This window comes from Oncorhynchus tshawytscha, linkage group LG09 (assembly GCF_018296145.1).
Source record: "Oncorhynchus tshawytscha isolate Ot180627B linkage group LG09, Otsh_v2.0, whole genome shotgun sequence".
NCBI classification, from domain to species: Eukaryota; Metazoa; Chordata; class Actinopteri; order Salmoniformes; family Salmonidae; genus Oncorhynchus; species Oncorhynchus tshawytscha.
The window spans coordinates 30369748-30438805 of NC_056437.1; the positions used below are offsets into that span (position 1 = coordinate 30369748).

Here is a 69058-nt window from a genome sequence, read left to right on the forward strand (position 1 = left end):
AGACACTGTAGAATAGCCCTCCCTCATCAACAAATAGGTTGCTTACATCGGCCTTGGGGCGCAGCTCAGACGGCTAGGCTACTCCCTCACTACAAGCAACAGTAGCCTACCCAGTACCCACAAATGTATGGAGCCTACTTGATATAGATAGCTGTTAGGCTACTTGATGAATTAAAGGCCATAATTCCACGATTATAGCAGTAAACCCATGGCATTCGTGGTTAATGGCACTGACACCCTGGCAACCGTGTAATTTTTCCAAGCCGCTAAATATGCAAACACTTTACGGGGTTGCCTGTGTTAATATAGGTTATCGCAAGAATGTACAGCAAGCTATGCTATATGCAAATAGAAAAACATTTGGTACAGTGGGGAGGTTCGTCCATATGTCTATATTTAGGCTACCAAAACATACAGTTGAAATATAATTTCAGCGAAATGATGAGCCTAGTCATGAATAGGCCCATCACTGGTAGGCTACATCATCCAGCCATCTTACATCCATGACAATTCTGACAGCATTTTATAATGGATGGCTGGCTACCTGTTAGGTAATGTTTCCGATGAGGTTGGTAGTCTTTCTCGAATACAGTCTGGATTTAATGTTTCAAAAAGGCTGGGGATGTTTATTGGCCCCTTTTTCCTTAGAAAATAAAACAATATAGGGACAGAAATATGCAGATATTTTCAATATCCTCTCGGCTCCTTGTCTTCTCTAGATTTTTGCTCAATGAATCTCCACTGTAGGCTACACATCAAATAAATATTAGATCGAAGTACAGAGACACCATATCTCCGTTTGACTGGACCCCTTGAAAAGATGAGTTCTGCTGTTGTGTTCCCGTTTCCTCTTCAGAATGGTTTGCCTTTCTACGCCCGAGACCTTCATAAACTCGAAAACATCTTTGTTGGAGCGGATTGAACACAATTGCAATCTGTCCACGCATCAAAGAAAATGCATTGAACCATATGAAATTAGTAAATAGCTTTTTTGTGACTCAGTTTTTCTCTTGATTGTGGTTTTCGTGATCCTCGCTTCCTTCCTCCTCTGCTAGTTCGCGGATATCTTCCTCCTCCTTCTCTCCCCTCACTCCCTCGCTTCGTAATGACCGTCGCCTCCTCGTCAAAAAATGAATTATTAAATAAATTGACAAACACAGAGGCTTAAACTCTTGAGAGAAAAATTTAAATTATAATTTAAAAGCGACTGGGCTATCTTGCCAGAGGAGCAGGAAACCCACCCATTGGTACACAATTTTTTTTTTTAAACATGCAATAGGCCTAATGCATATTCGCATGAGGTGTTTTTGTATTCAAAGCTCTAAATTGCAGTATTATAATAAAATAACGTAGTTTCAGATTAAGTCACCCGGTCTGCGCTTGCTAACGTTAGATCTCGTAAACACGATTCAACCACACCCATTTCGGAGAGACTGTACCATTTTAGAACCCCCCTCTGATGTCTACTCGATAGGCTACGGGTGGGATGACTCTCAGATGGTCCTCGATCTACTGCAGATCTTGAACATCACAGGGCCGCATTTGTCTCCTTTATGAGAACCCTTTTCGTGTCTTAGTTATTGATTAGGCCTACGACTATATCTCACAGTACAGTGTGCATTTATAGCGTTAACTACTTCCAATGTAGGAAAATTACTACAAGAGCCCACCCACCTAGAAAAAAATAACTGTTGAAGTGGCTCCAATCGGCCTCAATTCATCACTCATAGCAGATTTCTTACTTCATCCCCTTCACGTTTTGATTAAACTACTTGTGTAATTAATACCTCATAGTAGACTAATTACTCCGAAGCACTGTATTATCCCAGGAGATGTAGGCTATACACCTAAGGATTATTTTATAATTAGCAGATGTGGGTGTGAGAGAGCAAGGCCATAGGCTGGTGAGAGATGGGTTTTTATCAAGCCGTGGTTTTATATTCATGATAGTGAGTAATCCGCTCATTTCTAAATCCTCTGTCTGTCCAGATTTTTTAAAACCTTGGTCTTTATTTACTGTCAAAAGACTGTGTGAAGGTTACAGTGTGATAAAAAGGTCAGAGGCCTGTGCATGCACACACACACACACACACACACACACACACACACACACACACACACACACACACACACACACACACACACACACACACACAATACATAATATGCATAATCAGTATTCTTATATCTAATGCATTTTAAACTGTCATTAAACTGTCATTAAACTTAGAGACCCACATAACACACACACAATATATACATAATAATTATATTCTTATATTTTAATGCATTTGTAAGACAGGAGTAAAGCAGAACCAAGCAGTTGGTACTAAATGGCCATATGGGCCTGAGAAATATATTCCCATGGTTTGACTAGAGCAGACCATTGTTGAACCAAACATACCATTAATGATAATTTATAATAATGACCCTAGGGTGGGGGATTACCTAGGCCCTCGATCAGTCAAAAAAGCTAACTCATAATCTGATTTGGGGGGCTGACCCCAGAAATCTAGTGACTGGTTTTGGTTGAATGGGAGTCAGGATCTGCCATAGTCTGTGGATAGGTAAATGATCAACACACATCTAAAGAGAATGCATGATTTGCTCTTGTTGACACTCTGTGTGTCAGTGTATTGCAAAAGGTCATTGGAAAAGTCGAAAGGTGTACTTTGAAGTTCAACAGAATAAAGTAGACTCTACCATCTCTGGATCTGGCTGCAGTGGACTGTCAGACAAAGGGGTGATAGGGCTTGGATGTCCAAGGAAGTGAAACAGCGAGGCTGCAATATTATAGGCAGGGACAAGCATCCTTCCCCTACACAAAGTAAGACAATGGTATATCCCACCTGCCCTGTCCCTCTGCAGGCCATAAGGGACTGTAGTAAATGAGGATAGGTTGCCTAGCAACAGCAAGGGCTTGAGCAAAGAGATGGACACAAGGAGCCATACATCCACAGATTGAAAATACACATGCATGCAAATATTATACATGCCACTAAAAATCTCTTCCTTAACTACACATAAGCATAAATTATCAGATGTTTTTGTTCCAATAAGGTCTACCCTAATCAGAGCAAAGTCCACATTTAATATGCTTTACTTAAAAGGGCATTGTTAACTGGATTAAATTCCAAAACCAGGTGACCGCTCTTATCTTTTCACCATAAAGCTTTGATTAAACCTTTAGATAAACACAATGGTGCATTTCGCTCTCCATTTTTTTTTGCAAGCAAGAGAGGCTGATGCTGATTCGATGCTCAGTTCTTTGCTTAAACAGTGGGTGGCAGTGAACATTCAACAAAACAGAGATCATAATTTTCATAAAATGCAATGTATTCCTATTTTATGAGAATGTCACCTACTATGGCCATGAAGTCCTTGGATACATTGTTGGGTCACATCAATATGAAGCCCAGTTCCTAAGGACACTGACTGTAAGAGTAGGATAGGAACAGTGCTGGTGAAGCTACTCTGAAAATATAGTTTACCAAGCTACCAATTACTTCTCACTGGAAGAAGTTAAGCTACACTAAACCTACCCTTAATGGCCCAGTGTAGTCACAAATGTGCATTTCCAACCTGGACTTAGGGGTAGAAGTAACATAGTAAATGTAAATCCGAGACAACGGTCGCAACAACAGGGTCAAAGTTGAACGTGTCTTGCTCCTTCCCGGAAAAAGCAATGGCTATATACATTTCTGAGCACACAGTCTCTCCTGGAGCTCGGTGTCCTGGATCAGCCTGGTCTCCAGCAACTCCAGCCCTTGTCGGTCCCCCATCGGGAGATTGAAATCATCAGGCAAGGACAAATCTCCTACCGACCCATTGGCCCATCGGTTCGATACCACCCGGACCTACAGAAAAAAATAAGCACTTAATCACTGTCACACCCCTAAAAACAATTATACACCAAAAATAGATATGCAAGTTAAGTTCTCACCTGATTGCCCACTCCTTAACACCTTAACTTCTTCCCTAAGGGCTCTGTTTTCTTTCTGTTTTCTTTCATGCTCTTACCTTCATGTCTACCGCCATCATTTGACACGTTGAAGTGTCTCAATGTAGGCTCTGTTTGAAACAGTACATTGAAATGAAATACTGTGCACAAAAGAACAAATAGGATAAGTAATCTGGGAAAAGTGAATGAATTACATACATGGCTGTCCTCCACATGCTGCTGTGGTGAATATGATGCTGGGGAATATGATGCTTGTCCTAATTGAAAGAATGATTACAATAAAGGGGCTTGTTTCACCTCTGAAATTCATTCAGTACTTAGCAGGAGAGAATACATCCTCCAATGGATTTTGTCATGAATAATGCTTCACTTACTTGTATTCGACCCCTTAGCCCCTTGAAGTGGCATCCGTGTTATAGGGGAGAGAACTAATTCTAAGAAGAAGAAATACATAAGTACAGTACATTTGGAAATTGACCAGGAAAGATGATTTATGGTTCAGAAATGGAACTTTGCATATAATCAAGCATTTAAAACAGCTCTAAAGTCTACGACCCCCACAAGCGTCTTGGGACTTGTCTGAAGTCGGTACAGCCGATCTGCCAACTTCTGCCTGTAGCGGCCGAACAGTTTGGGCTACTACACACTAAAATGACCCATCTGTGTAAAGATGAGACTCTCTCACGAACACGTACAGTTGTCTGAAGGTCTCCCGGTACCAGTCAAAAAAATATGGAAATTTATGGAGACTGTTTTGTGCCAAAAATAAGGGGTTACATACATGTAAAAAAAAAATGAATGAAATGTTTCCTGATCTTTTTTTAATATCTATCAGATATAGGATATAAACTTCCTTTAGATTGTTTTGGGGGGATATCTGTTGTTCAATGTAGAGAATCTGTTATTCAATGCGTTTGCTTTGGCTAATAGCAGTAACGGACCCAAAATATGTATCAAATAATTTTTGTATCTATTTTGTATATATTTATATTATATATATATTTATTTTAAAATTCAAAATCAACTTAAAACAATTCCATATACAGTGCATTCGGAAAGTATTCAGACCCCTTCCATTTTTCCATATTTTGTTACATTACAGCCTTATTCTAAAATTGATTACATGCATTTTTTCCTCAATCTACACACAATACCCCATAATGAAAAAGTGAAAACAGGTTTTTAGACATTTTTGCAAATGTATATAAAAAAAATGAAACATCCTTGAGATGTTTCTACCACTTGATAAATTGAATTGATTTGACATGATTTGTAAAGGCACACACCTGTCTATATAAGGTCCCACAGTTGACAGTGCATGTCAGAGCAAAAACCAAGCCATAAGGTTGAAGGAATTGTATGTAGAGCTCTGAGACAGGATTGTGTCAAGGCACAGATCTGGGGAAGGGTACCAAAACATTTCTGCAGCATTGGAGGTCCCCAAGAACACAGTGGCATCCATCATTCTTAAATGGAAGAAGTTTGGAACCACCAAGACTCTTCCAAGAGCTGTCCTCCTGGACAAACTGAGCAATTGGGGGAGAAGGGCCTTGGTCAGGGAGGTGACCAGAATAGAAAGAGGAGTGGGAGGCCCCGGTGCACAACTGAGCAAGGGGACAAGTGCATTAGTGTCTAGTTCGAGACCCAATCACTACATTGAGACCCAATCACTAGCCACTTTAATAAATGGATCACTAGTCACTTTATATAATGCACACTAAATAATGCCACTTCAATAATGTTTACATATCTTACATTACTCATATCACATGTATATACTGTATTTTAGACCATCTATTGCACCTTGTAAATGCCGCTCAGCCATCGCTCATCCATGAACTTACATGTACACATTCTAATTCACACCTTTAGAGTTGTGTGTATTAGGTAGTTGTTGGGGAATTGTTGAACTAGAAACACAAGCATTTCGACTACACTTGCATTAACATCTGCTAACCATGTGTATGTGACATGGTATGGCAACTGCTCGGCATCTGACCATAAGGCACTACAGAGGGTAGTGTGTACGGCCCAGTACATCACTGTGACTAAGCTTACTGCCAACAAGGACCTACAGTTGAAGTCGGAAGTTACATACACTTAATTTGGAGTAATTAAAACTTGTTTTTCAACCACTCCACAAATGTCTTGTTAACAAACTATAGTTTTGTCAAGTCGGTTAGGACATCTACCTTGTGCATGACACAAGTAATATTTCCAGCAATTGTTTACAGACATATTATTTCACTTATAATTCACTGTATCACAATTCCAGTGGGTCAGAAGTTTACATACACTAATTTGACTGTGCCTTTAAACAGCTTGGAAAATTCCAGAAAATGATGTCATGGCTTAAGAAGCTACTGATCGGCTAATTGATATAATTTGAGTCAATTGGAGGTGTACCTGTGGATGTATTTCAAGGCCAACCTTCAAACTCAGTGCCACTTTGCTTGACACCATGGGGGAAAAAAAAGAAAATCAAAAGAAATCAGCCAAGGCCTCAGAAAAAAATTGTAGACCTCCACAAGTCTGGTTCATCCTTAGGAGCAATTTCCAAATGCCTGAAGGTACCACATTCATCTGTACAAACAATAGTACAGAAGTATAAACACCATGGGACCACGCAGTCGTCATACCGCTCAGGAAGGAGACGCATTCTGTCTCCTAGAGATGAACGTACTTTGGTGCGAAAAGTGCAAATCAATCTCAGAACAACAGCAAAGAACCTTGTGAAGATGCTGGGGGAAACAGGTACAAAAGTATCTATATCCACAGTAAAACAAGTCATATATCGACATGACCTGAAAGGCCGCTCAGCAAGGAAGAAGCCACTGCTCCAAAACAGCCATAAAAAAAGCCAGACTACGGTTTGCAACTGCACATGGGGACAAAGATCGTACTTTTTGGAGACATGTCCTATGGTCTGATGAAACAAAATAGAACTGTTTGGCCATAATGACCATCGTTATGTTTCGGAGGAAAAAGGGGGAGGCTTGCAAGCCGAAGAACACCATCCAAACCGTGAAGCAAGTGGGTGGTAGCATCATGTTGTGGGGGTCCTTTGCTGCAGGAGGGTCTGGTGCACTTGACAAAACAGATGGCATCATGAGGTACGAAAATGATGTGGATATATGGAATCAACATCTCAAGACATCAGTCAGCAAGTTAAAGCTTTGTCGGAAATGGGTCTTCCAAATGAACAATGACCCCAAGCATACTTCTAAAGTTGTGGAAAATGGCTTAAGGACAACAAAGTCAAAGGTATTGGAGTGGCCATCACAAAGCCCTGACCTCAATCCTATAGAACATTTGTGGGCAGAACTGAAAAAGTGTGTGCGAGCAAGGAGGCCTACAAACATGACTCAGTTACATCAACTCTGTCAGGAGGAATGGGCCAAAATTCACCCAACCTATTGTAGGAAGCTTGTGGAAGGCTACCCAAAATGTTTGACCCAAATTAAACAATTTAAAGGCAATGCTACCAAATATTAGTCAAGTGTACGTAAACTTCTGACCCACTGGGAATGTGATGAAAGAAATAAAAGTGGAAACAAATCATTTTCTCTACTATTCTTCTGACATTTGACATTCTTAAAATAAAGTGGTGATCCTAACTGACCTAAGACAGGGATTTTTTACTAGAATTAAATGTCAGAAAAACTGAGTTTGAATGTATTTGGCTAAGGTGTATGTAAACTTCCGACTTCAACTGTATATACTAGGAAGGCCCAAAAGATTGTCAAAGACTCCAGTTACCCTATTCATAGACTGTTTTCTCTGCTACCTCAAAGCAAGTCAAGTCTAGGTCCAAAAGTCCCCACTTAGCGCGACAGCCCCAAATTCAATTTACAAAATCGTAATATTAAACATTCATGAAAATACAAGTGTCTTCCATCGTTTAAAAGCTTAACTTCTTGTTAATCCAACCGCTTTGTCAGATTTCAAAAAGGGTCCCAGCTACACAACAAATGGTCAATTTGTTCGATAAAGTCTTTCTTTATATCTCAAAAATGTCAGTTTAGTTGGCGCGCTTGATTCAGTAAACCACTCTTTCAACATGCATACAAACGAATCCAAAAAGTAACCAGTAAAGTTCGTCCAAACAAGTCAAATGATGTTTCTAATTAATACTCAGGTACTCTAATGTCTAAATAAACAATCAAATTTAAGACGGACAATAGTATTTTCAATAGGGAAGATAAATAATGAAGAGCGTCCACCTCATTCACGCGCAACAAAACTACATTTCTAATGAGAGACACCTTGGAAAAACTACAACTACTTAATCATTTTTCAAAAAACAAACCTGAAACCCTTTCTAAAGACTGTTGACATCTAGTGGAAGCCATATGAACTGCAATCGGGGAGCTATTTATTTGTATATCCCATAGACAAGCATTGAAATGGACTGTGACCTCAAAAAATAATTTTCCAGATGCATTTTCTTTCGGTTTTCGCCTGCTATATCAGTTATGTTATACTCACAGACATTATTGTAACAATTCTAGAAACTTCAGAGTGTTTTCTATCCAATGTTGCCAATTATATGCATATCCTAGCTTCTGGGCCTGAGTAACAGGCAGTTTACTTTGGGCAAATCATTAATCCGAACTTCCGAACACTGCCCCTTAGCCCTAAGAGGTTTTAACGGCTTCTTCCCCCAAGCCAATTAATCAAATAGCCACCCAGACAATTTTTTTTTTTACACTGCTGCTACTCACTGTTTATTATCTATGCATAGTTACTTTACCCCTAACTACATGTACAAATTACCTTGACTAACCAGTACTCCCGCACATTGACTTGGTACCGGTACCCCCTTTATATAGCCTCGTTATTTTTTATTTTATTGGGTTAATTTTCAAGCACTGCATCGCAGTTTGGTAGGCCCGGGATTACCTTGTCCCATCACGCCCTAATGGCTCCTGTGGCGGACTGGGCGCATGCACACTGACACGGTCGCCAGTTGTATGATGCTTCCTCCGACACGTTGGTGCGGCTGGCTTCCAGGTTAAGTGAACAGTGTTATTTATAAAAATAAATAAATAAAAATATCCCATTTACATAAATATTCAGACCCTTTACTGAGCACTTTGTTGAAGCACCTTTGGCAATGATTACAGCCTCGAGCCTTCTTGGTTGTGACTCCACAAGCTTGGCACACCTGTATTTGGGGAGTTTCATCTCTGCAGATCCTCTCAAGCTCCGTCAGGTTGAATTGGGAGTGTCGCTGCATAGCTATATCCAGGTCTCTCCAGAGATGTTTGATCGGGTTCAAGTGCAGGCTCTGGCTGGGCCACTCAAGTATATTCAGAGACTTGTCCCAAAGCAGCTCCTGCAATGTCTTGACTGTGTGCTTAGGGTAATTGTCCTGTTGGAAGGTGGACCTTCGACCCCGTCTGAGGTCCTGAGAGCTCTGGAGCAGGTTTTCATCAAGGATCTCTCTGTACTTTGCTCTGTTCATCTTTCCATCGATCCTGACTAGTCTCCCAGTCCCTGCCACTGAAAAACATCCCCACAGCATGATACTGCCACCACCATGCTTCACCGTAGGGATGGTGCCAGGTTTCCTCCAGATTTGACGATTAGCATTCAGGCCAAAGAGTTCAATCTTGGTTTCATCAGACCAGAGAATCTTGTTTCTCATAATCTAAGAGTCCTTCAGGTGCCTTTTGGCAAACTCCCAGCGGGTTTGTCATGTGCCTTTTACTGAGGAGTGGCTTCCTTCTAGCCACTCTACTATAAAGGCCTGATTGGTGGAGTGCTGCAGAGATTAGGGGTTAATTAGAACAGTGGTTAAAACCAAATGGCAAGAGTTTTGGCACAGGGAGAGAAAGGAAAGACACCTGTATAAGATACGGGAAGAGGTGGGGCAGGATGTTCTCAGGCCAAGTGAGAAGGGAGGAAAGTGTAAACACAAGGCTAAGACTGGGACACACAAGGCTCAATAGTACATTGAAATTGGTCAGAAAACATCCGACTGGGAGGAGAAGATGGAGACAATGGAACCTGTTCTTGTTCAGTGCCAGAAATATGCGAGGAAAGTGAGCGATTGTTATTATATTTGAGGAGTAATGCGGATGAAGAGCCAGGATTAAGTGAACTGTTGGGTAAATCTTCAGGGGATGTATTATTTAATTATGTATTTTGTTTCCTTATGGAGACGAGAATATTGGGTAGGATTTAGACCTTCACTGTCTCTGGTCCACTCTGCAGTCCAGTTGATGGCGGTAAGGCACCTTAAAGTTGGTTGCCAAATGCTATTGAACAGGAATATGTGATGGTGGAGGTGTGGTTGAGAGGAGGGGTGCTATTGGTAGTGAACTACTACAATGTCCGATATTGGACCTGGAGGTGCTGGAGAGGGTGGAGGGCCAAGATAGAATTAAGGTAATGTGGTGTGGGGATTTTAATGCATACAACACGCTTATGGGGGGGTGAAGTCTGCCTTGGACCTCGACAGTAGGGAGTGATCATTACCCCATAGTGTGCACAGTAGGCCGGAGGGAGGAGGAGGTGTCAGTGGATGGAGTAGGCAAAGTGGGATTAGTTTCAGGAGCTGAGTGAGAGCAGGTGATGGCTCGGATGGATATGAGAGGGGATGTGGATAGTATGAATAACTGGGTGAGAACTGTGTTAATGGAGGCAGCTACTGAGGCTGTACCTAAGAGTTCAGGGAAGGGGGAGGAGGAGGAGGAAAAGAGTCCCATGGTAGACGGAGGAGTGTGGGGATATTGTGAGGAGCAGGAACAGGGCATTTAGAGTACTGAAAAGGACACATAACTTCCAACATCTGATTCAATATAAGCAGGCTCTGGTGAGGATAACTATCCGTCAGGAAAAGAGGTCATGTTGGCGTCAGTCCTGTGACGCCATTGGAAGGACGACACCTGTGGGACAAGTGTTGGGGATGATTAAAAGGATGAGTGGGGTCAGAAGAGAGTGGGATTATCCACAGTTGATGAGTGGGAAGGATGTGGCAGTAACAGATGAGGAGAAGGCAGAGATGATGGCCTAAGCGTTTGTCCAAGTGAATAGCTCTGAAGCAGAGGGGGAGAGAGAGAACGAGAGAAAAGCATCCTGGAGTGCTGGATAGGAAGGAGAATGTAAATTATGCCTTGAATGCACCATTTACCATGGCAGAGGTGAAAAGGGCAATAGGTAAGGCAGGGTTAACTTCACCTGGGAAAGATGAGGTGTACTATGTTATGTTGGCCCATTTGAGTGATGAGACACACTACAGGTGGAGATGGGGGATATGCCATTGCAGATTAGGAGACAGCAGCTGGCAATGAATTATTGGGTCAACCTACAGGGATATGGGGTGTCTCATCCTGTGAAAGGGATTTTAGAGGCATGCTGGGTACATAAGCGAAGACAGAACATAAGTTTTGGGTGGGTAATGCCTAAGCGAAGGAGATGGGACTGTATGGAAGGGAGTTTAGTCCAACGGGAGCTATTCCTGTAAATTCAACATGGCTAGTATTTGATCTAGAAGTGTTTGAGATACTATAGAAAGATAGGGAGGGTGTTGATCCATCTGATTGATGGAGTGGGTCTAGGGTTTATGGGTTGATGTGAGCCATGAACAGCCTTTCAAAGCACTTCATGGCTACAGACATGAGTGCTATGGGTCGGTAGTCATTTAGGCAGGTTACTTGGGCACAAGCACTTAATAGTGGGGATGTTGATGTTGTTAAACGCTACTTAAACCTGTACATGACACTGCAACAAAATTTCCCCATGGGGACAATAAAGTCAGTAAAGTAAAGTAGTTTCAAAGAGCAAGGCAGAGGAAAAAAGCCTGTTATGGACAGTGATGCTGCACAGATGACAGGAGCAGTGGAATACAGATACTAAGGGCAGGCATTTATTTCAAGTACAGAAGAAAGTTGGGGAGGGGAGGATGGCAGGAAGGGACAGAAGAGAGGAGGCTATTTTTTACAAGATTAAGGGTGGGACACAGCCGGTTGAATAACACCTTAAATGTGATAGGAAAGCATCCAACAGGAAAGTGTGGTTATTGCCATCAAACACATACCGTGGAGCATGTATTGCTACAGTGTGGGCAGTATCAGAGTGAAAGAGAGGCTGAGATCTTGTATGAGGGAGAAGGGGATACAGGAAATTAGTTTAAAAAGTATATTGAGTAGAACGTCATTAGATATAGTCTCAAATATTTTGCTATCTTTTTTTTAATAGCAACGGGGCTGGCAGGTGGGATTTAGTTTCTCCCTGTCTCTGCCCCACACTCCAGTACAGTAGGTGGCGGTAATGCGCCATAACGTTGGATGCCAACTGCTGATAAAGAAGAAGAATAACCCGTTTGACGTCATAATCATGCGACACTCAAAAACTGATACGTGGGGAGGTGAGTTGGCGGAAAAAAAATCACGTTTTTGAGTGAGATTGTTTGAGAAACAAGTTGACTCATTTAGCTGTTTATTTGTTTGATTTAAAAGCTATTTTCTTACGAATTGCAAACAGTAAGTATGTTGTCTGGCCAGAGGCTAACTAGACGGCTTGCTATCGAACCAACGTTAGCTAGCTAACACGGTGGCCAGTTAACGTTAGTTACCTTGCTTACCAAACAACAAGAACTGAATCCCGAGGGTTCTGTTATTTTGCATTTGAAACTTTTTCGAACTGTTGATAACATAACATCAAGCTAATCACTACCATGAGTTTGACGATGGAGACCAGTGTCTCTTTCCTCAAATATGAACTTGCATCGACCATCGAACAGGCAGTGAGGTGTGCAGTAGAAGCCGTTTTGAAGGAAACTGCTAGAGTAGTCGGTATCAAACTGGCCGCAGCTCGGACTGCTGCTGCTGAGTCTCATCGTGAGAACCAAAGTTTGAGAGAGAGACTTGACGTATCTGAGGGTGAACTCAAAGCAACACGGTACTACATGACAGCAGCCGAGAAGAACATCAAACAGTGTTTACTTCTTAATCACAACCAGCCTAGATCGGGTGCTTTAGGACCTGGTTCGGAAGAGTCTCCTTTTCTCTTTCCCCCCACTGCTTCGGCGAGTCCTTCCAATATGCTCACGACCCGTGGCCCCAAGTCGTTTCGAGCCTCATCCACACGATCACAGTTTTCTAAGTCACTCCCCAGTGTAGGTCTTTGCTTACCAACAGTGCAGCATGAATGGCCCAGGAGCAGCGAAAACTTAAGAATACGGACATCCTCCACTGTCTCTTCTACCAATCCCTCACAAACATCCAAAGTGCCACAATTAGAGGTTGGAAACTCATCTCATCACACTGAGGAGGATACAGAGGGTCAATTCTACATTACAGATGATGGGGTTGCAGAGAAAGGTAGGCTTACGCCCTACACAGACATTTATACTGGGCGATTCCACTCCAGCTCAGCCCAAAAATATTTAGGGTATCTCATATTTTATAGTCAATTCTCACAACTTCATTGGGAGAAAGGATGTTTAACATGCATTTTACCCTTTTCACAAACAATTTGAGAACAAATGACACATGGTTCCTGAAAGACTCTATGATTTGTGAACCGTACACGATTCAGACATGTTGGTGTCATTATACTCCTCAATACTGTGCTCTAAAATATGGAGTGTGGCTATATTCTTTAGAAAAAAATTCACAAATGTATTCAACATAAGATGCCCAGGGAATCTAACCCACTATCCTGACATTACAAGCGCCATGCTCTACCAACTGAGGTACAGAGGACCACTGTGTTCCCCTTGAATCCATTTTTTCATTCACTATATTGTTCATAAAATTTATCAGAACTTTAAAAGTAACAGTCCCCACTCAGGAAATGTGACGTACTTGTATATTGTTTAAAACAATGTCGAAAAATGTACCAAATCAAAAAGGGTACTTTTGAAATATTAATATTAGTTTTAATGTTGAATAAATGCATGTGTAAAATTGTATTTTATAATATAGCAATTCTCCATATTTTCGAGCACTCTATTAGGAGTATAACGACATTAAGCTGTTGTCTGTATCATGTACAGTTCATGGATCATTGGGTCCATGTATAGGTCTAAAAAGGGCCCAAAATTGCCACTTATTATTTTTTTTAAAATCATGATTACAAATGTAAAAAGCATATCACACATCCATCTTCCCAATTAAGTTTCTATGTGATAATTGTCAGAACAATCTGAGATACCAAAAATATATTCAGGCTATGCTGGCATGGAATTCACCTATTTTCACGTACTCAACAAATGAAAAGTCTCCTACTGATCATGATATCATTTATCTCTCTCAGAGTACAAAGTCCGTGCAACTGGAGGAGAGGACTCTGGAATAATTCAACAGGAGCATGAGGGAGGAACAGTGGCAGCAGAGGACCCTCACAGAACTTCTATTACCAACTTTGAGTTGGAGATGGGCCAGAGTCACCCAGCAGGCAATGTGAATGACCTGGGCCTGATCCAGGTGCTCGATGAGGTGGATGAAGTTAAAAGAACAGTTAAAATTGAAAACGACCCTGAGGTCTCAAGTATGCTGGAGTCCCACCTCCCTGGGTCATCACAACAACTGCCACAGATGCCAGCTCACATTGATAATGATGGTGACAATGATGGTAACTTCATGGGGTCTGTCCCACCCTCTGCAGGGGACGCTGGTCTTCTAGGGGCTTTTGAAGTCCGAAGGGAAAGCTCGGATAAGGTGCATCGTTGCAATGTGTGTGGCCGGGGATTCCGCCGCTTCTACTGCCTGAAGACACACCAGCGCATTCACACGGGTGAGCGGCCATATCCCTGCAGGTATTGCGAGAAGCGTTTCCGACACCTGGACAGTCTGCATAAGCACCAGCGCATCCACACTGGGGAGAGGCCCTACCGCTGTGCCCAGTGTGGCTGCTGTTTCAGGGAGCTAGGCCAGCTCAAGAAGCACAGGCTGACCCACTCACCTGCTCCCACCACACCCCACCCGGTAGTGGCACTGTCTCTACTCCAAGCAGGGCCTTCCTATACATGGCCACACCTCCACTCACAGTCCCTGGATTCCTAATCAGGATGGATTTGGTACACACATTCATACAAACATATTTTGTAAACATGATATGATGGTACTCATTTTGTGTGTTAAGTTCACCCTAATCAAAGTTAATATTATTTAATTGACAATGTACACAAGCTGATCATGTAAGGATCATATATTTCAGGTAAGCTAGTGGTTAGTTACCCTTTCCTTTCCTGGGCCTCCCGAGTGGCGCAGCGGTCTAAGGCACTGCATCGCGGTGCTAGAGGTGTTACTACAGACCCGGGCCACAACCGGCTTTGGCCAGGAGTCCCATAGGATGGCGCACAATTGGCCCAGCGGTTCCGAAATTTTGGGAGAAAGGAGGGTAAAAACAAGTAAAGAATAATCTATTTCTATTACTGCTTGTTCACAATGTTCTTAATCGGCATAAAAGGGTGTTCATTATGCAGTCACAGATATGAGCAGGTCTGTAGATTCTGCCTGGAAAGGTTTATACAACAGTTTGGCATTGAGGGTTGATTTTCGTTAACTACACACCTGGTAAAATGGAAATACAGAACACTTTGGCTGAGTTGATAGCACAATACAGAAATGAATAGTGTATTTTAGTTGGTATTACATGCAGATCTTTATCAACAGTTTAACACTATAATTATAAAGCCAAAACTGAAGGGAAAATATGTATTTAAAGTGATGCTTCTGTTGTATATTGTTTGCATTAGCCTGTTCATTTTGAACAGCAATGAATTTATGTTGTACGTTTTTGATATACCTAAAAAAGTAACATTTTCAGAGTGGTATTGGATTATTTTGTTTAATATTGTTACAGTAAAATATGACTTCATAAACAGTACCCAAGACACCAAGTTTATTCATAAAATATAGTTATTACAATATGTTCTACACATCATAAAACGCTGATAACTATACTACCCGTCCTTGCTGTCTGGCATTGCTCATCTAGGGCCCTGTGTTTTGTACAATCATGTAACAGCAAGATTTTTCTCCATTGTAGAATAATAGTGAAGACATCAACTATGAAATAACACATGGAATCATGAAGTAACCAAAAAAGTGTTACACAAATCAAAATATATTTTAGATTAAAGATTATTCAAAGTAGCCACCCTTTGCCTTGATGACAGCTTTGCTCATGCTTGGCATTCTCGCAACCAGCTTCATGAGGTAGTCACCTGGAATGCATTTCAATTAACAGGTGTACCTTAAGTTAATTTGTGGAATTTCTTTCCCTTATGCATTTGAGCCAATCAGTTGTGTTGTGACAAGGTAGGGTTGGTATACAGAAGATAGCCCTATTTGGTTAAAGACCAATTTCCGTACCATGGCAAGAACTGCTCAAATAAGCAAAGAGAAACGACAGTCCTCCATTACTTTAAGACAAAGGTCAGTCAGGTAGCCTAGTGGTTAGAGAGTTGGGCCAGTAACCGGAAGGTTGGATCGAATCCCAGAGCTGACAAGGTAAAAAATCTGTTCTGCCCCTGAACAAGGCAGTTAACCCACTGTTCCGAGGCCATCATTGTAAATAAGAATTTGTTCTTAACTGACTTGCCTAGTTAAATAAAAAAACTAATAGTCAATCCTGAAACTTTGACAGTTTCTTCAAGTGCAGTTGCAAAAACCAAGTACTATGATGAAACTAGCTCTCCATGAGGACTGCCACAGGAAAGGAAGACCCAGAGTTACCTCAGCTGCAGAGGATAAGTTTATTAGAGATAACCGCACCTCAGATTGCAGCCTAAATAAATGCTTCACAGAGTTCAAGTAACAGACACATCTCAACATCAACTGTTCAGAGGAGACTGAATCAGGCCTAAAATATATTTTGATTTGTTTAACACTTCATTGGTTACTACATGATTCCATATGTGTTATTTCATAGTGTTGATGTCTTCACTATCATTCAACAAAGTAGAAAATTGTAAAAAATAAAGAAAAACTCTTAAATGAGTAGGTGTGTCCAAATTTTGACTGGTACTGTATTTGTTGTGTTTTCATAAACCACATTTCCATCCACAGTTTTTATGCAGGTAAAGTCATACCATATAAAAAATAATCACGACAGCTGCGATGGAAACAGGTCGTTTTAGTACAATTTTATAAATGCTGACAGATCATTTGTTTATTCAACATAGTAGGATCTTTGTGTCAGTAAAATTAATTATGCGAATAATGGCAGTGGAAAAGCCTTTATGTGCATATATTGATATAATAACCATCATATCGAAGTAAACTTGATATGGTGTGTGGTCCTCCCACTACGACTCGTCTGGAAAGCGTGCAGTTTATTAGACTACAGATGAACAGTGGCGTAAAGTATGTTATATGACTAAAGGTATGTGGACACCTGCTCATCGAACATCTCATTCCAAAATCATGGGCATTAATATGGAGTTGGTCCCCCCTTTGCTGCTTTAACAGCCTTCACTCTTCTGGGAAGGCTTTCCACTAGATTTTGGAACATTGCTGCGGGGACTCGCTTTCATTCAGCCACAAGAGCATTAGTGAGGTCAGGCGCTGATGTTGGGTGATTAGGTCTGGCTCACAGTCTGCGTTCCAATTCATCCTAAAGGTTTTCGATGGGGTTGAGGTCAGGGCTCTGTGGAGGCAAGTCAAGTTCTTCCACACCGATCTCAACAAACCATTTCTGTATGGACCACGCTTTGTGCATTGTCATGCTGAAACAGGAAAGAGCCTTCCCCAAACTCTGCCACAAAGTTGGAAGCTCAGAATCGTTTAGAATGTCGTTGTATGCTGTAGCGTTAAGATTTCCTTTCACTGGAACTAAGGGGCCTACACTGAACCATGAAAAACAACCCCAGACCATTATTCCTCCTTCACCAAACTTTACAGTTGGCACTATGCATTCGGGCAGGTAGTGTTCTCCCGGCATCCGCCAAACCCAGATTTGTCCGTCGGACTGCCATATGGTGAAGCTTGATTCTTCACTCCCAAGAACGTGTTTCCACTGCTCCAGAGTACAATGAGACTATTGGTTAGAGCGTTGGGCCAGTAACCGAAAGGTTGCTGGATCGAATCCCTGAGCTGACAGTGTAAAAAATATGTTGTTCTGACCCTGAGCAAGACAGTTAACTCACTGTTCCCCGGGCGCCAAAGATGTGGATGTCGATTAAGGTAGCACTCCGCACCTCTCTGATTCAGAGGGGTTGGGTTAAATGCAGAAGACACATTTCAGTTGAAGGCATTCAATTGTACAACTGACTAGGTATCCCCCTTTCCCAATGGCGGTGAGCTTTACACCGCTGCAGCTGACGCTTGGCATTGCGCATGTTGACCTTGAGCTTATGTGCAGCTGCTCGGCCATGGAAACCCATTTCATTAAGCGCCCAATTAACAGTTATTGTGCTGACGTTGCTTCCAGAGGCAGTTTGTAACTGTAGTGATGGTTGCTACTGAGAACAAAATATTTTTACGCGTTTCAGCATTTGGCGGTCCCGTTCTGAGAGCTTGTGTGGCCTGCCACTTTGCGGCTGGGCCCTTGTTGCTCCTAGACATTTCCACTTCACCATAACAGCACTTGCCATTGACCGGGACAGCTCTAGCAGGGCAGATATTTTATGAAATTACTTTTGGGAAGGTGGCATCCTATGATGGTGCCACATTGAAAGTCACTGAACTCTTCAGTAAGGCCATTCTACTGTTTGTCTTTGGAGATTGCATTGCTGTGTGCTCGATTTTCTACACCTGTCATGTGGCTGAATTAGCAATATCCACTAATTTGAAGTGTATTTGGTATATGATTGCAATACCCTTTTATTTATCCATACTGTTTCCCACATATGCTCTACAGTACATTTAATAAACTCTTATTTAAATGTACAGTGACTTGCGAAAGTATTCACCCCTTGGCATTTTTCCTATTTTGTTGCCTTACAACCTGGAATTAAAAATATTTTTTGTGGGGTTTGTATCATTTGATGTACACAACATGTCTACCACTTTGAAGATTAAAAATATTTTTTATTGTGAAAGAAATAAGACAAAAAAACAAAACTGCTCCAGCTCCTTCCAGTTGGGTGGGTTCCGCTGGTGTACAGCAATCTCAGGTCATACCACAGATTCTCAATTGGATTGAGTTCTGGGCTTTGACTAGGCCATTCCAAGACATTTAAATGTTTCACCTTAAACCAGTCGAGTGTTGCTTTAGTAGTATGCTCATGGTCATTGTCCTGCTGGAAGGTGAACCTCCATCCCAGTCTCAAATCTCTGGAAGACTGAAACAGGTTTCCCTCAAGAATTTCCCTTTATTTAGCGCCATCCATCATTCCTTCAATTCTGACCAGTTTCCCAGTCCCTACCGATGAGACACATCCCCACAGCATCCCCACAGCATGCTGCCACCACGCTTCACTGTGGGGATGGTGTTCTCGGGGTGATGAGAGGTGTTGGGTTTGCGCCAGACATAATGTTTTCCTTGATGGCCAAAAAGCTACATTTTAGTCTCATCTGACCAGAGTACCTTCTTCCATATCTTTGGGGAGTCTCTCACATGCCTTTTGGGGAACACCAAACATGTCTGCTTATTTTTTTCTTTAAGCAATGGCATTTTTCTGGCCACTCTTCCATAAAGCCCAGCTCTGTGGAGTGTATGAATTAAAGTGGTCCTATGGACAGATACTCCCATCTCTGCTATGGAGCTTTGCAGCTCCTTCAGGGTTATCTTTGGTCTCTTTGTTCTCTTTATTGCCTCTCTGGTTAATGCTCTCCTTGCCTGTTCCATGAGTTTTGGTGGGTGGCCCTCTCTTTGCAGCTTTGTTGTGGTGCCATATTCTTTCCATTTTTGATAATGGATTTAATGGTGCTCTGTGGGATGTTTAAAGTTTCTGATATTTTTTTATAACCCAACTCTGATCTGTACTTCTCCACAACTTTGTCCCTGACCTGTTTGGAGAGTTCCTTGGTCTTCATGTTGCCGCTTGCTTGGTGGTGGCCCTTGCTTAGTGGTGTTGCAGACTCTGGGGCCTTTCAGAACAGGTGTATAATTACTGAGATCATGTGACAGGACATTTAGATTGCACATAGGTGGACTTAATTTAACAAATTATGTGACTTCTGAAGGTAATTGGTTGCACCAGATCTAATTTAGGGGCTTCATAGCAAAGGGGGTGAATACATATGCACACACCACTTTTCTGTTTTTTTTTTTTAAACAAGTTATTTTTTCACCAATCTGGACTATTTTGTGTATGTCCATTACATGAAATCCAAATAAAAATCTATTTAAACTACAGGTTATAATGCAACAAAATAGGAAAAACGCCAAGTGGGATGAAAACTTTTCCTTGGCGCTGTATCTTTGCTCTGTGCAACAAATGCAATGTGTTGAAGACAGACAGTGTCTCTCTAACTTTGGCTTATTTGTGCAAACATGCAATTTGTGCAATGTGGATCAGCACTCTTGACAGGACATGGGGGGGATGCGACAGACTCTCTGTCAAACGCACCCCTAACCCATCCTCTCCTCTCTACCAACCTGTGCTATTCACCTCTCTGGTCTTTAACTCCAACAGGTAGGTGGAGGACTGGGCAACACCATACATTTGTGGAGAAACAAAAATCTAATTTACTGTATTTCACTTAAAAGGATATTGTAAAATCAGCACAATGGATTTGTATGTACCTGAATTGACATCACTCACATTAAACCATTTGGGGAAATAAAGTAATTGTAAATCTAGAATTTGATAGGTAAACCTATCAAGAGAGCTTGAATTGTTGAATGACCTCACCAAAAATCATTCTGCGTCACAACACCACTTCCCCTTTTTGTATCTTACAGGCTGCTTATTCCTCCACATAATGTTGTATATATAGTGAATGTAACAATCATTTAAAGTACTAAAGTAATTTTTGGGGGTATCAGTACTTTACTATTTATGTTTTTGACAACTTTTACTTCACTAGATTCCTAAACAAAATGATGTACTTTTTACTCCATACATTTTCCCTGACACACAAAAGTAGGCCTACTCTTTACATTTTGAATGCTTAGCAGGACAGGAAAATGGTCCAATTCACGCACTTACCAAGAGAACAGCCCTGGTCATCCCTACTGCCATTGACTGGTGGTCTCACTAAACACACATGCTTTGTTTGTAAATGATGTCTGAATTTTGGAGTGTGCCCCTGACTATCCGTAAATATAAAAACACATGTTGCTGTCTGTTTTGCTTAATATAATGAATTTGAAATTATTTATACTTTTATACCTAAGTATGTTCAAAATGTAATACTTTTAGACTTTTACTGAGTAGTATTTTATTGGGTGACTTTTACTGTCGGCATTTTTTTTTTTTTTTGTATGAAGATTGGGTACTTTTTCCACCACTACAGATTAAATACATGATGATGACATTCACAGGGTGGTGAAGGTGATGATTGTATTCTGGTGACATAATCGATGTTTTGCTGCCGTTTAAGAAAAATATAAAATCTCGCTCTTTTGGCCATAATAATCTCATGTAGGTTACACATGCGCTCTAGCCAAAAGTGTGCAGATTAGCTATTTGTTAGCAGCAATTGTTAGCTAGAGCGCACATTTGTGAGAAAACCATCAGTAGAGTTGGAAACCCCATTTAACCGCACATGATATTTGTATGTGCACAACATCATCACGCACATGTTCTATCAATTTGATAGAAATACATCTCTGGTGGGAAAATGCGCATATTGTTTTAATGCGCAGTTTAGAATATTCGCATGAAAATCTGTCGCCAATTGGATGGAAACCTAGCTACAGACAGATTTTCACCCTCCCCTTTTTCGCAGTCACATGAACAGTTTTTACTGTCCCGTGACCAGCACATAACAAATAGCAAGTAACTAGATGAGTGTGCAAGTAGGTCAATGTTCATTGTAGTAGGGAGAATACACATGTAGATTTGAATGAAAGCTGGTCAGATTGCGGCATTATAATTTCTACCTTTTATGAGCTATTGGAGAATTTATATGTAGCCTATGCTAACTATAGCCAGTAGTTTTCTAATCTAGTTAGATCAACTAACAAAGCACAGGTGTGTATGCTTTTATATTACTTTGTGATAACTTGCAGAGATCAGTCAGCTGTAAACTGAAATAACGGAGCAGTGGGCTACAGTAGGCAGCCAGATGCAGACGGTGAGTGTTTAACAACCGGAAGTGCGCGCGCTTATTCCCATTGACGGAGAATAGGTGAGTGGCTGTTTTCATCTGGCTATAGCTACAATAGCCATGATTGCAAAGTAAACAAAAATGTTATCATCAGTCAAACACCAAGTGTACGGAATTGCGAGTTTGAATTGTTGAATGACCTCACCAAAAACCGTTCTGTGTCCCAGCTCCACTTCCCCTTTTTGGATACATGAAAGAAACGTAAACTCAACTCTTGTTAAATTGTAACAAATGCAATATGATGTGTTGTAGTCAAGTGTTTTAACTCGGGCGTCTTTGAAGTATGCAATTTATTTTGGAATGCCTGACTTTTTTTTTCTGGTGGATCGTAGTCTGAAGATGTTGTTTTTCCAATGTAAAACCCTCCCCCCTCCCGTATATTGTTTTGTTTGCAGAACCTACTATTTTTCGTAAATATAAAGCTATACTGCGTTTTCAGGAATCTGTCAAATTGTTGTTACCAACTTATTTTTATGATCTAATTTATACAAAGAATGTCAACATTTTAACAGGGTTACAAAAAAGGACGTCTAGACCATCTAAATATACAATAGGCTTCTCCCGAAGGCCATGTCTAATGAACACGCACCCCTCCTCGCCCATGGGGTGTGTGGTCTGTCTGTAGACACCGCAGTATGTGGCATGGGGGGGTCAGAGGGCACTGGGGAGGCCAGCACTCCTAATGCTGTACCCCGAAAACTCAACACATTCTTCGGGGTGATAGTGCCCACCGTCCTCTCCATGTTCAGCATAGTCCTCTTCCTCAGAACTGGTGAGTGCAGCATCGATGACAGACAATTACAAATATAGGCTGTGAATGTGGAATTATTCACCATGCAACATACAGTGATGCTTGTTGATGGTCAAGCTGCTGTTGGCTCCAAGCTATGATAGATCTTTTTAAGAAGGTGTATGTGTGAATGCATTATTAGTCTACTGTATTGTGTTCCTGTAACAATACTAATACTGTATAATGATGTTTCCCCATAGGGTTTGTGGTTGGTCACGCGGGGCTCTTGCAGGGTCTTATCATGCTGCTTGTAGCCTACATCATTATCTCCCTCACCATCTTGTCCATCTGTGCTATTTCCACCAATGGTGCTGTGCAGGGAGGCGGGGCCTATTGTATCCTTAACTCTGGTTCTTTCGCACCCCGCAAAAAAACATATACAGTGCCCTCAAAGTATTCATACCCCTTGACTTATTCCACATTTTGCTGTGTTACAGCCTGAATTCAAAATAGGTTCAATTTATTATTTTTTGTCTCACACATCAACACATAATACCCCGCAATGACAAAGTGAAAACATGTTTTTATAAATGTTTGCAAATTTATTAAAAATGAATTACAGAAATATGTAATTTTACATACAGTACAAGTCAAAAGTTTGGACACACCGACTCATTCCAGGTTTTTTCTTTATTTTTACTACTTTCTACATTGTAGAATTATAGTAAAGACATCAAAACTATGAAATAACACATGGAATCATGTAGTAACCAAAAATATTTGAGATTCTTCATTGATGACAGCTTTGCACACTCTTGGCATTCTCTCAAACATTTTCATGAGGTAGTCACCTGGAATGCATTTCAATTAACATGTGTTTCTTGTTAATTTGTGGAATTTCTTTCCATCTTAATGCGTTTAAGCCAATCAGTTGTGTTCTGACAAGGTAGGGGTGGTATACAGAAGATAGCCCTATTTGGTAAAAGACCAAGTCCATATTATGGTAAGAACAGCTCAAATAAGCAAAGAGAAATGACAGTCCATCATTGCAGTTCAGTAAATCTGAAAAACTTTGAAAGTTTCTTCAAGTGCAGTTGCAAAAATACATCAAGTGCTATGATGAAACTGGCTTTCATGAGGACCGCCACAGGAAAGGAAGACCCACAGTTATCTCTGCTGCAGAGGATAAGTTCATTTGAGTTACCGGCCTAAGAAATTGCAGCCCAAATAAATGCTTCAGAGTTCTAGTAACAGACACATCTCAACATCAACTGTTCAGAGGAGACTCCGTGAATCAGGCCTTCATGGTCGAATTGCTGCAAAGAAACACGAGCAAAGGACATTAGACCGATGGAAATCTGTCCTTTGGTCTGATGAGTCCAAATTTGAGATTTTTGGTTCCAACCGCCGTGTCTTTGTGAGACGCAAAGTAGGTGAACGGATGATCTCCTCATGTGTGGTTCCCAATGTGAAGCATGGAGGAGGAGGTGTGATGGTGTGGGTGTACTTTGCTGGTGACACTGTCTATGGTTTATTTAAAATTCAAGGCACACTTAACCAGCATGGCTACCACAGCATTCTGCAGCGATATGCCATCCCATCTGGTTTGGTCTTATTGGGACTATCATTTGTTTTTCAACAGGACAATGACCCAACACACCTCCAGGCTGTGTAAGGGCTATTTGACCAAGAAGGAGAGAGATGGAGTGCTTCATCTGATGACCTGGCCTCCACAATCACCTGACCTCAACCCAATTGAGATGGTTTAGGATGAGTTGGACCGCAGAGTGAAGGAAAAGCAGCCAACAAGTGCTCAGCATATGTGGGAACTCCTTCAAAATGGTTGGAAAAGCATTCCAGGTGAACCTGTTTGAGAGAATGCCAAGAGTGTGCAAAGCTGTCATCAAGGCAGAGGGTGGATACTTTGAAGAATCTAAAATATTTTGATTTGTTGAACACTTTTTGGTTACTACATTACTCCATATGTGTTATTTCATAGCTTTGATGTCTTCACTTTTGTTCTACAATATAGTCAAATAAAGAAAAACCCTTGAATGACTAGGTGTGTCCAAACTTTTGACTGGTACTATAAGTAGTCACACCCCTGAGGTAATACTTTGTAGAAGCACCTTTGCAGCAATTTCAGCTGTGAGTCTTTCTGGGTACGTCTCGAAGAGCTTTATACACCTGGATTGTGCAACATTTGCCCATTTATTCTTGTCAAAATTATTTTATGCTCTGTCAAATGCATTGTCCATCATTGCTAAACAACCATTTTCAGGTCTTGCCATAGATTTTCAAGCAGATTTAAGTCAAAACTATAACTTGGTCACTCAGGTACATTCACTGTCTTCTTCGTAAGCAACTCACATGTAGATTTTGGCCTTGTGTTTTAGGTTATTGTCCTGTTGAAAGGTGAATTTATCTCCCAGTGTCTGATGGAAAGCAGACTCAATCGGGTTTTCCGCTAGGATTTTGCATGTGCTTTGCTCCATTCTGTTATTTTTTTCCCCTGAAAAATTCCCCAGTCCTTAACAATTACAAGCATACCCAAAACATGATGCAGCCACCACTATGCTTGAAAATATGGAGATATGCAGTATTACTTTAGTGCCTTGTTGCAAACAGGATGTATGTTTTTGAATATTTTTATGTACAGGCTTCCTTCTTTTCACTCTGTCAAGTAGGTTAGTATTGTTGCGTAACAACAGTGTTGTTGATCCATCCTCAGTTTTCTCCTGTCACAGCCATTCAACTCTAACTGTTTTAGTCACCATTTGGACTTACAGTGAAATCCATGAGCGGTATCCTTCCTTTCTGGCAACTGAGTTAGGAAGGATGCCTGTAAATCAAATTAAAATCACATTTTATTTATCACGTACATGTGTTTAGCAGATGTTATTGCAGGTGTAGCGAAATGCTTGTGTTTCTAGCTCTAACAGTGCAGTAATATCTAACCACAATATCTAACAATTTCACAGTACACACATCTAAAGGAATGGATTTAAGAATATATAAATATTTGAGCGAGCAACGTCAGAGCGGCATAGACTAAGATATAGTTGGATAGAATTCAGTATATACATATGAGATGAGCAGTGGCGACCCGTCATTCAGGGCAGGTGGGGCTCTGTTATAGGCCCACATTTTTTGTTAAAAAAATAAATAATAATAAATGTTTGGGGTCTTGCCTGTTTTGCATGTTCTTTTGGCATTAATACATGTTACACATCAGTTTGCCAACAATGTAAAACAAATATATAATAGTTAATATACCTGCATACAAACATGGTCTCTTTTTTGTTTTCTGAGTAAGGCAGCTCCAACATGCAGATGTTTCAGCCTAGCTCAGTGCTTTCTGTGGTGGTGGGGCAAGCCAGCAGAAAATACGGAGTGTTGAGATGCAATCATTAGCCAGCTTTTCACAGTAGAGTGGCTGTGTTGTCCCAAATCAAGGATTAAGGGTATATTTTCCTATTATAAACATTCAACATTGGCCATGCTGTCAATGAAGCATGATTTGTGATGCGCTCAAAACAACTGTTAACTCGGAATTGCAAAGTTTGACTTTAGTGAGTTCAAGACAACTGGGAACTCGGGGGAAAAACGAGCTACAACTGGGAAAATATGTTGTGATTTTTCATCCAACTCGGAATTGTAAATCGGAACCTGGGCTTCTTTCTAGAGCTATGACCTGAAGATCATTGACATCATCATGGTTCAACTTTTTTTTTCAGAGTTCCAAGTTGTCTTGAAAGCACCATAAATCCAGAGAATGCCAGACTTTGATGACAAAATTTGCCCACGAAGGACCGCCACACCACCTTCCTTTTCAAGTGAGCACAGCACAACAAGTTGAGTCCAAAAATGTCTTGTATGCTGCTGCAAAAATGATGAGATATGTATACTGTAGTTAAGAAAGTAATACAAAGTATATGTTGTGTAGTAAACTGTTCGTATCCCTTGTGCCTCAACCTAACAATTTGGTCTATTTTCACCTCTTCATTTCACCTACTGTTCTGACTTGGTGGTGTACATGTAGCCTATAACCTGTTTGTGAGAAATGTCATCATCGAATATTGTAATAGCTTTCATTGTCTGCTTATATTCCACCTTTTATTTATCCTACGGTTCTGACTTAGTGTACAGGGAGAACACTGTAAGAACGGCCCATGTTCTGAATTCTGTCGCTTTACATTTCAAAAGTGCTGAACAAATAGTTATATTGACTACGTCCGTCCTAACTCACTCATTGTCTTAATCGAAATTACGGATTGCCTCATCTGCTTGGTTTCCCCTGCTGACATAGTTTGTACATCTCAATTGTCAGTAGAAACCACGTTTGTTTATTAAGAAAGTCGGCTATGTTAGCTATGTTTTTTTTAAAGGCAATAAATGAGGCTGAATGAACTGTTTTTCTCCCAGACAAGGCTCCGCTCATAGCCAGGTGTATCAAATAAAATAAAATGTTATTGGTCATATGCACATGGTTAGCAGATGTTATTGCGAGTGTAGCAAAATGCTTATGCTTCTAGATCCGACAATGCAGCAGTATCTAACAGGTAATATCTAACAATTCCACAACAAATCCTAATACATACAATCTAGTAAAGGAATGGGATAAGAATATATAGGTATAAAATATATGGATGAGCAGTGACAGAGCGGCTAAGATGCAATAGATAGCAAAGAAAGGATAGTGAAGAAAACAGTACATTATATACATATGAGATGAGTAATGTTAGATATGTAAACATTATTAAAGTGACTAGTATTCCATTTATTAAAGTGGCCAATTATATCAAGTCTGTAGGTAGGCAGCCGCCTCTCTGTGCTAGTGATGGCTGTCTAACAATCTGATGGCCTTGCGATAGAAGCTGTTTTTCAGCTTTGATGCATCTGTACTGACCTCACCTTCTGGATGTAAGCAGGGTGAACAGGCAGTGGCTCAGGGGGTTATTGTCCTTGATGATCTTTTTGCCTTCCTGTGACATCAGGTGTTGTAGGTGTCCTGGAGGGTGGGTAGTTTGCCCCCGGTGATGCGTTGTGCGGACAGCACAACCCTCTGGAGAGCCTTGAGGTTGTGGGTGGTGCAGTTGCCATACCAGGCGGTGATACAGCCCGACAGGATGCTCTCAATTGTGCACCTGTAAAAGTTAGTGAGGGTTTTTTTGTGACAAGCCACATTTTTTTTCAGCCTCCTGAGGTTGAAGAGGCGCTGTTGCGCCGCCTTCAACACACTGTCTGTGTGGACCATTTCAGTTTGTCTGTGATATGAACACAGAGGAACTTACATTTCGACCTTCTCCACTGCTGTCCTGTCATTGTGGATAGAGGGGTTTTCCATTTGCTGTTTCCTGAAGTCCACGATCATTTCCACCTTCTCCACTGCTGTCCTGTCATTGTGGATAGAGGGGTGTTCCCTTTGCTGTTTCCTGAAGTCCACGATAATCTCTTTTGTTTTGCTGACATTGAGTAAGATGTTATTTTCCTGACACCACACTCCGAGGGCCCTCACCTCCCTGTAGGCTGTCTCGTCGTTGTTGGTAATCAAGCCTACCACTGTTGTGTCGTCTGCAAACTTGATGATTGAGTTGGAGGCGTGCATGGCCACGCAGTCGTAGGTGAACAGAAAGTACAGGAGGGGGCTGAGAACGCACCCTTGTGGGGCCCCAGTGTTAAGGATCAGCGGAGTGGAGATGTTGTTTCCTACTTTCACCATCTGGGGCGGCCCGCCAGGAAGCCCAGGACCCAGTTGCACAGGGTGGGGTCGAGACCCAGGGTCTCAAGCTTAATGATGAGTTTGGAGGGTACTATGGTGTTGAATGCTGAGCTGTAGTCAATGAATAGCATTCTAACATAGGTATTCCTCTTGTCCAGATGGGATAGGGCAGTGTGATGGCGAATGTATTGTCTGTGGACCTATTGGGGCGGTAGCAGTGGTATAGTGCAATTAATGTATTGTGTTGTGTAGTGGCTTTGTTGGCATGCATCCCACAAAATGTTTGTCTTGCACCACCAAGATTTACATGCTATGATTTACACGCCACTGGAGATGGGTAATGCAAAATATGTAAACATTATTAATCTCTCTGGTACAAGCTAGCGTCCAACCTTGACAACAGCCAGTGAAATTGCAGGGCACCAAATTCAAAGCAACAGAAATCCCATAATTAAAATTCCTCAAACATATACAAGTAGTATACACCTTCTTAAAGATAAACTTCTTGTAAATGCAACCTCTGTCAGATTTCAAAAAGGCTTTACTGCGAAAGTACACTTTGCGATTATGTTAGTTCAGCACCTAGCCATAAAAACGCATACAGCCATTTTCCAGCCAATGAGAGGGCTCACAAGTCAGCAATAGTATTAAAATGAATCACTTACCTTTGATCTTCATCTGGTGGCATTCCCAGGTCTCCATGTTAGACAAATGTTCGATAATGTCCCTCTTTATGACTAAAAACTTCCTTTTTGTTCGCGCGTTTTGTCCAGTAATCTGAATGCTCAAGGCACGTGCACTAAGTCCAGATAAAACATTTTTTTAAAGTACAATAAAAGTTAGTAGAAGCATGCCAAACGATGTTTTAACTCAATCCTCCGGTTGTTTTTGTCATAAATAATAAATAATATTTCAACCGGACAAAAGCTTCATCAATAGAAAAAGAGAAACAAGAAAGGCCCGTTCCCGATCACGCGCATGGCTGATATCTGGAAATTTCCACTGGCCACTGATTGAAAGTGCTGTATCTCCCTAATTTTTCAGAGTAAAAGCCTGAAACAATGCCTAAAGACTGGCCACATGTAGAAGAAGCCATAGAGCTCGTGAACTGGGTCCTAAGTCTTTGAATGAATAGACTTTCAATGGAAAACAGCCTTTCAAAATAATAGTACTCCCTGGTTGGATTTTCCTCGGGTTTTCGCCTGCCATATCAGTTTTGTTATACTCGCAGACATTATTTTAACAGTTTTGGTAACTTTAGAGTTTTCTATCCAAATCTACTAATTATATGCATATCCTATCTTCTGGGCCTGAGTAGCAGGCAGTTTAATTTGGGCACGCTTTTCATCCAACATTCCAAATGTTGCCCCCTACCCTAGTTAAGTTAAAATGACTAGTGTTCCATTATTAAAGTGGCCAGTGATTCCAAGTCTATGCATATAGGGCAGCAGCCTCTAATGTGCTAGTGGTGGCTATGCAACAGTCTGATGGCCTTGAGCTAGAAGCTGTTTTTCAGTCTCTCGGTCCCAGCTTTGATGCACCTGTACTGACCTTTCCTTCTGGATTATAGTGGCGTGAACAGGCAGTGGCTCGGGTGGTTGTTGTCCTTGATTGATCTTTTTGACCTTCCTGTGATATTGGGTGCTGTAGGTGTCCTGGGGGGCAGGTAGTTTGCTTCCGGTGATGTATTGGGCAGACAGCACCACCCCCTGGAGAGCCCTGCGGTTGCGGGCGGTGCAGCTGCCGTAGCAGGCTGTGATACAGCCCGACAGGATGCTCGCAATTGTGCATCTGTAAAAGTCTGAGGGTTTTAGGTGCCAAGCTGTTGTGCCTTTTTCACCACACTGTCTGTATGGGTGGACCATTTCAGTTTGTCAGTGATGTGTACGCCAAGGAATCCTTCCACCTTCTCCACTGCTGTCCCGTCAATGTGGATAGGGGGGGTGCTCCCTCTGCTGTTTCCTGAAGTCCAAAATAACCTATCATTTGTTTTGTTGACGTTGGGTGATAGGTTATTTTCCTGGTACCAAACCTTCTCCCTGTAGGCTGTCTCGTCATTGTTGGTAATCAAGCCTACTACTGTTGTCGTCTGCAAACTTGATTGAGTTGGAGGCGTGCGTGGCCACACATTCATGGGTGAACAGGGAGTACAGGAGGGGGCTAAGCACGCATCCTTGTTTTCTCATACCTTCACCACCTGGGGGCGGCCTGTCAGGATGTCCAGGACCCAGTTGCACAGGCGGGGTTCAGACTCATGGCCTCAAGCTTAATGAGCTTGGAGGGTACTATGGTGTTGAATGCTGAGCTACAGTCAATGCACAGCATTCTTACATAGGTATTCCTTTTGTCCAGATGGGACAGGGCAGTGTGATTGCATCGTCTGTGGATCTATTGGGGTGGTAAGCAAATTGAAGTGGGTCTAGGGTAGCAGGTAAGGTGATATGATCCTTGACTAGTCTCTCAAATCACTTCATGATGGCAGAAGTGAGTGCTACGGGGCGATAGTCGTTTAGTTCAGTTACCTTTGCTTTCTTGGGTACAGGAACAATGGTGGACATCTTGAAGCATGTGGGGACAGTAGACTGGGAAATGGAGAGATTGAATATGTTTGTAAACACTCCAGCCAGTTGGTCTGCGTATGCTCTGAGGACACGGCTAGGGATGCCATCTGGGCCGGCAGCCTTGCGAGGGTTAACACGCTTAAATGTCTTACTCACGTCGGCCACGGAGAAGGAGAGCCCACAGTCCTTGTTAGCGGGCCTCGTCGGTGGCACTGTTATCCTCAAAGCGGGCGACGGTGTTAACTTGTCCGGAAGCAAGAGTTTGGTGTCCCTTTGTAGTCTGTGATTTTCTGTAGACCCTGCCACATATGTTTCAGGTTTGAGCCACTGAAATTGCGACTCCACTTTGTCTCTATACTGACGTTTTGCCTGTTTGATTGCCTTACAGAGGGAATAACTACACTGTTTGTATTCAGCCATATTCCCAGTCACCTTGCCATGGTTAAATATGATGGTTCGAGCTTTCAGTTTTGTGTGAATGCTGCAAACTCTCCACTGTTTCTGGTTGGGGTACGTTTTATTAGTCACAGTGGGTACACCATATCGCAAACACTCCCTAATAAACTCAGTCACCGTACTCAGTCACCGTCAGTGCATTCGTCAATATTGTTCTCGGAGACTACCTGGAACATATCCCAGTCTGCGTGATCAAAACAATCTTGAAGCGTGGATTCCGATTGGTCAGACCAGCGTTGAATAGTCCTTAGCATGGGTACTTCCTGTTTTGAGTTTCTACCTATAGTCAGTGAGGAGCCAAATGGAGTCGTGATCAGATTTGCTGAAAGGAGGGCCTTGTAGGCATCCCGGAAGTTGGAGTAGCAGTGATTGCTTGTTTGAGCAGTGCGAGTACTACAGTCAATGTGTTGATAGAACTTCGGCAGGCTTTTTCTCAAATTTGCTTTGTTAAAATCCCCAGCTACAATAAACGCGGGCTCAGGATATGGTTTCCAGTTTGCATAAAATACAGTGAAGTTCTTTGAGGGCCTTTGTGGTATCGGCTTGAGGGGGTTATACACGGCTGTGAATATAACTGAAGAGAATTCTCTTGGGCGATAATACTGTCGGCATTTGATTGTGAAGTATTCTAGGTCGGGTTAACAAAATTACTTGTGTTTCAGTATGTTATCACAATCACACCATAAGTAGTTCTTCTTGAAACATATACCCCCGCCCTTCTTCCTGGAGAGATATTTATTCCTGTCTGTGCGATGAATTGTGAATCCACCTGGCTGAACGGACTCGGACAGTATATCCCGAGAGAGTCATGTTTTCGTGAAAAAGAGTATGTTACAATCCCTTATGTCTCTCTGGAAAGAAATCCTCTCCCTGAGCTCTTTATTATCCAGACTGAACATTAGCGGGTAATATACTCCGAAGCGGTGGGTGGTGTGTGCGCCTCCTTAGTCGGACTAGAAGACCACTCCGAGTACCTATCCTCCTCCAGCGGTGTTTTGGATCGGCCTCTGGAATCAGTTCAATTGCCCTGGGGGCTACGAACAGAGTATCCGATTCGGGAATGTCGTATTCCTGGTCGTAATTCTGGTAGTGCTGGTGAGTTACCGCCGCTCTGATATCCAATAGTTCTTCCCGGCTGTATGTAATAACACCCAAATATATCTGGGCTAATAATGTAAGAAATAACACAGAAAAGTATTTTGATTTTTTTTATAAGCGCTAGAAGCACGGCAGCCCTCTGGTCTTTGTGGTTGAATCTGTGTTTGAAATTCACTACTCGACAGAGGGACCTTACAATTATCTGTATGTGTGGGGTACAGAGATGAGGCAGTCATAAAAAAATTACGTTAAACACTTATTGCACACAGTCCATGCAACTTATTTTGTTAAGCTCATTTTTACTCCTGAACTGCTCTAACAAAGCGGTTGAATACTTATTGACTCAAGACATTATAGCTTTTCAGTTTTTATTAATTTGTAAACATTTCTAAAAACAATTTTACTTTGACATTATGGGGTATTGTGTGTAGCCAGTGACAAAAAAAAAATCTCAATATAATCCATTTTAAATTCAGGCTGTAACACAACAATGTCGAAAAAGTCAAGAGTTGTGAATACTTTCTGAAGGTATTGTATTTTGCAAATGTGTATTGGTCTGAAGTATGAGTGAAGGTTTTAAAAGTTCTTACTAGTCTAACTTGATGCCACATTATTTTATAGACAATTCTAGCCCTTATATCTCTAACGGGAAATTTCATCAATTTTCAACCCCATATTCATCATGTCCAGAACCACCCTAACATCATCATAGTGCCAGCAGGTGTTTATGTTTTGTAGTCAAAAAGATAGAAGATAAGTGTTTTGGATTACAGAATCTGAATACACTGATGACAACAGCTGGTGTGCATCATGTGATTTAACCAGCTGAGCAGAGTGACTTTGCAAACCTTTATTAATGAAGCACACCAGATCAGTAATATTTAACTCCTTGACCTAATGTCTGCCAGTCATGATCAGTCGATCGTTGGGCCCAGAGTTTGGAGGAAGCATTGGCCTCATGTTCTTCCTTGCCAAGGTGTGCGCGTGTGGAGTCTATGTGCTTGGTCTGGTAGAGGCCATACTTGACATATTTGGTCAGGATCCAGGTTAGTCTTGACATTCTATAATTACTAGTTTAAGCCCTAATACTTAAAATTCCAAGCATGCATGCCAAGATTTTGTACTTCTGCTGAAAACAAATTCTATATAATATTTCTTAGAATGTTGGTGCCACATGCATTCAAATGAGTCATTCCACCCAGTGTTTTATCTTGTCCTCTTTGTCCACCTCCTACTCTAGCGTCCTCCTCTGCATTGCGGGTGCTTCCCCAGGGATACTGGTACACAGTGCTGTACTCTTCCATAGTTCTCCTGCTGGTTCTGTTGGTGTGCCTAGTGGGCGCCCACATCTTCGCCCGCACCTCCTTTCTCATCCTGCTGGTGGTGACCATCTCCTTGCTGTCCATCTACATCAGCCCCCTGGCGCTGACCACGCCGCTAAACTTCCTCATCTCCCACCAGGGCCCTGGCAACCATACCCTCACCTACAATGCCAGCTACACAGGCTTCAACGGCACTACACTGAGGGACAACCTGGGCTGTGAGTACTGTCTGGCTGGGGTCATATTTCAGATGCATTATAGGCATAGTAAGCCCTGATGGGGAGGTGAAACTGTACATGTATAGAGTTGTTAGTTTTATGGTTTGAAAGAGAGCTGTTATAGCAACAGTGTTCTTCCTCTTTTTCGTCTTCAGCGAGCTACACTGTGGACTATAGCACCGGTAAAGTAATGTCATTCGCTTCCGTGTTCGCTGTCATGTTCACCAGCTGTACCGGAATCATGGCCGGAGCCAACATGTCAGGTACTCTCCACACGCATCATATACCCCCCCCTTTTGCCCTCAGAACAGCCTCAATTCTTTAGGGCATAGACTCTACAAGGTGTCTAAAGCATTCCACAGGGATGCTGGCCTATGTTGACACCAATGCTTCCCACAGTTGTCAAGTTGGCAGGATGTCCTTTGGGTGGTGGACCATTCTTGATACAGACGGGAAATTGTTGAGGGTGAAACCCAGCAGTGTTGCAGTTCTTGACACAAACTGGTGCACCTGGCACCTACTATCATACCCTGTTCAAAGGCGCTTAAATCTTTTGTCTTTCCCATTCACCCTCTGAATGGCACACATACACAACCTTGAAAGTCAATCTTTAAGCTGTCCCCTTCCCTTCATCTACACTGATTTAAGTGGATTTAACAAGTGACCTCAATAATGGATCACACCTGGATTAACCTGGTCAGTCTGTCATGGAAAGAGCAGTTCTTAAAGTTTTGTATACTCAGTGTAGCTGTTACTTTACCTGTGCCATATGCATTCTGACTAAAGGTAATGGAATATTTTAGCTCCGTTAGTTAACATCTTATTAAGCTTCACATACAGACTCAAACTTGACATGTTCAACTATCTTTCCCTTAATCTGTTCTCTGTAGGAGAGCTGAAGAACCCCAGTGCTGCCATTCCCAAAGGCACCATTATTGCAGTCCTCTACACCTGCATAGTCTATGTCCTGCTCTTCATCCTGGCCAGCTCCACATGTGAAAGGTCTGAATGGATGAGGCTGGGAGTGGTGGGAACTCTGTCATCCCTAATTTGCTCATAATTGACTGCCCGACTATTCATCATACTGTAGCTACTATATACTTTAAAATAGTTAACTAATTAACGTATTTTGTTTAGGACCCTGTTGGTTCAGGATTACGGGTTCTTCCAGCGTATAAACATCTGGCCACCATTTGTCACCATCGGGATCTACTGTTCCGCCCTATCAGCAGCCATGTGCTCTCTGATTGGGGCATCCCGGATCCTCCATGCCCTTGCACTGGACCAGCTGTTTGGTAAGGATGTTGTTGAAATTGTTTCGCAAAGAGTAACAGAGTAAAGGACACAGAATAAGGAGCATAATGTTGATGTAATGTTGATGTTACCCATAGGTTTTCCATTGGCTCCTGCTGCTATCACTTCCAGCTCTGGTAACCCATGGGTGGCAGTGCTGTACACCTGGGGGTTGGCACAGGTGATGAGAGGACATGCGTGTATTGTCGTGAGCTGTGGAGTGCTACTTTTGGCATTTTAAACAGGCTCTGAGACAGTGTCTTTGGTGTGACTGTGTTGCAGTGTGTGGTGTTTGCAGGCCAACTTAATGCAATAGCTGGCCTTGTGACAGTGTTCTACCTGCTGGCCTATGCTGCTGTCGACTTGGCCTGTCTGGCTCTGGAATGGGCATCGGCCCCCAACTTCAGGTAATCAGATCCTAGTATCATGCTGTACAATCCGATAAAAAAGAAAGAAGACAATGACCTTGCGCTGATGTTCCTCTTTTTGTGTTTGGATGTCGTTGTCCTTAGTGAAGTAGCATTTATCTGGAATTCTTTTGACCATTATTGTCCAGTCTAGTTTTTACCTGTCTTTCACCTTTCACCTTTCCCCGGTTTCCCTTGCCATTCTATCTCCCCAGGCCCACCTTCCAGGTGTTCTCCTGGCACACATGTCTGCTGGGCATTCTGAGCTGTCTGGTGATGATGTTTGTCATTAATCCTGTCTACTCTTCAGCCAGCATCATCCTCCTCTTGCTGCTGTTGCTCTTCCTGCACTACAGATCACCCACCAGCAGCTGGGGATACATCAGCCAGGCTCTCATCTTCCATCAGGTACCCACACATGGAGACGTGCGCACACACACCACACGCATATACAGTGCCTTGCGAAAGTATTCGGCCCCCTTGAACTTTGCGACCTTTTGCCACATTTCAGGCTTCAAACATAAAGATATAAAACTGTATTTTTTTGTGAAGAATCAACAACAAGTTGGACACAATCATGAAGTGGAACGACATTTATTGGATATTTCAAACTTTTTTTAACAAATCAAAAACTGAAAATTGGGCGTGCAAAATTATTCAGCCCCCTTAAGTTAATACTTTGTAGCGCCACCTTTTGCTGCGATTACAGCTGTAAGTCGCTTGGGGTATGTCTCTATCAGTTTTGCACATCGAGACTGAAATGTTTTCCCATTCCTCCTTGCAAAACAGCTCGAGCTCAGTGAGGTTGGATGGAGAGCATTTGTGAACAGCAGTTTTCAGTTCTTTCCACAGATTCTCGATAGGATTCAGGTCTGGACTTTGACTTGGCCATTCTAACACCTGGATATGTTTATTTTTGAACCATTCCATTGTAGATTTTGCTTTATGTTTTGGATCATTGTCTTGTTGGAAGACAAATCTCCGTCCCAGTCTCAGGTCTTTTGCAGACACCATCAGGTTTTCTTCCAGAATGGTCCTGTATTTGGCTCCATCCATCTTCCCATCAATTTTAACCATCTTCCCTGTCCCTGCTGAAGAAAAGCAGGCCCAAACCATGATGCTGCCACCACCATGTTTGACAGTGGGGATGGTGTGTTCAGGGTGATGAGCTGTGTTGCTTTTACGCCAAACATAACATTTTGCATTGTTGCCAAAAAGTTCAATTTTGGTTTCATCTGACCAGAGCACCTTCTTCCACATGTTTGGTGTGTCTCCCAGGTGGCTTGTGGCAAACTTTAAACAACACTTTTTATGGATATCCTTAAGAAATGGCTTTCTTCTTGCCACTCTTCCATAAAGGCCAGATTTGTGCAATATACGACTGATTGTTGTCCTATGGACAGAGTCTCCCACCTCAGCTGTAGATCTCTGCAGTTCATCCAGAGTGATCATGGGCCTCTTGGCTGCATCTCTGATCAGTCTTCTCCTTGTATGAGCTGAAAGTTTAGAGGGACAGCCAGGTCTTGGTGGATTTGCAGTGGTCTGATACTCCTTCCATTTCAATATTATCGCTTGCACAGTGCTCCTTGGGATGTTTAAAGCTTGGGAAATCTTTTTGTATCCAAATCCGGCTTTAAACTTATTCACAACAGTATCTCGGACCTGCCTGGTGTGTTCCTTGTTCTTCATGATGCTCTCTGCGCTTTTAACGGACCTCTGAGACTATCACAGTGCAGGTGCATTTATACGGAGACTTGATTACACACCGGTGGATTGTATTTATCATCATTAGTCATTTAGGTCAACATTGGATCATTCAGAGATCCTCACTGAACTTCTGGAGAGAGTTTGCTGCACTGAAAGTAAAGGGGCTGAATAATTTTGCACGCCCAATTTTTCAGTTTTTGATTTGTTAAAAAAGTTTGAAATATCCAATAAATGTCGTTCCACTTCATGATTGTGTCCCACTTGTTGTTGATTCTTCACAAAAAAATACAGTTTTATATCTTTATGTTTGAAGCCTGAAATGTGGCAAAAGGTCGCAAAGTTCAAGGGGGCTGAATACTTTCGCAAGGCACTGTACTTGTACCAAAGCAAACATGCGCTCATGGGCCAGTTCCTGGGTCATGTTCAACAGGGAGGAAACAGTTCTTCACCGTTTCGAAATATCTGAAGGTGTTCAGTTTAGAAAACATATGTAGGTTTTCTGATGCAAAATATTTTGCTATGGTGTTCCCCACTAAACAGGACCCTGTGGTGTGTCACCGCTGTCATTCTTGGTGCTTTGAATCTACTTTCCCCCATTCCCCCTCTCTTGTAGGTGCGTAAGTATCTGCTGATGCTGGACGTGAGGAAGGACCATGTGAAGTTCTGGAGGCCCCAGGTGTTGTTGATGGTGGCCAACCCTCGCTCCTCCTGCCAGCTCATCAACTTTGTCAATCAGCTGAAGAAGGGCGGCCTGTTTGTGCTGGGACACGTGAAGCTGGGAGATCTGGGTAACATTATAGGGACGCTGACTGGGGTACTGGTACCAGTGGTATCATATGAATCTGACTCTTACAATAAATACTTGTAATTTTTATGACTGCATAAAACCTAAAGCTTCCACTATTTGATTTGACAAAAGGAGTAATCTGAGTGTGATATTTCTGGGGTCCAAAATGATTGACACCCTTGCTAAAAGATGTGCAACACATACTGTATAAAATAAATAGTTCAAATACTGAGCTATATTGGATGCTCCAAAAAATGATTTTATACTAATGCTAAGAGCTGCTCTATTTTTATGTTATCCAACAAATGTAAACACCTGGAGTTTGCTAAATGACATTGGCACTTGGATTGGAAACAGTCAGATGACATAAAAATTGAGCTTTTAGGCCATGCACACTAGTGGTGGGTTTGGCTTCATAATAAGAATGCATAAGCAGAAAAGAAACCCATATCTACTTTAAAATGTGGTTGTGGGGCCCTTGTTAAGGTCAATGGCATCATAAACTTTACCCAGTACCAGGACAGAGGCTGAACCTTGACCGCTTGCGGATCTTCCAGCACGACAGTAACCCAGAGCACACATCAGTACCTACAAAGAAATTGTTAATTGACCACAAAATCAACATTTTGCCATGGTCTTTTCAGTCGCCAGACTTGAAACCCATTGGAAACCTGTGGTTTGAATTGAAGAGGGGAGTCTATAAGCACAGACAAAGGATAACAATGATCTGGAAGGATTCTGTATGGAGGAATGGTCTAAGATCCCTTCCAAAGTGTTCTCCAACTCATAAAACATTTTGAGAAAAGGCTCATTGAAAAGGTCACAAGGTCAGGCATTGAAAAAAGTGGTGTCAATCATATTGACCCCTACCATCTGAGCAATTGCATTAGTTTAAAATACTATAATTTACCAATTTTCTGGGGAGCATAAAATGTAAACTGAGTATACCAAATATTAGGAACTCTTTTTGCCCTCAGAACAGCCTCAATTCGTCAGGGCATGGACTCTACAAGGTGTCGAAAATGTTCCACAGGGATGCTGGCCCATGTTGACTCCAATGCTTCCCTCAGTTGGGTCAAATTTGCTGATGTCCTTTGGGTGGTGGACCATTCTTCATACACACAGGAAACTGTTGAGCATCAAAAATCCAGCAGCATTTCAGTCCTTGACACAAACCGGTGCGCCTGGCACCTACTATCATACCCTGTTCAAAGGCACTTAAATCTTTTATCATGCCCATGCACCCTCTGAATGGCACACATACACAATCCATGTCTCAATTGTCTTAGGTTAAATAAGGATTTTTAAACCTCATCTCCCCTTCATCTACAATGATTTGAATGGGATTTAACAAGTTATTATACCTTTATTTCAACGAGGAACACAGACTGAGACCAAGGTCTCTTTTACAGCTGGGCCCTGTGTATGCATGTTTACACATACAGTTTAGGTACAATGATTAAGAAACTAAACAAGACAAACAGATTATTACATTTACATAGGTTATTCCCCTAACAGCATAAGAACTTGTATTACCTGAAACTGTTACAAGCAATACAAAAATAAAAATCCTCCAATAAATGTTTAAAATGGGCAGGGAGGACAAGAGTCTCAAGTTTAACTTTAGTTTGCAGGCTATTCCATGGGCAAGGAGCGTAACAGGAAAAGGCAGCCATACCCAACTCTGGAAATCCCATGGGCCTCAAGTATAATCCATGCTTGAGACCTGGTTTTAGGAATTCTAATTCTAATATTGATGAGTGATTATAAATAAGGTAGTTTATTCAGAAGTGCTTTATAGACAAACACGAGAGCATGTTGTTCTCGTCTCACGGACAGCGAAGTCCAACCCACATTTTGATATAAAACACAGTGGCGAGTTCTGTAGCTAGCACCCGTAATAAACCTAAGTGCGCAATGATAAGGAGCATCCAGCAATTTAAGTGTTGATGCCGTAGCATGCATGTAAATAATATCCCCATAATCTATAACAGACATAAAAGTAGCTTGCACAATTTGTCTTCTATTTATAGAGGACAAACATGTCCTGTTTCTATAGAGGAAGCCTAGCTTGATTTTTAGCCGTTTACAAAGTTCATCAATATGCATTTTAAAAGACAGTTTATCATCCAACCATATCCCTAAGTATTTATATGCAGAGACCTGATTAATTCGAAAACCACCTAAGCTTGTAAGTGCAAGTGTATTTTCAACCAACTTTCTTCACCTATTAAAAATCATAAAATGTGTTTTGTTTGCATTTAAAACAAGTTTCAGCTATATAAATGACCCTTGTAATATCTTAAAATCTGTCTCCAATAGTGACATCAATAAGGGATCATAGTTTTCACCTGGATTTACCTGGTCAGTCTATGTCATGGAAAGAGGTGTTTTGTATACTCAGTGTAGGAATATGAATTATTTGTTTTATTCAGTCATTTTTGCTCATCTTTATCAAGTGTGTCAATCATTTCAGACCCCATAGAAAATTTAAGGGAAACTAGTTTGGCTCTGCTCTTGTTTGGGAATCCAGGCATTCCAGCCTCTCTTCTGTTTCAGACACCCTGCCCTCTGACCCTGTCCAGCAGCAGTATAACTTCTGGTTGAGTCTGGTGGATAAGCTGGGGGTGAAGGCCTTTGTGGACCTGACTCTGTCCTCCTCTGTGAGGCAGGGCACACAGCATCTGCTGCGCATCACTGGCCTGGGTGAGTCACACAACCTCCTATTTACCATTCTGGATCATTGTTGTTTTCCTCCTCTTCACACACAACTGTGTCGTAAAGAGCAATGACATACTGTATTAAAAATAATATTACTACTTTGGATAATGGAACATAAAACAGTTTAACCTGTCAAGCAATGTACTCTTTAATCCAATCCATTTGATTATCCTCCTCCACTCTTTACCTCTTCAAGGCGGCATGAAGCCCAACACTCTGGTCTTGGGGTTCTACGACAGTTGCACCCCTGAGGACTACTTCCTCCAAGACCCTGCCTTCTATGAGTCAGAAGAGGCCGGAGGGGATGATTTTGGTGTAGATCTGCCCTCTCTGCAAGCCCACTTCCCTCCAGTCCGCCATGTGGAGAGCCCACGCTGGCTCACGCCAGAGGAGTATGTGGGAATCATCTCTGATGCCATCAAGATGAGTAAGAACGTGTGTCTGGGCCGCTACTTCTTCCAGCTGCAGGGGGAGAGCATGGGGACCAAGATGGACGGGGCTGAGAGGATCATCGACGTGTGGCCCCTCAACCTGCTGCGTCCGGGCAGCACCTCAGCAGCCTCTGTTGACGTGTGCAGCCTTTTCCTGCTGCAGATGGCGTGTGTCCTCAACATGGCCAGCAGATGGCGCCATGCCAGAATGAGAATATTTCTGTGTGTGGAGGCAGAGTCAAGCGACCAGGGCTGGGTGGTTAAAGAGGAGACCTTCCGGGAGCTGTTGAGGAAGCTGAGGATCAGGGCCTCCATCAAGATAGTGCCTTGGGACTCTGTGGTGCAGCTGTACGGACAGAAACAGACACAGGACACAGAGCTGGGGGAGCTGGGCCTGACGAGGCCGGCCCCAGCCCTCTCAGAGGACTTCTTGTCTGCAGTCAACTGCCTGCTGATGGAGCACAGTGCTCAGGCTGCTGTCCGCTTCCTGTATTTACCACGCCCCCCTACTCACTCTGGCCAATCACAACAATACCTTAGTCAGTTGGAAGCTGTGACTCACGGTTTAGGCCCAACCCTCTTGATTCATGGTCTCACCCCAGTCACGTGCACTGAGCTTTGAGTGTGTCACTGTGTGTTTATGGGATCAATATGTCATGTAGCTAACTCAATCCTGAACATAATAGAAAGGGCAGTCTGTTGAATGCTTAACATATGAGGTACATGATGTATGTGTTAGTTAGACAATAAACACATAGGCATGCTACACAACAGGACCTATTAGTATAGCTCTGTTCTGTAGGCACATAGTTTCACATCTTGTAATGTAACTCATTTACACATCTACTAATTTCATTAATGAACACATTCGGCACCTAGTCAGTCACAGTAAAAAAAATCCTTCTTTAAGCTGTCTCCTCCCTTTTCATCTACACGGATTTAAATGGATTTAACAAGTGACCTCAATAAGGGATCATAGCTTTCACCTGGATTCACCTGGTCAGTCTGACATGGTTTGTACACTGTGTATATTTATTTGTTCATACTGTAATTTAATGGAGTAGAAGAAGAGTTGAGTTCCAACTCTGGATTCTGAAATGGAGGAAAGGCTACATATGTTTACTCGCTACGAAAACTAGAATTTTGTGTTCTTTTATTTGATGTTGAACACATTCTCTTTCCATTGACCCCTTTTCCCAGCATATTCCTCTTCAGATTGTGACCCAGTTTGGGAGAGCTCACGACTGTCTGGACCACATGAGCTCTTAGGATTTTAGGTCATTCATTAATTGGTCATGCTTGAAATGCTGCTTTTCTGGACTATTATCTGGTCCATGATGGAACATGAGTTCAAAGTTCCTGACCCCGCTCCTAACTAGATGAGTCCCTAATGCTTGACAATATTATGTAATGTTACACAACCACCAAGGCACTAACAGGCAGATTAAATATCAATTGCTAATTTATTTTGTCCAATTTTTTATGTATCAACTTTATGCCAAATGCTAAGGCGCATTCCATTCATTTATTACTTGGGGAAAGTATTTGAATTCTTCTGCTGTGCTTTTCTTATGTACAGACGTAGGAAACAGAATGTTATGGAGTTACTGCAAGGCGTTTTGTATTCATGCAAGCTATTTTTAAATACTAATTGAAGCATGTATTAGGCGCTATGTGAAAGCTTCTACATTTAACTAGACTTATGGGACTTTTATGCTTTAAGCAGAAATAGGACTATAAAGAGAACTAAAGTTACTATTGTTTCTGACTGCTCAGAATCCATGTACTGTTCTCTCGTTGTGTGACAGTCCACAGACTGTTCTCCAGCGTCTGTGGATATCTCATTGAGTGCCAGATAGGCCACAAGCTAGTTCTGCAGGACATACATTATTCAAGAATAAGAATAGACAACGTATAACATACTGAGTAACATATGTGTAGAGGAAACCGTAACATATGACAGTCATTTGTGAATGGGTTCGTAATATACAATAGTAATGTCTTTTTTATTAAAACATTTAAAGATCACAAAAATGACTTGTGACTGTTGATATCAGAAGTGGTACTATATTAAAAGACCAAATCAACCACAGAACATGCACATTTTCAACAGTCCAGTTTGCTTGTAGTATATTACTCCAGTATATAGCTAGAATGTGTAGTATAGAAGTTTATTTGAGCTGTTTGAGAGTTGCATCTGTATCCAGGCAGAATACAAGCTTTGGAAGTGATTACCCACAGATCATTCTCTGCTTCACTCAGGCTATATAGGTCAGGACAAGACATGATAGATTTGGTCTCAGCTTGTTTAGGCTACGTCACAATATCAACTTTACAGTCTTCCTATTACCAATATATTTTAATGGCAGTCAATGCAAATACAGAACATCAAGTAAAACATCTCAATTTCCAATGTGATCTGTAGCACCACATACAGGGCATTCTGAGAGTAGTTAGACCTCTATTTCCACATTTTGTTACTTTAAAGCCTTATTCTAAAATGGATAAAGAAAGTGCCTCAACCTACACACACAATACCCCATAAAAGCAAAAACAGATGTGTTAATTTATAAAAATAAAACATACCTTATTTACATAAGTATTCAGACGCTTTGCTATGAGACTTGAAATTGAGCTCAGGTGCATCCTGTTTCCATTGATCATCCTTGGGATGTTTTTACACCTGTGGTAAAGTCAATTGATTGCATACGATACGGAAAGACAGTGGGTCTCTCCAGAAACACCAGTGGCTGTCTCACTTGCACTCTTCAGGTAGGAACTCTTATCAACTCATAGTCCAATCAAACTACTGTATACTGTTTGTTACTTAAGCCAAAACGGAGCCAGCAGAATGTACAGTATATGCATTTAGGCTATTGTGTGATTGTAAATATCTTTGCCATCCCACAGCACATTGCTCTGTCGATATTCTTCCCTGACAGGCACAGCCAATCTTCCTAATGTGTGAAGCGGAGAGAAGCTTCTGCCAGAAAAGAGGACTAATGAGTGCAAAGGAGGTTGCATAAAATTTACATAAGTATTCAGACCCTTTGCTCAGTACTTTGTTGAAACACCGTTGGCAGCAATTTCAGCCTCCAGTCTTCTTGGGAATAATGCTACAAGCTTGGCACACCTGTATTTGGGAGAGTTTCTCCTATTCTTCTCTGCAGATCCTCTCAAGCTCTGTCAAATTGGTGGGGAGCGTCGCTGCACAGTTATTTTTGCTCTGTTCATCTTTCCCTCAAGCCTGACTAGTCTCCCAGTCCCTGCCACTGAAAAACATTCCCACAGTATGATGCTGCCTCCACCATGCTTCACCATAGGGACGGTGTCAGGTTTCCTCCAGACGTGATGCTTGGCATTCAGGCAAAGAGTTCAATCTTGGTTTCATCAGACCAGAGAATCTTGTTGCTCATGGTCTGAGAGTCCTTCAGGTGCCTTATCGTAAACTCCAAGCAGGCTGTCATGTGCCTTTTACTGAGAAGTGGCTTCCGTTTGGCCACTACCATGAAGTCCTGATTGGTGGAGTGCTGCAGAGATGGTTGTCCTTCTGGATGGTTCTCCCAGAGGAACTCTAGAGCTTTGTCAGAGTGACCATCGAGTTCTTGGTCACCTCCCTGACCAAGCCCCTTCTCCCCCGATTGCTCAGTTTTGCCGGGCGGCCAGCTCTAGGAAGAGTCTTGGTGGTTCCAAACTTTTTCCATTTAAGAATGATGGAGGCAACTGTGTTCTTGGGAACCTTGAATGCTACATAAATGTTTGTGTACCCTTCCCCAGATCTATGCCTCGACACAATCCTGTCTTGGAGCTCTATGGACAATACCTTCGACCTCATGGCTTGGTTTTTGCTCTGACATGTACTGTCAACTGTGGGAGCTTATATAGACAGGTGTGTGCCTTTCCAAATCATGTCCAATCAGTTGAATTTACCACAGGTGGACTCCAATCAAGTTGTAGAAACATCTCAAGGATGATCAATGGAAACAGGATGCACCTGGTATTCAGGATGCACCAGGTATTCATGTTTTTTATTTTGAATACTTTTTTTTAAATAAAAAAAAACAGTTCACTTCTTCATTATGGGCTATTGCATGTAGATTAATTAGGATTGGTATTTATTTAATCAATTTTGGATTGAGGCTGTAACGTAACACTTTGGAAAAAGGGAAGGGGTCTGAGTATTTTTGAAATGCGCTGTATATATAGAAACCGCTTCTTCAATATAAATCCTAGCTCACACTTGTAGGCAATGTTTAAGATCACTTTATTGGTCAATTGCACATAAGGTCTTCAACCAAAATGTGACTTCTGTTTTTAACCTAACAGATCCGAAAGACAGGTTTTGGAGCAGTGCGAGGGGCTGCTACATTGGACACCCTGGGAGTTGTTGTTGTTCGGGGTTAAGTGCCTTACACAAGGGTATAATAGCAGACAAATCTAAGATTTGATACCAGCAACCCTCCGGTTTCCAGCTCACTTCCTGATATATTTTTTTCCCTGTCGGACCTGTAATTCAAACTGGCAACCCTCCGGTTTCTGGCTTGCCCCTCTAACTGCGAGGCTACCTGCCGCCCTATTTAAGCTCATGTGCAGAAACACGTCATCGGTCTAACGGTCGGGTCCTGCTTTCCGGGGTCCTTGGAATGTCCAACTCTGACATCACGTCGTTGAAGTTTACATTTAAAATGGTTACGGTGAGGGTTAGAGTTAGGTAAGGGTTATGGTTAAGGGTAAGTGTAGGGGTTAAGGCGTCTGCATACTAGGTTTGGTATGGTCCTAGCAGAACTTGGCTAGGCGAAGTGAACGGTCTTGTTCGACAGTGCAGATGGCTGCCGACTGAAAGAGCTACAAATTACCGCGGACCCATTACGGAGGCAGGCAATGAGGCAGTGATTGCTGAGATCCTGGAGACAGCAGAGTTGTATTTAGAGGGCAAGTTGGTCAGGATGATATCTATCGGGGTGCCCGTGTTTACGGATTTAGGGTTGTACCTGGTAGGTTCCTTGATCATTTTTGTAAGATTAAGGGCATCTATCTAAGCATATCCCAGTTCAGGTCATCTAACAGTACGAAGATAAATGGGTGGCAATCAATTCACATATGGTGTCCAGGGCACAGCTGAGGGCTGATTGAGGTCTATAACAAGTGGCAACAGTGAGATACTTATTTCTGGAAAGGTGGATTTTTAAAAGTAGAAGCTCAAATTGTTTGGGCACAGACCTGGATAGTCCTTAGAGTTGTGTCCTGCTATCTCTGCAGTAGATTGCAACTCCTCCCCATTCGGCTAGGTCATCAGGGTTGGCGGAGTGTTAAAGCAGTGAATAAAACAAACTTAGGGAGGTTTCATGCATGAAACCAAGGCTTTTACGGTTACAAAAGTCAACAAATGAGAGCGCCTGGGGAATAGGTGTGGTACTGGGGGCTACAGGGGTTAACCTCGACATCACCAGAGGAACAGAGGAGGAGTAGGATAAGGGTACGGCTAAGACCTATAAGAACTGGTCGTCTAGTGCATTGGGAACAAAGAATATAAGGAGCAGATTTCTGGGCGTGGTAGAATAGATTCAGGGCATAATGTACAGACAAGGATATGGTAGGATGTGAGTACAGGGAGGTAAACCTAGGCGTTGAGTGGCGATGAGAGAGGTTTCGTCTTTGGAGGCACCAGTTAAGCCAGGTGAGGTCTCCGCATGTGGGGGGTGGGACAAAAGTGCTATCTAAGGCATGTTGAGCGGGACTGAGGGCTCTACAGTGAAATAAAACAATAAGAACTAACCAAGACAGCAGTAGACAAGGCATATTGACATTAGAGAGCGGCATAAAGCAATTTTTATTTGATTTATTTCACCTTTATTTAACCAGGTAGGCAAGTTGAGAACAAGTTCTCATTTACAATTGCGACCTGGCCAAGATAAAGCAAAGCAGTTCGACACATACAACAACACAGAGTTACACATGGAGTAAAACAAACATACAGTCAATAATACAGTAGAAACAAGTCTATATACGATGTGAGCAAATGAGGTGAGATAAGGGAGGTAAAGGCAAAGAAAGGCCATGGTGGCGAAGTAAATACAATATAGCAGGTAAAACACTGGAATGGTAGATTTGCAGTGGAAGAATGTGCAAAGTAGAAATAGAAATAGAAATAGAAATAGAAATAGAAATTAGAGAGAAATAATGGGGGGCAAAGGAGCAAAATAAATAAATACTGTAGGGGGAGAGGTAGTTGTTTGGGCTAAATTATAGGTGGGCTATGTACAGGTGCAGTAATCTGTGAGCTGCTCTGACAGCTGGTGCTTAAAGCTAGTGAGGGAGATAAGTTTTTCCAGTTTCAGAGATTTTTGCAGTTCGTTCCAGTCATTGGCAGCAGAGAACTGGAAGGAGAGGCGATCAAAGGAAGAATTGGTTTTGGGGGTGACCAGAGAGATATCCCTACTGGAGTGTGTGCTACAGGTGGGTGATACTATGGTGACCAGCGAGCTGAGATAAGGGGGGACTTTACCTAGCAGGGTCTTGTAGATGACCTGGAGCCAGTGGGTTTGGCGACGAGTATGAAGCGAGGGCCAGCCAACGAGAGCATGCAGGTTGCAGTGGTGGGTAGTATATGGAGCTTTGGTGACAAAACGGATGGCACTGTGATAGACTGCATCCAATTTATTGAGTAGGGTTTGGGAGGCTATTTTGTAAATGACATCGCCGAAGTCGAGGATCGGTAGGATGGTCAGTTTTACAAGGGTATATTTGGCAGCATGAGTGAAGGACGCTTTGTTGCGAAATAAGAAGCCAATTCTAGATTTAACTTTGGATTGGAGATGTTTGATGTGAGTCTGGAAGGAGAGTTTACAGTCTAACCAGACACCTAGGTATTTGTAGTTGTCCACATATTCTAAGTCAGAACCGTCCAGAGTAGTGATGTTGGACGGGCGGGTAGGTGCAGGCAGCGATAGGTTGAAGAGCATGCATTTAGTTTGACTTATATTTAAGAACAATTGGAGGCTACGGAAGGAGAGTTGAATGGCATTGAAGCTTTTCTGGAGGGTTGTTAACACAGTGCCCAAAGAAGGGCCAGAAGTATACAGAATGGTGTCGTCTGCGTAGAGGTGGATCAGAGACTCACCAGCAGCAAGAGCGACTTCATTGATGTTTACAGAGAAGAGAGTCAGTCCAAGAATTGACCCCTGTGGCACCCCCATAGAGACTGCCAGAGGCCCGGACAACAGGCCCTCCGATTTGACACACTGAAATCTATCAGAGAAGTAGTTGGTGAACCAGGCGAGGCAATCATTTGAGAAACCAAGGCTATCGAGTCTGCCGATGAGGATGCGGTGATTGACAGAGTCGAAAGCCTTGGCCAGGTCAATGAATACGGCTGCACAGTATTGTTTCTTATCGATGGCGGTTAAGATATCGTTTAGGACCTTGAGCATGGCTGAGGTGCACCCATGACCAGCTCTGAAACCAGATTGCATAGCGGAGAAGGTATGGTCGGTAATCTGTTTGTTGACTTGGCTTTCGAAGACCTTAGAAAGGCAGGGTAGGATAGATATAGCTCTGTAGCAGTTTGGGTCAAGAGTGTGTCCCCCTTTGAAGAGGGGGAGGACCGCAGCTTCTTTTGAATCTTTGGGAACCTCAGACGACACGAAAGAGAGGTTGAACAGGCTAGTGATAGTGGTTGTAACAATTTCGGCAGATCATTTTTAGAAAGAAAGTGTCCAGATTGTCTAGCCCGGCTGATTTGTAGGGGTCCAGATTTTGCAGCTCTTTCAGAACATCAGCTGACTGGATTTGGGAGAAGGAGAAATGGGGAAGGCTTGGGAGAGTTGCTGTGGGGGGTCTAGTGCTGTTGACCGGGGTAGGGGTAGCCAGGTGGAAAGCATGGCCAGCCGTAGAAAAATGCTTATTGAAATGATCAATTATAGTGGATTTATCGGTGGTGACAGTCACAGGTGTTGATCGGGAGAGCTAAGACAACAACGGGTAAATGGCGATGAATGGGCAGAGCAGGTCAGTTAGGTACATACAGGACCTGAGTTTGAGGCTGGGGCCGATAGATAAGAAAAATGAGGTACCGTGTTATTGAAACAGTCCAGGGAGCATCAGCTGTGTAGCCGTGTGATCATTAGGGTCCAATGAGCAGCAATAGGTAAGTCAGGGAGCAGTTCGGTAGTCACTACTACGCTAGGTGAGTGGGAGACACGGCGTTCAGAAAGCTAGCGGTCCGGGGCTAGCAGATGGGCCTTCGGTGACATTGCAACGGAAAAGCCTGTTGAAACCACATTGGACGATTATGTTGGCAGACAAGGCGAAACGGATTGGCGGGGCTCCGTGTCGACAATAAAGGGTCCAGGCCAACTGGCCAATGAGGCATTGTAGCCCAAGAATTAGCTGGTATATGGGCCTAGCTCGAGGCTAGCTCAAGGCTAACTGGTGCTTGCTTCGGGACAGAGGCGTTAGCTAACAGTAGCCACTCGGTTGCAGCTAGCTAGCTGCGATGGTCCGGTGTAATGATCCAGAGCGGCAGGAATCTGGTGATGTGGTAGAGAGAAGCAGTCCGATATGCTCTGGGTTGATATCGCGCTGTGCAGACTAGCAGGTATTGTCCGAGCTAAAGCTGGCTGCTGTCCGAGCTAAAGGTGAAGACCGCTAGCCGTGGCTAACAAAGACTAATAGCTAGTTAGCTGGCTAGCTCCTGATGGAGGTTCCAGTTATAAGGAATAGCAATAGCAGATCCGTACCACATTGGGTGAGGCGGGTTGCAGGAAAGTATATTTAGTTCGTAGATAAAAAGTGAGATTAAAATATACATGAAAAAACGGCTATTTACACAGGATAAGACACAGGATAAGAAAAACAAACGTCCGACTGCTACGCCATCTTGGGGAAAATATAAAGATGTCTCCAACCTCCATTTCACACACTCACAAACTGAAAATATGTGAGAGAGAGAGAGACTTAAATATCACATTAATTTGTAAATAATGGGCGTGTTCAAGCAGATCACTTTTGTCAAATCAGTGAACATTGTTGGTCACTGCCTTTAAAAGTGTGTTGCACTATGGGGATCAGAATTGTCCGACTTGCACATACATGTCGACTGCATGAACTTTACAAAAATCAAGGGATCACGATTGAGGGTATTTTCGTCCATATCGGCTGAACAGTTTAGAAATTACAGCACTTTTGATACATAGTCCCCGCATTTTAGGGGACCAAAAGTACTGGGACCAAGAGACTGAAAAACAGCTTCTATCTCAAGGCCATCAGACTGTTAAATAGACATCACTAGCTGGCTGCCAGCTGGTTATGCAACCCTGCACCTTCCAGGCTGCTGCCCAATGTACATAGACATGGAATCACTGGCCACTTTAATAATGTAACACAAGTCACTTTAATAATGTTTACATACTGCTTTACTCATCTCATATGTATATACTGTATTATATTCTACAGATTTTTTGTCAATGCCACTCTGGCATTGCTCGATCTAAGATTCTTTACTTTTAGATTTGTGTGTATTGTTATGAATTGGTTTAGATACTACTGCACTATTGGAGCTAGGAGCACAAGCATTTCACTACACCTGCAATAACATCTGCTAAATATGTGTATGTGACCAATACAATTAGATTTGATATGACAACTTGACTGATGTGTATTAAAGTTATCAAAAGTCTGCATTTGCTGTTTGTTTTAGGTTGTTTCAGATTATTTTGTGCCTAATAGAAATGTTAAATAATGTTTTGTTAATTTTGGATTCAGTTTTAGTGTAAATAAGAATAGAATATGTTTCTAAACATTTTTCTATTAATGCGGATGCTATCATGATTAGGGATAATCCGTAATGAATTGTGAATAATGATGAGTGAGAATGTTACAGACATACAAATATTATACCCCCAAGATATGCTAACCTCTCACCATTACAACAACAGGGGAGGTTAGCATTTTTGGGGGGTTATGACATTTATGCCTATCTTTCTCACTCATCATTATTCACGATTTATTCATTCAAAACAAACAGCAAATGCATCCAACAAGTCTGTAGAGTCACAAGCTTGATGTAATCATTTCATACTAGGAATATGGGACCAAGTACTGAACTTTTGACTACTTTAATACACTACAAATGAATTTGTCTCAATACTTTTGGTCCCCTAAAATGGGGGGACTATGTACAAAAAGTGATGTAATTTCCAAGCGGTTCACCTGATATAGATAGATATCCTCAAATTAAATTGTATCATTTAAAATCCAAAGTGCTGGAGTACAGAGCCAGAACAACTAAAACATTTTCACTGTCCCAATACTTTTGGGGCTCACTGTATCTACCACAAATACCTTGTACCTATGCACATTGATCAGGTACTGGTACTTCCTGTATAAAGCTCCATTCTTGGGTATTTCATTTTATTTCTCGTGTTACTATTTTGTATTATTATTTTTTCATTCTGCATCATTGGCAAGGGCTCGTAAGCAAGCATTTCACAGTACAATCTACACCAGTTGAATTCGACGCATGTGCCAAATAACATTTGATTTGATAAAAGTCAGACTGTAGACGCTACACAACACTAGAGGGAGCCAGCAGCATTGCTTTTACTGGCACATTAGCCTAAAAGAAGCCGACAAAGAGACTGATATCAAGGCTACTGGCACCTCAACAGTTTTACAGGTGTCATATCTTAATTTGATCACTCTATTGTCACTGAGAGTGTTCCTGCACCTCAGGAAATTAAAATAAACCCTATGATTTACATAAATACCCTGAAAACCCGCTGTTCTTTCTCTCTCGTGTGCAACTACACTTTTAAAAGTTAATGGAAAGAGCAAATGGCACTTTCATGTTCACAGCAACAGGAAATAAATGCACACTGTATGTACTGTAATTACCAGAGTTTATAAATGTGCAGGGTGTCATATATGTATTACAGGGTTCAGAAAGTATGGTGGTGTCGTAGTGAACAATAATGCCAGATCCCTCTGCGTTAGACCCAATTAGTTCTAAGTGAAAGTGAAAATGTAATGGCCATGTCAAGTAACTTTCAGTTCAAGTCCTGGAATTACCCCCGCTCTGTGAAATGAAATGCAAAAGCACATATCGTCCTCTCACAGTGAATTCGAGAAGAGAAAGGAAGACGAGCTGACATTTTTTCTGTTGGGACTGACTTATGATTAAAAGGTAATACAAAATTATTGTATGTCATTGGTATGTTTGCAGATTGGTAGATCGATGTCTAATAGGGAGTGTACGTCCAAGTAAATCAAGTAGGTCATAATCAATCTTTGAACTGTGTTCTTTGATTCATGAGATATGTGTTTTGAAATAACAGTATGTACTGCATCTTCACAAGGAATCTGTTTAAATGTGGTTAATATAGCAATCAATAAAAAGGCATGTTCCTAAAAGTTTCATAGAATAGAAGAGCCCTTTACTTAGAATACATCTACCTAATTTCACTTGACCCTCTTTACTGTAATGTTCTATTTCCCTAGCCTCTGAGGACAGTTGATAATGAGTGGCTCACTCCTGCTTGCACAGGTAAGCTGTGTAACACTTCCACAGAGACAAAGTACGGCTTCAGCGCCTTGTACTCACTATTTTTGGTGCCAAGCAAGTCGGGCTGTCCAGAGCCACTATAGGACAGCATTAAGTTATTAAGATGTATTCTTGTCCACAGTGTAAGGTTGAGCATTTCAATGGCAATGTGTTATGTGCACACGTCAAAATGTGATATGTTTATTGACCCACACTATTTACAGACAATTAATCAATAGGTTGTTCATCTTAATCTCACAACTAATTGTTTATGACATATGTCTCTCTCTTTCCCCTCCCCACCAGTCTGTTCTTCCAACCCCACTGAAGTGCCCCAGTTGCCACCAGACTGGGGCCAGAAAGGTCAAAGGTCAGTGTGCTGTGTGTAAGCGCTGCTCCGAGACCCTGCGCCGTGTCTACCAGTTCTGCTGGGCCTGTGGGAGGGAGTGGCACCAGTCAGGAGGAACCCTGGAGGGCCAAGGGGTCCATTTCTCCTGCCCTCTGCCAGGCTGTGCCCTCAGGGCTGCCCTCCTCTCCCCAGAGGTCATTGTTGATCCAAGCAGTTCAGCCCAGGGATGCCCCTTCTTCAGGGCCTGTCCTCACTGTAAGGCCATCCTCACTCACACTGGAGAGGGATGCCCCAATATCATCTGTCCACACTGCCAAAAGGAGTTCTGCTTCCGCTGCTTGAAGAAGGAGTGCTATGATTATGAAGAGGAAGATGATGATGATGATGATGATGATGATGATTTTGAGTATCCTTTACCATGCACTGTGGTGGATAACAGTCAGTCTCTCAGAGAGTTGGAACTGTAGGGGCTATGCAACGGTCTGTAGAACATAATTTACGGCCTCATTCATTACCACTTCCAAAAGGAAATCATCTTGATTGTAATTACTATTGGAATTATTACATTAGTTCTATGGTACAAAGACATCATATTGCTATGCTGCATTGCTTCTGTATAGTTAAATGCAATAAAGCCAGAAGTTATCATTTGTGTTTTCACACCAGTGGCGTGTATTCATGGATGCCAAGGGAAGCCAGGCTTCCCCCCAAAAATGTCAAAGAAATAAACATATAAAATCGTCTGTGTTTTCATATATTTTTTTCAGTTCACAAAAGGCTGAATGCACAGTATCTCACCTGAGAAAGCATCAGAGGGAGCAAAACAGTGCCCCTGTGATGGCCATCTATCTGATTCTGTCTGGTCATAAAGAGTATGACATTGTTGCCGCCCAAAGCATTGAATGCAAGGGAAAGAATAGCCAATCAGCGTTAAGCTAAACTGAGTGAGCTCAGCTGTGAATGGTCCTGGCACACCAAAAAAGTCTCAAGGGAAGCCAGTTTATATTTGACTTTACTCCTATCGCATCAAGAGAAATATGTAATTGACAGAAACAACTTGAATTGTTGCATCTTATTCTGTTGTTGTCCTAGCTAAAATGTTGTGTTGTTAGCTAGCTAAAATCGTCCCTTTCCTAAATTAGCCATGGATGGAGAAGGGATTGGACTTGTGGTTTTACTTATTTCTCCGTATTGGCCAGTGATCATGGCTCACATTAACATCATCATGCCGGAAACCCTAGACCCACTCCAATTAGCATACCGCCCCAACAGATCCACAGATGACGCAATCTCAATCGCACTCCACACTGCCCTTTCCCACCTGGACAAAAGGAACACCTATGTGAGAATGCTGTTCATTGGCCACAGCTCAGCGTTCAAAACCATTTACAACATTAACAATGTCTGCACTGTATTTCTGATCAATTTGATGTTATTTTAACGGACAAAAAATGTGATTTTATTTAAAAAACAAGGACATTTCTAAGTCACCTCAAACTTGTTAACAGTAGTGTATATTCTAGATGGTGTCAGAGGAAGGTCCAAGAAATGGTCAAGACTCCAGTCCCCCAAGTCATAGACTTTCTCTGCTACTGCACAGCAAGTGGTACCGGAGCGCCAAGTCTAGTTCCAAAAGGCTCCTTAACAGCTTCTACCCCCAAGCCATAATACTGCTGAACAATTAATCAAATAGCCACCTGGACTATTTACATTGCCCCCCCAACCCCCAGCCTCCCTTTTGTTTTTACACTGCTGCTACTCACTGTTTATTATCTATGCATAGCCACTTTACCCCTACCTACATGTACAATTTACCTAGACTAACATGTACCCCCACTCATCGACTCGGTACCGTTACCCCCTGTATATAGCCTCATTATTGTTATGTAATTTTCTTGTGTTACTTTTTGATATAATTTTTACACTTTTGTTTATTTAGTAAATATTTTCTTAACTATATTTCTTCAACTGCATTGTTGGTTAGGGGCATGTAAGTAAGCATTTCACGGTCTGGTCAACACTTGTTGTAGTCGTCGCATCAAATCAAAATCAAATCAAATCAAATTTTTATTGGTCACATACACATGGTTAGCAGATGTTAATGCGAGTGTAGCGAAATGCTTGTGCTTCTAGTTCCAATAAATTATTTGTTAGATATTACAGACCTACCAGTTTCCCAACAACTACCTAATACACACAAATCTAAATATATTTACATATAAAGATATGGTTGAGCGGTGGCCGAGCGGTGGCCGAGCGGCATAGTCATGGTCCAGACAGAGGATCTGCTTCGGGAAAGTCGTATTCCTGGTCGTAATGTTGGTAAGTTGACGTCGCTCTTATATCGAATAGTTCTTCACGGCTGTATGTAATAAGACTTCAGATTTCCTCGGGTAACAATGTGATTATAAACTGTCTATGACATGATATGATTGCTGAACCCATTTGTCACATGCAGAGGTTTGCTCTCTATTTTTAGCACATAATCAAGATGGCGTCGACAGAGATGGTCGCGTTTCTTCGAGTCCTTAGAAAACTATGCAGTATTTAGTTTTTTTATCTATTCTTTCTGTATTTCTGTATGTATTGTTTGCCATTTCTCGCATCCACAGATGGTGGAACTTCCATTCCAGACTAGTGTTCTAACAATAATTATTTTGGCCTCTGACACTATATACTATCATGTTATAATATAATCATACATAACTGGCACCTGGCGGTGGCATTTTAAATAGCCTTTATGTCTGAACTATAGGGACTTCACCACTATTTTTAGCACAGGCTTATTTGCTGCTTAGGGACTTAAAGCCATCTACATTTAATCTGGTGTAAATTCAAGGCTTTATAGAACACAGAGCAGGGTTACTACTGCTGGAAAATAGTAGTAGGCCTACTTCTTAGGGTGACATTTAAAAAATATTTTTTAAACTATATGCAGTACGAGATAACTGGATAATGCTTTTGGATTTCATATATTTCCATGCAGATTTTTATGATTTTTATAAACTGGGTGGTTCGAGCCCTGAATGCTGATTGGGTGACAGCCGTGGTATATCAGAACGTATACCACGGGTATGACAAAACAGTTATTTTTACTGCTCTAATTACATTGGTAGCAAGTTTATAATAGCAATAAGGCACCTCAGGGGTTCGTGATATATGGTCATATACTCCACGTTGCATCGTGCATAACAGCCCTTAGCCATGGTATATTGGCCATATACCACACCCCCTTATTGCTTTAGTATGCTACTTACCACATCACTTGTTATTTCAGTAAGTGCACTACTAGAAGTCTTTGTTCTTGTGTGCGTGAGAGAGATATTCCCAGTGGCAAGGTGTGCTAATAGTGTGTATGAAGGGGTTAGGTGTCTGTGTGTTCACAGTAGTGTGTAATCTGCAGGTGTAAAGAGGTCACTGAGATTAATAATCAGGTGTTTTCCAATGAGATGTAAATTTGTTTCATAAGGCCTTTATTTATGGAGTGAGACCAGAGATAGCTGGCTGCCCCACTTGGTTTCAGCAGCCTACTCTTAAACATTTTAGTCATTTAGCAGACACTCTTATCCAGAGCAACTTACAGGAGCAATTAGGGTTAAGTGCCTTGCTCAAGGGCACATCAACAGATTTTTCACCTAGTCAGATTGGGGATTCGAACCAGTAACCTTTCAGTTACTGACCCAACGCTCTTAACCGCTAAGCTACCTGTGCCTTTAGATGCCAAATGTTTCACAATGATGCCTTATACATAAATGTAGGTCCTCAGACCCTCATAGTGACCCTTTAACAGTTAAGCAATTGCCCTGCAGTTCTACTCCAACATTACACGTCAGTATATCATTCACACACGCACATCTATTTTCAGCCTGCTTATTCATAGTCGAGTAACTCCATATAGCCTACAGATTAATGCTGGAGCCAGAATAGCTGCTATTACTTCACTAAGATATTTGATGTAGTCACCCGATCAATAGGAGGGGATGGGGGTGTCTGCTGTGTACCTAAGCTGCTTTCATGTTCCCTCCACCTACAGGTCTGCCGGTGGCCACTTTGACTTAAAGCTTAGGGAGAAGGAAAGAAGAAGAGAGAATTCAGTTCAAGACAGATGCTCCAATAGTATAGTGCACCTTTCAAGGATTGTGTCCTACTTACTACCAGTCATCAGCCTTCTACTCTATGCTGATTTTAGAGAGTTGCCTCCAGAATTTAATATTTAAGTGTTTCTATTGTAACATGTGAGACATTGAAACAATGGAATTACATACCTCAAACAACTGTCCATGACAATAAACCAAAAGGCATTGTTATATGTGATATATTCCAAGGGCCCTCTCTTTGGCAGGTAGATGTTTCAATGTCACTTTGCAATATTTGTTACAATTGTACTTTTTTACATGTGATGTGGATGGATGTGTGTTTGCCCTAGATGATCTGACCTTACAGCGCTATTACTGGGCTGTATTAAGACCAAATGACACTTTGACCACGGGTCAAAAGAGCATGTTCTCTCATTTGCACCTCCTGGGTGCTCTCTCTGTGGTTGCTACAGTTAAAGGGCCAGCGCAAGGGTTTGCTAGCTTTTTGAGGCTTTATCCCTAAGTGTGACCTTGCAGTGTCAGTGCAGTCAGCCTGTCCCACATGCTGCTAAGAGGCTTGCACGTAGCGGCTCAGTTTAGCAGGACCCCATCTGACTAATCTGATTACTTTAACTGGACTCCACCAGTCGTGACATAGAATAACACACTTGTGATCGTATGACCAGAAAGCTGTATGACAGCATTCTCCCAATATGTGAGTGTGTGTGTGCATGTGTTTGCATGTGTGAGAGATTTCTCCTAAGAAGCAGCCAGTCACAGCCCAATAAACTGTGCCATTCCCCCCTCTATCTGTATAGCAGGCCATTTCCAGGCATCCATATGCTGTACCTACCATGCACATTGCTGCATCTGAATCTATGAGCTGGCTTGGGTCAAAAGGTCAAAGACAGACTTGTAACTCACCCCAAGATATTTTCAGCCGTGGTATCTTTATCACTGTCACCACTTTGCACTTTGTCCTCTAAATATAATGGCATCTTATGGTCCTGAGTTATAGTCATCGTTGTGATTAGATTTACCTTTCTCTGGTTAGCTGGTGGTTAGATGCACAAAGAGTGTTGTTCTCTCGTTGTGGTGTGCCACAGTAGGTAATGAAATGATGCTAAGCATTGTCCACACATTGTAAACTGTCAACGGAAAAATAGTTAACTTATTTTCACATCTTTAAAAGTTGTCAATCATCTGTTCTCAGATGAAACATTTTCAGCTCTCTAAGATTCATCATTTCAGACCACCATTGATGTCTGTAAATTGAAGGTGAAAAGGTTCTCACAAAACATCCTTTCATACTAAATATCACTTAAACAACACTAAAGCCCATACCTGTACATAGCCAGGACAGTCTTTGTCCACTTTAAATACAAGCTGCTCTCTTTCCTTAAGCCCCCCTTCTCATCCTCTGCCATTATGTAAGGAGCACCTGTAACCACCTGTAGATAGCACTCAGACATCATATGAACAATAAAGTAAATAAACAATGAATGAAACAAATGGCGGGCCCAGTGGCCTGTGTGAAATTGTGAGGATGAACTCATGGTAGCATGCAATCAAGATCTCAAAGTAATTGGTTCGGTGTAATGGCAAAGGATGCTAGACTTATCCATTCCAGGAAGTGGAATCCCCTTCGCCATGTCACACAGCTGGTGCAATGCCAATCCAATGGAACTGTTGTTAGGCAATCGGACAGAGCTGAAGAACAGGGGAGGGAACAAGGAGGGACATCTAAACCAATCAAAGCCCATTAGATTTGTTTCATGCTACTTTCGTAACCAAGTGGAAGGTGAGAATTTACCAGTTGTGAAGTCGTAAATACCAGTTGCATTCACATGCTTTGAACTCGTAAAGAAACACTGATTGCTGATAGCCAACCAACTGTAAACCATAAACTCAAAGTACCGCTGTCATGCTTGTAAAAAAATGATAGTGTTTCAAAACCATAGTAATAGATTGCTTTTTATAAATAATGTTTTGTTGTTGCATTTAACGTCCAAAAATGCTGTTATCAAGGTAATTTCCTTAGTAGGTGACGTCAGAGGTCAGCATGTGGGAGAAGTGTGAGGATGATAGATGAGTTTCCCCAGTTGGAGGGCCGTTCAAGTGGATTTCCCAGCCGTATGTGTTAAATTCCCACTTCCCACTCAGTTAGGAACGCAGCATTGGCATGCAATGTCAGTGTCACACTAACTGTAGTCCATGACTCCAATCTCACCACCAGATCAGTGTAACCACTAATGGGGATTTCCAGGTTCAGGTAGAGTTATGGCAGCAGTCTGCAATGTTGGTGCACATAGCATAATCCAAAACACATATAAACATGCAAGTTTACATGGTTCCTGCCAGAACCAGGACTTTGTAGAAGACGGAAATGGCCTCTACCATATTTTTTTTCTGCCAAATTTCATAGTTACATTTTTTTGCGGTTTGACACTGCTAATCAATGGGGGAATTCCAACCCCAGTCAAGTGCATGTACAGTATCTAGAACGTAATTCCTTTTTTGTATCTAGAACGTAATTCCTTTCTACATGCTTATTCTGACCTTGAATTTAAGCATGAGTTTAGGGTGCTATTCAAATCAAATCAAATTTATTTATATAGCCCTTCGTACATCAGCTGATATCTCAAAGTGCTGTACAGAAACCCAGCTTAAAAGCCCAAACAGCAAGCAATGCAGGTGTTGAAGCACGCTGGCTAGGAATAACTCCCTAGAAAGGCCAAAACCTAGGAAGAAACCTAGAGAGGAACCAGGCTATGAGGGGTGGCCAGTCCTCTTCTGGCAGTGCCGAGTGGAGAATAGAACAGAACATGGCCATTCAACCACTATTTGTTTGGGGTGGAGATCCAATAAATGGAGGTGTGGTGGAAGTCTGTCTATAGATATGCAGTTTTCTGACCTTTACTTAATTCCCTAATAATTCCAGCACCTTTATGTGCGAGGAAACCATGAATAAGGTCGAACAAACCTACTGGTTCCAAGTGGGAAAACCATTTACTACATTTTTTCATATAGAAAAAAATACCATTCTCAATGCACTGTAATTTACAATTTGACAAAAGCTGTTGATAAGAGTAAGGTAACAGAATACTCTGTTTGGATGAGGGTACTGTAAATATAAATTACACTTGTTTTAGATCTATTTTACCTTATAATCGCTGGAGACAAATGTGAAACCAAACTGAAGGATATCAAAATATCAACTTTCCCACAGTAAAGTTTATGAAATGTTGTGCCATTATGCAGAATCTAAATTGTACATCCTTTTAACTTGCAGGGATGGGAACTCTTGAATGTCTTAATTATAGGCTACTCAGACTTCTCTGTTTATTATTTCTATCATGTTAAATATTAGCCACTATCAGTATTGACAGTCTGTAGGCCTAATAACCACCCATAATCAATTCCCAAGCAATAAATGAGGGAATAGCCTATTATTGTACAATATTCCCTCTATTATAAGTATATTTTCAATAATGTTCCAAGAATACCATCGATTTTCAGAATTAATCAAAATACTGTTTTCTTTTTTTCATGTGTAAAGGCTCTACAAACCATTTTTTTAATGATTCATGAACACATTCCTAAACCTAATAATCACAATTTTTATGTACTAATTGGTCCTGAAACAGAGACGAATATGCATACAGTACCAGACAAAAGTTTGAACACACCTACTCATTCAAGGGTTTTTCTTTTTCAAAATATGTTCTACATTGTAAAATAATAGTGAAGACATCAAAACTTTGAAATAACATATATGGAATCATGTAGTAACCAAAAAAGTGTTAAAGAAATCAAAATCAATTTTATATTTGAGATTCTTCAAAGTAGCCACCGTTTGCCTTGATGACAGTTTTGCACACTCTTGGCATTCTCTCAAGCAGCTGCATGAGATAGTCACCTGGAATGCATTTCAATTAACAGGTGTGCCTTGTTAAAAGTTCATTTGTGTAATTTCTTTCCTTTTTAATGCATTTGAGCCAATCAATTGTATTGTGACAAGGTAGGGGTGGTAAACAGAAGATAGCTCTATTTGGTAAAAGACCAAGTCCATATTATGGCAAGAACAACTCAAATAAGCAAAGAGAAATGACAGTCCTTCATTACTTTAAGACATGAATGTCAGTCAATAAAGAAAATGTCAAGAACTTTCTTCAAGTGAGTTGCAAAAACCATAAAACACTATGATGAAACTGGCTCTCATGAGGACCGCCACAAGAATGGAAGACCCAGAGTTACCTCTGCTGCAAAGGATACGTTTATTAGAGTTAGCAGCCTCAGAAATTGCAGCCCAAATAAATGCTTCACAGAGTTCAAGTAACAGACACATCTCAACATCAACTGTTCAGAGGAAACTGCATGAATCAGGCCTACTAAACACTACTAAAGGACATCATTAAAAAGAAGAGACTTGCTTGGGCCAAGAAACACGAGCAATGGACATTAGATAGCTGGAAATCTGTCTTTAGGTCTTTGTGAGACTTGAAGCATGGAGGGCTTCCCGAGTGACACAGTGGTCTAAGGCACTGCATCTCAGTGCTAGAGGCGTCACTACAGACCCTGGTTTGATCCCGGGCTGTTTTTTGTATGCTATTTTAATATATGAGAATTAACCAATGATATCAGGCCACACCCAGCCATGATTACAGATACCTGTGTGTGTCTTTTGACACTATATAAAACAAGTCACCCTGCAGTGTTTGTCATTATACCCTGATGAAGACAGCTTGTCTGTCGAAACGTTACATTTTTGCATCTGAGCTCCTGGAGTGTGCTGCTTGCTTTTATTATTTTAAGTGTTCCACTCCGCTAGCCAGCACCTCGTCTAAATAGGCGTGCATTTCTTTCGCCTCTAGATTGATCCCGGGCTGTATGACAACCAGCCGTGATCGGGAGTCCCATAGGGCGGCGCACAATTGGCCCAGTGGCGCCCGTGTTAAGGGAGAGTTTGGATGGGGTAGGCTGTCATTGTAAATAAAAAATTGTTCTTAAACTGACTTGCCTAGTTAAATAAAGGTTAAATAAATAGAAGAGGTGTGCTGGTGTGGGGGTGCTTTGCTGGTGACATTGTCTGTGATTTATTTAGAATTCAAGGCACACTTAACCAACATGGCTACCACAGCATTCTGCAGCGATAAGCCATCCCATCTGGTTTGCACTTAGTGGGGCTATAATTTGTTTTTCAACAGGACAATGACCCAAAACACACCTCCAGGCTCTGTAAGCGCTATTTGACCAAGGATTGTGATGGAGTGCTGCATTAGATGACCTGGCCTCCACAATCACCCGACCTCTACCCAATTGAGATGGTTTGGGATGAGTTGGACTGCAGAGTGATGGGAAATTAGCCAACAAGTGTTAAGCATATGTGGAAACTCCTTCAAGACTGTTGAAAAAGCATTCCTCATGAAGCTGGTTGAGAGAATGCCAAGAGTGTGCAAAACTGTCACCAAGGAAAATGGTGGCTATTTTGAAGAATCTCAAATATAAAATGTATTTTGATTTGTTTAAATTTTCATTCCATATGTGTTATGTCATAGTTTGATGTCTTCACTATTATTTTACAATGTAAGTAGTAAAAATAAAGAAAAACCCTTGAATGAGTAAGTGTCCAAACTTTTGAGTTGTACAGTTTAGATGGATTTATTTTATTTATCCCTAATATTCTGAACTCTTTCTCTCGATATACAGTGCATTCGGAAAATATTCAGACCCCTTGATTTTCTTCACATTTTGTTGTTACAGCCTTGTTCTAAAATGTATTAAACAATACCCATAATGACAAAGCAAAAACTGTTTTTTAGAAATGTTTACAATATTTTTATTTTATTAATGAAATATCACATTTACGTAACTATTCAGATCCTTTACTCAGTACTTTGTGGAAGCACCTTTGGCAGCAGTTACAGCCTCGAGTCTTCCTGGTTTTGATGCAACAAGCTTTGCACACCTGATTTGGGGAATTTCACCTATTATTCTCTGCAGAACCTCTCAAGCTCTGTCAGGTTGGATGGGGAGTGTAACAGCACAGCTATTTTCAGGTCTCTCCAGAGATGTTCGTTCGGGTTCAAGTTCTGGCTCTGGCTGGGCCACTCAAGGATATTCAGACACTTGTCCCAAAGCCCCTCCTGCGTTGTCTTGGATGTGTTCTTAGGGTCGTTGTCCTTTTGGAAGGTGAACCTTCGACCCAGTCTGAGGTCCTGAGGGCTCTGGAGCAGGTTGTCATCAAGGATCTCTATTCACCTTTGCCTCGATCCTGACTAGTCTCCCAGTCCCTGCCGCTGAAAAACATACCCACAGTATGATGCTGCCAGCACCATGCTTCACCATAGGGATGGTTCCAGGTTTCCTCCAGACATGACGCTTGGCATTCAGGCCGAAGAGTTCAATATTGGTTTCATCAGACCAGAGAATCTTGTTTCTTATGGCCTGAGAGTCCTTTTAGGTGTCTTTTGAAAAACTCCAAGTGTGCTGTCATATGCTTTTGTCTGGCTACTCTACCAAAAAGTCCTGATTGGTGGAGTGCTGCAGAGATGTTTGTCCTTCTGGAAGGTTCTCCCATCTCCACAGAGGATTTCTGTTGCGCTGTCAGAGTGATCATCGGGTTCTTGGTCACCTCCCTGACCAAGGCCCTTCTCCCCCGATTACTGTTTGGCCGGGCGGCCACGTCTTGAAAGAGTCTTGGTGGTTCCAAACTTCTTCCATTTCAGAATGATGGAGGCCACTGTGTTCTTAGGGTCCTTCAATGCTGCAGAATTTTTTTGTTACCCTTCCCCAGATCTATGTCTTGACACAATCCTGTTTCAGAGCTCTATCAACAATGTCTTCGACCTCATGGCTTGATGTTTGCTCTGACATGCACTGTCAACTGTGGGTCCTTATATAGACTGGTGTGTGCCTTTCCAAATCAATTTGATTTAACTGTGGGTCTGAATAATTTTCCGAATAGACTGTATTCTAGTGAGTATATCGACAAAATTCTAAATAAAAGGTACACCATATTTAAAGGGATGGCTTAAGATAAATATACTGAAAACCCTATTGAACAGAAAATCTGTTGACCAGCAAGTGGGAGGGTTTTCAGCAGTTGAATGAAATTTATTGAGAGCGTACAAGGTAGTCACACCTGCGAAGCACACCGATCTAACTTCACTGTCCAATTTACAGTAGCTATTACAGTGAAAGACAACTGTGCTATAGTTTGAGGAGAGTGCACAATTGTGAACTTGAAACTCCTGTCTCAGCCTCCAGTATTTATGCTGCAGTAGTTTATGTGTCGGGGGGCTAGGGTCAGTTTGTTATATCTGGAGTACTTCTCCGGTCCTATTCGGTATCCTGTGTGAATCTAAGTGTGCGTTCTCTAATTCTCTCCTTCTCTCTCTCGGAGGACCTGAGCCCTAGGACCATGCCCCAGGATTACCTGACATGATGACTCCTTGCTGTCCCCAGTCCACCTGGCCGTGCTGCTGCTCCAGTTTCAACTGTTCTGCCTTCTTATTATTCGAACATGCTGATCATTTATGAACATTTGAACATCTTGGCCATGTTCTGTTATAATCTCCACCCGGCACAGCCAGAAGAGGACTGGCCACCCCACATAGCCTGGTTCCTCTCTAGGTTTCTTCCTAGGTTTTGGCCTTTCTAGGGAGTTTTTCCTAGCCACCGTGCTTCTACACCTGCATTGCTTGCTATTTGGGGTTTTAGGCTGGGTTTCTGTACAGCACTTTGAGATATCAGCTGATGTACGAAGGGCTATATAAATAAATTTGATTTGATTTGATTTGATTTGAAAATGTATTAAGCAAATGGTACCAAGAACATGCATATCCTTGCTTCAGGGCCTGAGCTATAGAAAGTTAAATTTGGGTATGTCATTTTAGGTGAACATTTAAAGAAAGGGGCAGATCCTTTAATAAACCAATTAGGCACATTTGTGCAGTCTTGATACAACATTTTGAACATACAGTGCCTTGCGAAAGTATTCGGCCCCCTTGAACTTTGCGACCTTTTGCCACATTTCAGGCTTCAAACATAAAGATATAAAACTGTATTTTTTTGTGAAGAATCAACAACAAGTGGGAAACAATCATGAAGAGGAACAACATTTATTGGATATTTCAAACTTTTTTAACAAATCAAAAACTGAAAAATTGGGCGTGCAAAATTATTCAGCCCCTTTACTTTCAGTGCAGCAAACTCTCTCCAGAAGTTCAGTGAGGATCTCTGAATGATCCAATGTTGACCTAAATGACTAATGATGATAAATACAATCCACCTGTGTGTAATCAAGTCTCCGTATAAATGCACCTGCACTGTGATAGTCTCAGAGGTCCGTTAAAAGCGCAGAGAGCATCATGAAGAACAAGGAACACACCAGGCAGGTCCGAGTTACTGTTGTGAAGAAGTTTAAAGCCGGATTTGGATACAAAAAGATTTCCCAAGCTTTAAACATCCCAAGGAGCACTGTGCAAGCGATAATATTGAAATGGAAGGAGTATCAGACCACTGCAAATCTACCAAGACCTGGCCGTCCCTCTAAACTTTCAGCTCATACAAGGAGAAGACTGATCAGAGATGCAGCCAAGAGGCCCATGATCACTCTGGAGGAACTGCAGAGATCTACAGCTGAGGTGGGAGACTCTGTCCATAGGACAACAATCAGTCGTATATTGCACAAATCTGGCCTTTATGGAAGAGTGGCAAGAAGAAAGCCATTTCTTAAGGATATCCATAAAAAGTGTTGTTTAAAGTTTGCCACAAGCCACCTGGGAGACACACCAAACATGTGGAAGAAGGTGCTCTGGTCAGATGAAACCAAAATTGAACTTTTTGGCAACAATGCAAAATGTTATGTTTGGCGTAAAAGCAACACAGCTCATCACCCTGAACACACCATCCCCACTGTCAAACATGGTCGTGGCAGCATCATGGTTTGGGCCTGCTTTTCTTCAGCAGGGACAGGGAAGATGGTTAAAATTGATGGGAAGATGGATGGAGCCAAATACAGGACCATTCTGGAAGAAAACCTGATGGAGTCTGCAAAAGACCTGAGACTGGGACGGAGATTTGTCTTCCAACAAGACAATGATCCAAAACATAAAGCAAAATCTACAATGGAATGGTTCAAAAATATCCAGGTGTTAGAATGGCCAAGTCAAAGTCCAGACCTGAATCCAATCGAGAATCTGTGCAAAGAACTGAAAACTGCTGTTCACAAATGCTCTCCATCCAACCTCACTGAGCTCGAGCTGTTTTGCAAGGAGGAATGGGAAAAAATTTCAGTCTCTCGATGTGCAAAACTGATAGAGATATACCCCAAGCGACTTACAGCTGTAATCACAGCAAAAGGTGGTGCTACAAAGTATTAACTTAAGGGGGCTGAATAATTTTGCACGCCCAATTTTTCAGTTTTTGATTTGTTAAAAAAGTTTGAAATATCCAATAAATGTCGTTCCACTTCATGATTGTGTCCCACTTGTTGTTGATTCTTCACAAAAAAATACAGTTTTATATCTTTATGTTTGAAGCCTGAAATGTGGCAAAAGGTCGCAAAGTTCAAGGGGGCCGAATACTTTCGCAAGGCACTGTATACAGTGGGGAGAACAAGTATTTGATACACTGCCGATTTTGCATAACATAAGTATTTGATACATCAGAAAAGCAGAAATTAATAGTTGGTATAAAAACCTTTGTTTGCAATTACAGAGATCATATGTTTCCTGTAGTTCTTGACCAGGTTTGCACACACTGCAGCAGGGATTTTGGCCCACTCCTCCATACAGACCTTCTCCAGATCCTTCAGGTTTCGGGGCTGTCGCTGGGCAATACGGACTTTCAGCTCCCTCCAAAGATTTTCTTTTGGGTTCAGGTCTGGAGACTGGCTAGGCCACTCCAGGACCTTGAGATGCTTCTTACGGAGCCACTCCTTAGTTGCCCTGGCTGTGTGTTTCGGGTCGTTGTCATGCTGGAAGACCCAGCCACGACCCATCTTCAGTGCTCTTACTGATGGAAGGAGGTTGTTGACCAAGATCTCGGGATACATGGCCCCATCCCTCCTCCCCTCAATACGGTGCAGTCCTCCTGTCCCCTTTGCAGAAAAGCATCCCCAAAGAATGATGTTTCCACCTCCATGCTTCACGGTTAGGATGGTGTTCTTGGGGTTGGTCTCATCCTTCTTCTTCCTCCAAAAATGGCGAGTGGAGTTTAGACCAAAAATCTCTATTTTTGTCTCATCAGACCACATGACCTTCTCCCATTCCTCCTCTGGATCATTCAGATGGTCATTGGCAAACTTCAGACGGGCCTGGACATGCGCTGGCTTGAGCAGGGGGACCTTGGGTGCGCTGCAGGATTTTTAAACATGATGGCGTAGTGTGTTACTAATGGTTTTCTTTGAGACTGTGGTCCAAGCTCTCTTCAGGTCATTGACCAGGTCCTGCCATGTAGTTCTGGGCTGATCCCTCACCTTCCTCATGATCATTGATGCCCCACGAGGTGAGATCTTGCATGGAGCCCCAGACCGAGGGTGATTGACCGTCATCTTGAACATCTTCCATTTTCTAATAATTGCGCCAACAGTTGTTGCCTTCTCACCAAGCTGCTTGCCTATTGTCCTGTAGCCCATCCCAGCCTTGTGCAGGTCTACAATTTTATCCCTGATGTCCTTACACAGCTGTCTGGTCTTGGCCATTGTGGAGAGGTTGGAGTCTGTTTGATTGAGTGTGTGGACAGGTGTCTTTTATACAGGTAACGAGTTCAAACAGGTACAGTTAATACAGATAATGAGTGGAGAACAGAAGGGCTTCTTAAAGAAAAACTAACAGGTCTGTGAGAGCCGGAATTCTTACTGGTTGGTAGGTGATCAAATACTTATGTCATGCAATAAAATGCAAATTAATTACTTAAAAATCATACAATGTGATTTTCTGGATTTTTGTTTTACATTCCATCTCTCACAGTTGAAGTGTACCTATGATAAAAATTACAGACCTCTACATGCTTTATAAGTAGGAAAACCTGCAAAATCGGCAGTGTATCAAATACTTGTTCTCCCCACTGTATGCAATGGTTCATTAGACCAGTCTAAAACTTTGCACATACACTGCTGCCAACTAGTGGCTAAAAATTGTGCCTGGCCTGGAATAATACATTATGGACTTTCTCTTGCATTAAAAAAAAAAAAAGTTATTTTTTTTGTATTATCTTTTACCAGATCTAATGTGTTATATTCTCCTACATTAATTTCACATTTCACAAACTTCCTTTCAAATAGTATCAAGAATATGCATATCCTTGCTTCAGGTCCTGTGCTACAAGGCAGTTAGATTTGGCGAATAAAAAAAAAGGGTCTGATCCTTAAGAGGACTTGAATAAGGTAAGTCTGGATACCAAATACTGAGAAGTGCATAAGAAAGGCGAGCGTAGGAAAGGTGTTAATTTTCTACGTCTGAATTGGCCCGCAAGTCATTAACAGCCTCCTCAAATGA

At 41.9% G+C, this 69058-nt stretch overlaps 4 protein-coding genes across 6 annotated transcripts in view; 3 read left to right on the top strand and 1 right to left on the bottom strand.

The window, feature by feature from the left end:
* Positions 1-1420, bottom strand: part of LOC112257774 (guanine nucleotide-binding protein G(I)/G(S)/G(T) subunit beta-2) — a 9199-nt gene extending 7779 nt beyond the window's left edge. Inside the window, exon 1 of the mRNA XM_024431606.2 lies at positions 545-1420. The gene's annotated coding sequence lies outside the window, so the exon portion shown is untranslated. The remainder of the gene's footprint in view (positions 1-544) is intronic.
* A 10890-nt stretch (positions 1421-12310) lies between these two features.
* LOC112257775 (zinc finger protein 467) lies at positions 12311-15802 on the top strand. The gene is made up of 2 exons (XM_024431607.2): positions 12311-13290; positions 14228-15802. The coding sequence occupies exons 1-2, from the start codon at positions 12645-12647 to the stop codon at positions 14974-14976; spliced, it is 1395 nt and encodes a 464-aa protein (XP_024287375.1). The 5' UTR covers positions 12311-12644; the 3' UTR covers positions 14977-15802.
* A 5974-nt stretch (positions 15803-21776) lies between these two features.
* Positions 21777-43623, top strand: LOC112257776 (solute carrier family 12 member 9). Of its 3 annotated transcripts, none has more exons than XM_024431608.2 (14): positions 21777-22158; positions 22650-22909; positions 23128-23262; positions 33613-33750; positions 33945-34244; positions 34400-34507; positions 35135-35246; positions 35382-35539; positions 35636-35718; positions 35820-35944; positions 36160-36352; positions 38265-38439; positions 40998-41144; positions 41356-43623. In XM_024431608.2, the coding sequence occupies exons 2-14, from the start codon at positions 22708-22710 to the stop codon at positions 42210-42212; spliced, it is 2733 nt and encodes a 910-aa protein (XP_024287376.1). In that variant the 5' UTR covers positions 21777-22158; positions 22650-22707; the 3' UTR covers positions 42213-43623. The 3 variants fall into 3 exon arrangements, with proteins under 3 accessions (XP_024287376.1, XP_024287377.1, XP_024287378.1); XM_024431609.2 differs by having other exon boundaries at positions 21777-22104; XM_024431610.2 differs by having other exon boundaries at positions 21777-22001.
* Positions 43624-52598: 8975 nt separating this feature from the next.
* si:ch211-284e13.9 (E3 ubiquitin-protein ligase RNF144A) lies at positions 52599-54056 on the top strand. Its single transcript, XM_024434058.2, has 3 exons — positions 52599-52772; positions 53087-53132; positions 53436-54056. Exons 2-3 carry the CDS (start codon positions 53106-53108, stop codon positions 53943-53945), a joined length of 537 nt encoding a protein of 178 aa, XP_024289826.1. The 5' UTR covers positions 52599-52772; positions 53087-53105; the 3' UTR covers positions 53946-54056.
* The last annotated feature ends 15002 nt before the right edge of the window (positions 54057-69058 follow it).

Excerpts from the sequence above, each read along its gene's own strand:
- LOC112257775 (XM_024431607.2), top strand. The coding sequence starts at position 12,645 with ATGAGTTTGACGATGGAGACCAGTGTCTCTTTCCTCAAATATGAACTT. Across the intron at positions 13,291-14,227 it reads TGATGGGGTTGCAGAGAAAG|AGTACAAAGTCCGTGCAACT; the intron begins GTAGGCTTACGC and ends TATCTCTCTCAG.
- si:ch211-284e13.9 (XM_024434058.2), top strand. The coding sequence starts at position 53,106 with ATGAGTGGCTCACTCCTGCTTGCACAG. Across the intron at positions 53,133-53,435 it reads GCTCACTCCTGCTTGCACAG|TCTGTTCTTCCAACCCCACT; the intron begins GTAAGCTGTGTA and ends CCTCCCCACCAG.
- LOC112257776 (XM_024431608.2), top strand. The coding sequence starts at position 22,708 with ATGTCTAATGAACACGCACCCCTCCTCGCCCATGGGGTGTGTGGTCTG. Across the intron at positions 34,245-34,399 it reads ACTGAGGGACAACCTGGGCT|CGAGCTACACTGTGGACTAT; the intron begins GTGAGTACTGTC and ends TTTCGTCTTCAG. Across the intron at positions 35,540-35,635 it reads TGCACTGGACCAGCTGTTTG|GTTTTCCATTGGCTCCTGCT; the intron begins GTAAGGATGTTG and ends TGTTACCCATAG.